At 42.4% G+C, this 72,089-nt stretch overlaps 2 protein-coding genes across 2 annotated transcripts; both read right to left on the bottom strand.

The window, feature by feature from the left end:
* Positions 1 to 14,517: 14,517 nt before the first annotated feature.
* Positions 14,518 to 54,502, bottom strand: LOC106572629 (putative phospholipid-transporting ATPase IIA). Its single transcript, XM_045696284.2, has 28 exons — positions 54,186 to 54,502; positions 47,254 to 47,398; positions 45,318 to 45,431; positions 45,057 to 45,165; positions 43,028 to 43,086; positions 41,256 to 41,307; positions 39,974 to 40,068; positions 39,722 to 39,802; positions 39,482 to 39,557; positions 38,877 to 38,953; positions 38,414 to 38,574; positions 38,031 to 38,173; positions 37,214 to 37,326; positions 36,141 to 36,350; positions 33,045 to 33,206; positions 32,270 to 32,362; positions 31,992 to 32,075; positions 30,742 to 30,912; positions 30,378 to 30,476; positions 28,985 to 29,074; positions 28,513 to 28,636; positions 28,064 to 28,128; positions 27,350 to 27,505; positions 23,829 to 23,893; positions 23,331 to 23,439; positions 23,016 to 23,073; positions 20,386 to 20,589; positions 14,518 to 16,823 (listed from the first exon to the last, which is right to left on the bottom strand). Exons 1-28 carry the CDS (start codon positions 54,251 to 54,253, stop codon positions 16,687 to 16,689), a joined length of 3,120 nt encoding a protein of 1,039 aa, XP_045552240.2. The 5' UTR covers positions 54,254 to 54,502; the 3' UTR covers positions 14,518 to 16,686.
* A 652-nt stretch (positions 54,503 to 55,154) lies between these two features.
* Positions 55,155 to 63,327, bottom strand: sall4 (spalt-like transcription factor 4). The gene is made up of 4 exons (XM_014146985.3): positions 63,088 to 63,327; positions 58,106 to 60,655; positions 57,669 to 57,979; positions 55,155 to 57,474 (listed from the first exon to the last, which is right to left on the bottom strand). The coding sequence occupies exons 1-4, from the start codon at positions 63,152 to 63,154 to the stop codon at positions 57,055 to 57,057; spliced, it is 3,348 nt and encodes a 1,115-aa protein (XP_014002460.3). The 5' UTR covers positions 63,155 to 63,327; the 3' UTR covers positions 55,155 to 57,054.
* Between the last annotated feature and the right edge of the window lie 8,762 nt (positions 63,328 to 72,089).

Below are 72,089 nucleotides of genomic sequence, written 5' to 3'. Positions count from 1 at the left end.
ACTTTGAGGATCTTAGAAGAACCCTTGTTGAACCGCCCATTTTGTTGAGTGAAGGCAGTACTGTAGACTAGGTTGAAGATACCCAGGTCAGGACAACCTAATCATTCCATGAGGAAGCTTTTGAAAATAAACAGATTCATGGGACCAATGTCGTTGCTAACCAGCATCGTTGGTCCCATTGTTTAAAATTTTTCCTAATGTATGCAAAGAGTTATGGGATATTAGAATCCTCTTGTAGACAGGCCCACACCAGCTATACGTAACCAAGACGACACTTAGTGGGTTGTACTCATGAAACAGCACAGAATGTACCTCTGTTCAAACTGCTCATAGGAATGGCACCTCCCAGGGTGCAATGTGCTCAGTCGGATCGTACTAAAAAACAACATTATGTGGCCCAAAACCAGGGCCGCATTCATAAAGCATCTCAGATTAGGAGTGCTGATCTAGAATCAGTTTGGCATTTTAGATTATAATAAATATGATTACAAGGACAATGGGAACTGATCCTAGATCAGCACTCCTTCTCTGAGACGTTTTATGAATACGAGCCCTGATTTACATTGAATTGAGAGAGCCTGACTGCTGATCCCAGATCTGTTTGTGCTGTGGCATGACAATGACCATAGGAGTTGATTAAACAGCACATACATATCTAGGATCAGGCTAGAGAAAGTTGACAGATTATTGTAATTTAAACCCCAGCCTGCGCTCCTTGGTGTCTAAACATGTTTTTTAATAGGATACATAATATTTGTGATAAACCTGACAGTGGAACAACACCATTTGTAGTTATTACACCTGCAAACCCTAAAGTATCAGCTATTACAGTACAACCATTGTTATAGCGTTGTAATAACGTCTTGTAATCACACCATACCGCAATAGCTATATTGTAAAAGTTTACAGCAGAAGTCTGAAATATGTGTGGGTCCTACTCCTAATTGCTCCTAGCAACAATAACTGAAAAAAAGTCCCATGCTAAAATTAGGTGCAGCCTAATAATGCCTTGATAGCAAAAATGTGTGAAATAGCTTATTACTGAAATACAATTTTTTTATAATTTGTTACATTTATTAATCCCAAACCAAACTGTTAAATAGCCATACATACCTTACCTGAAAGTCTCTTGCCTTGGCATTGTCATCATACTGAACTCCCAAAGACGGTCAACATACTGAACTCCCAAGGACGATCAACATACTGAACTCCCAAGGAGGTCAACATACTGAACTCCCAAGGAGGTCAACATACTGAACTCCCAAAGACGGTCAACATACTGAACTCCCAAGGACGATCAACATACTGAACTCCCAAGGAGGTCAACATACTGACCTCCCTAGGAGGTCAACATACTGAACTCCCAAGGAAGGTCAACATACTGAACTCCCAAGGACGGTCAACATACTGAACTCCCAAAGACGGTCAACATACTGAACTCCCAAGGAGGTCAACATACTGACCTCCCAAGGAGAACAACATACTGAACTCCCAAGGAGGTCAACATACTGAACTCCCAAGGAGGTCAACATACTGAACTCCCAAAGACGGTCAACATACTGAACTCCCAAGGACGATCAACATACTGAACTCCCAAGGAGGTCAACATACTGATCTCCCAAGGAGGTCAACATACTGAACTCCCAAGGAGGTCAACATACTGAACTCCCAAAGACGGTCAACATACTGAACTCCCAAGGACGATCAACATACTGAACTCCCAAGGACGATCAACATACTGAACTCCCAAGGAGGTCAACATACTGAACTCCCAAGGAGGTCAACATACTGAACTCCCAAGGAGGTCAAAATACTGAACTCCCAAGGACGGTCAACATACTGAACTCCCAAGGACGGTCAACATACTGAACTCCCAAGGAGGTCAACATACTGAACTCCCAAGGAGGTCAACATACTGAACTCCCAAGGAGGTCAACATACTGAACTCCCAAGGAGGTCAACATACTGAACTCCCAAGGAGGTCAACATACTGAACTCCCAAGGAGGTCAACATACTGAACTCCCAAGGACGGTCAACATACTGAACTCCCAAGGAGGTCAACATACTGAACTCCCAAGGAGATCAACATAGTGAACTACCAGCTTAGCCCAACATACTGAACTCACAATTAATAATGCAAATGAAATCATGTCCCATCCCACAGGCTTTAGGTAACAGCTAACAATGCCTATTATACATCTTTACCATTATAGTATTATTATGAATTTTGATACATTACTGCACATTATAGAGTCATTAATGTTATTTTAAGTATGATGTTAGCCTACTGGTAATACATGTAAACTATTAGAATTATAACCTGAAGCGTCATATTCATGTAACTACAATGACGTATAGCCACTACAGTAGCCTACCTTACACGGCGCTATAGTGTTCCCCAATGGCTGTCCTTGGGGCATGTAATAGCGAATCGCCGTGGTAGGCTATAGGCTGATCAACTCATGGGCGTCAGTTATTTCCCAAACCACTAACTGTCCAGATATACCACATACGTTAGACAACTAACGAGTCCATAAACCCTATTTTGTCGAATATACAATGTAAAATTACATATACACACACGTCCAGGACTAGGCTATTAGGCTACTCGAAAATCAATAGGGTTGATAAATTACCAGATTATCACAATTCAGCACGCGGCATCCATACCTTGATCCATCGACCTCATGTTGTGGTACTGTGCCAATCTCCAAGATTCTCTAAACATTTGGAATATAGTAAAAATTCTAATTAAAAAATATTATCTTATCATAGCAATAGAAATCCACTCGCGTAAAAGGCAAAATAAAAATGAAGTACTAGACGTCCAATAGTCGTTTATAAATTCAGAAACATGGAGCTAAAATAGACTCCAGCAAGCTATAGTTGAACTTCTTTTCCTTGCTCTGAGGATTACTTGAGTATCTAGAGCGGGTTCCTTCCCTGCTCTGGGTGTTTATAATGGTCCAATGCTGTAAAATAACGGGATTCCCTCAGTGTTTCCTCCTGTTTATGCACTTCGCCATGGAAACCTGGAGCGGCTCCATCTCTCGGAGACTCAGGGCTTTCCTGCAAAGCCCACGCTCAGGAATCCATGACGTCTCCGGCTCATGCGCCAAGGCATTTCTGCGGCGTCTTGCAGACAGTGGCACACAATAACGTCATTGTAGAGATGTGAAAAAATTACTGTAGGACAGAGGCAAAAAAATGAAAACAGTACGTATACTATATACAGTACATAAATGTTTTAGGCTACACAATTTTAATAGTTGATGGTCACGTTACTGTAACTTGTACCTTTTAATTGAGTTGTAAAAATCAGAAGTAGTCATATAGGCTTTTCTCTTAATTACAGTCTGGTTTTGAACCTGTGGGATATGTTGCTGGAAATAAAATGAGGCATTTGGTTGGCTTGCTTGTCATGTCAAACATATAATCTTTTTGAGGAATTCTCAGTTTCCACCAATACAATTTTCTATTGGAAACTTCTAATATAAGACGAAAAAAAGTTAAATTGACACTAGCAAATATTTGCATTGCAAATACATGTGGCATATATTACCATTAGACATACATATTTCGCAGGGAAGTATCTAACAAAAAAACGGAATATTATTTAGGCCTTTTTTTCACCTTACATGTGGAATGATCTCCAATGGACTTTAAATTTGGAGGAATTGGTGCTTCTGGAACATTTCAGATGGCTGTTAGGGGACCTTTTTACTGAAGAATGTGTCTGTTTTTTATGATTGTGTTTTGCTTTTCTGTCACACCCTGATCTGTTTCACCTGTCTTTGTGATTGTCTCCACCACCCTCCAGGTATTTCCCATCATGCCCTGTGTATTTATACCGGTGTTCTCTGTTTGTCTGTTGCCAGTTCGTCTTGTTTGTCAAGTCAACCAGCGTTTTGTATCAGCTCCTGCTTTTCCCCAGTCTCTCTTTTCTCGTCCTCCTGGTTGTGACCCTTGCCTGTCCTGTGCCTGAGCCTGCCCGCCCGCCTGACCACTCTGCCTGCCCCTGACCCTGAGCCTGCCTGCCGTCCTGTACCTTTGCCCCATCTCTGGATTACCGACCTCTGCCTGATCTGACCCTGAGCCTGCCTGCCATCCTGTACCTTTGCCCCTGTTGTTGTAATAAACATTGTTACTTCGACTCGGTCTGCAACTGGGTCTTACCTTATCCTGATAGTACAAACTGGCCTTGACTGACCCAGTAGACCCGGGCCAGCTGCGCAACGCCATCTCCTCCCAAGGAGCCAGCATCGGGAGGCACGAGGAACTGCTTCGTGGCCTTATGGAGGGGGTCCGAACATTGGCTGGATGCCATGACCGGGCATGGAACAGTTTGCTGGAGCAATTCTGCGGGTTGTCTGGGAGGCAGCCTACCACGGTGGTAACCCCGCAGCCCCTCAGTAACCCAGCTGCTAGCAGCGCCATCTCATCGGCCATTCCACCTTCTTGGGAGCCCCGTTTACCCCCCCGGAATGCTTCAATGGAGAGTCGAGCACCTGTCGGGCGTTTCTAGCTCAGAGTGCCCTCATTTTCGAGCTTCAGCTCTCCTCCTTCCCCTCGGATCGCTCCAAGGTAGCCTATCTCATCACACTGATGTCCGGGAGGGCTCTAACCTGGGCTACTGCTGTATGGGAACAACAGCCGGCCATATGCGTTAATCTGAAGGGGTTCGTGGGAGAGGTGAAGGTTTTTTACGCCTCGTTCTCCGGGAGAGAAGCAGGAGTTAATCCAGCTTTGGCAGCACTCCTGCAGTGTGGCTGACTATGTGTTGGATTTCCACATGTTGGCAGCGGAGAGTGCTTGGAACCAGGAAGCACTGTTGGATATGTTCCTGCACGGCGTCTCGGAGGAGGTCAAGGATGAGCTTGCTGGTTGGGAGTTACCTACGGATCTCGATTCCCTCATTGCGTTGACCATCTGAATCGATGGGCGACTACGGGAATGACAGAGGGAGAGGAAATTCAACTTTGCTCGCACGTCCAGGGATTCCACCTTGCCTCCGAGTCATTCCGGAAGTCCCAGATGATCCCGTTGCCGAGAGAACCCAAGGCATCCCTACCTTCCCAGAGAGTCACCAGAGATGGCTGAGTCACTGATTCCTGATCCTATGCAACTAGGAACGTCAATACAGGATCAACACGATCAGGCTAATTGGTAGGAGCGAGTACTCTGGTGGGCCATATGGAGAACTTTCCTTCTTCCCTTGCTCGCATCCCTGTTCATGCAATTCTGCTGTGGGATAGCCAGTCTAAATCTCTCCGGGTCCTCATTGACTCTGGGGCCAATGAGAGTTTTTTGGACGCTACCCTGGCTTCCGAGTTGAACATCCCCACTTAGCCTCTCTCCACTCCCATGGATGTTAGAGCGCTGGATGGGTGCTCTATAGGCCGGGTCACTCATATTACCACTCCCATCAACCTACAGGTGTCAGGGAATCACAGTGAGACTATTCAATTCCTGCTCATCAAGTTTCCTCAGATTCCCGTGGTATTGGGATTCTCCTAGCTCCAGCAACACAATCCCCTCATCAACTGATCTACTGGTGCCATCATGGGCTAGAGTCCGTTCTGCCACGCCCAGTGTCTGAAGTCAGTGCAACCTGCCCCGGGATGTATTCCTGGGGGCTCGGAAGGTGGCTCGGACATCTCCGCCATTCCTGCAGAGTACCAGGACCTTTGAGAGGTGTTCAACAAGGCCTGGGCCACTTCGCTTGCGCTGCACTGACCATATGACTGCGGAATTGACCTTCTCCCTAGCACCACTTCGCCCCAGGGACGACCGGAGACCAAGGCTATGGACACCTACATTGGGGACTCCCTAGCTGCAGGATTTATGCGTCCTTTGTCCTCTCCCGCCGGTGCAGGGTTCTTCTTTGTGGAGAAGAAGGACAAGACCCTGCGCCCGTGCATCGACTACTGGGGACTCAATGACATATCGGTGAAGACCGCTACCCACTACCACTCATCTCCTCAGCCTTTGAGCCGCTCCAGGGGGCCACTGTGTTTTCCAAGCTGAATCTACGGAATGCCTACCACCTGGTGCGGATACGGGAAGGGGATGAGTGGAAAACCCGATAACCAGATGTTCATGCCTGACACGGTCCGCTCCGCTGTCCTGGAGTGGGCCCACTCCTCCAGACTGGCCTGCCACCCGGGGTCCCGCCGGATCCTGGCATTTGTGCAACAATGCTTTTGGTGGCCCACCATGGTCCCTGACGTCTCCGCATTCGTCGCCGCTTGCACAGTGTGTGCTCAGAACAAGACTCCTCGGCAAGCTCTGGCTGGCCTTCTGCAACCTCTGCCTGTCCCTCACCATCCCTGGTCCCACATATCCCTGGATTTCATCACGGGTCTCCCCCTGTCTGAGGGCAACACTGCCATCCTGACTGTGGTCAACCGGTTTTCCAAGACCGCCCACTTCAGTCCTCTGCCCAAACTACCCTCGGCCAAGGAGACGGCCCAGCTCATGGGGCAGCACGTCTTCCTGATCCATGGACTGCCCATGGACATGGTCTCCGACCAGGGTCCTCAGTTCTCGTCCCAGTTCTGGAAGGCGTTCTGCACCCTCATTGGGTCGTCGGCCAGCCTGTCCTCTGGGTTCCACCCCCAGTCCAATGGCCAGTCAGAGCAAGCCAACCCAGACCTTGAGACAACTCTGCGCTGCCTGGTCTCCGCCAACCCCACTACCTGGAGCCAGCATCTTGTGTGGTGGAATACGCATGCAACACCCTTCGCCCTTTGAATGTTCCCTGGGGTATCAGTCCCCGCTCTTCCTGAGCAGGAGGAAGAGGTTGGCGTACCTTCTGCCCAGATGTTTGTCTGTCGCTGTCATCATACCTGGAGGAAAGACCGGTCGCCCCTCCTCAAGACCACCTCCAGATATCGACGACAAGCGGATCGCCATCGGACCCCAGCTCCCTGGTATAATATCGGGCAGAAGGTATGGCTATCCACCCGGGATCTGCCCCTCTGGGTGGAATCCCGCAAACTCTCCCCCTGGTTTATTGGCCTGTTTCCCATCTCTAAAATGATTAGTCCCTCTGCTGTTCGTCTTCTGTTGCCCTGTACCCTTCATATACACCCCACCTTTCACGTGTCCTGTGTTAAACCCGTGTCTCACAGTTTTCTGTTTCCAGGCCCACCCCTCCTCCTTCGGCGTACACGGTGATAAGCCTCCTGAGTGTTCAACCACGGGGCAGGGTTTTCCAGTACCTGATTGACTGGGAGGGTTTTGGCCCGGAGGAGAGGTGCTGGGTCCCCGCTAGTGACATCCTGGACCTAGCCCTCATCGCCCCTAGGGGGGGTGCTGTCACACCCTGATCTGTTTCATCTGTCTTTGTGATTGTCTCCACCCCCCTCCAGGTGTCGCCCATCTTCCCCATTTCCCCATTATCCCCTGTGTATTTATACCGGTGTTCTCTGTTTGTCTGTTACCAGTTCGTCTTGTTTGTCAAGTCAACCAGCGTTCTTGTATCAGCTCCTTTGACCCTTGCCTGTCCTGACCCTGAGCCCGCCCGCCCGCCCGCCCGCCTGCCCGCCCGCCCGCCCGCCTGACAACTCTGCCTGCCCCTGACCCTGAGCCTGCCTGCCGTCCTGTACCTTTGCCCCGTCTCTGGATTATTGACCTCTGTATCAAGGCACAAGGCGAGACCCAAATGCAGACACAGGAGGCAGATGGTTGGAGTCTTACAATGTTTATTAATCCAAAGGGGTAGGCAAGAGAATGGTCGTGGACAGGCAAAAAGGTCAAAACCAGATCAGAGTCCAGGACATACAGAGTTGCAGACAGGCTCATGGTCAAGGCAGGCAGAATGGTCAGGCAGGCGGGTACAAAGTCCAGAACAGGCAAGGGTCAAAACCGGGAGGACTAGAAAAAGGAGAATCCAAAAAGCAGGAGAACGGGAAAAACGCTGGTTGACTTGGAAACATACAAGACGAACTGGCACAGAGAGACAGGAAACACAGGGATAAATACACTAGGGAAAATAAGTGACACCTGGAGGGGGTGGAGACAATCACAAGGACAGGTGAAACAGATCAGGGCGTGACACTCTACCTGATCTGACCCTGAGCCTGCCTGCCTGCCATCCTGTACCTTTGACCCTGTTGCTGTAATAAACATTGTTACTTCGACACAGTCTGCATCTGGGTCTTATCTTATCCTGATATTTTCATGTATTGTTGTGTATAATAACGTATATTTTTATGTGTATATGGTTGTGTAGTTAAATGTGTGTATTGTATACTGACGTGTATTGTAGTGCTAAACAGGGCTCATCTGGAAAAAAGACCTTGGTCTCAGCATTGACTCCCTGTCAAATAAAGGTTAAATAAAAACTTGACAGATCAGTACATATTACATTCATTTAACTTTTCATAATGTGAACAAGGCCCCACTATCCTGGTTTCTATGCTAATGGTCAACAATGACATGTCATTGTCTGGATTGCATTTTGGCAACACAGTCAGCTCTTGGGGCTTATGCATCATCCTTTTATGGACTTTTATTATGTACATTTGCTACTGTAAATCCATTCACACGTAATACACACACTAGCAATTAAACACTCAAGGTCTACCTGAAGCATTTATCTTGGAAAGGTCTTTTTAAATCATGGGACCGGGTAACCCAAACCAATAAATGTTTCAAGAAAGCCTAATTCAGCACATTAACAAGTTCAGTGTGGTGCCCAGAGGAGGAAGCAGTGGAATTGGACATACAGAGAAGCCAAGGTAAACTAAACAGACATTAGTTCCAACACCATGCAGGCCTATATCAGGCCTTACTCTCTTACACCCATTTTGTGGATTGGCTTCTTATGCTACATAATACAAAGATAGGTGATTAGACGTTTTAATACCTTGTAGCAGGATGCATCCCAGAGTATGTGGAACTTGTGAATGGATCAAGTACTGGACATGCAACCATTTTGTTTAAGTAAGAGGACATTTCCCACCATTAATATATAATGACTTGTGAGGACTTATGGAGGCATTCACAAAACTTTTCAAGTTGTTGTTCATTTAAAGTGGAAGAACCTTTATACCCATTGTCGTACATTGTACATTGTAGAAAATTAGGACACTGATATGTGTGCTGACATCAAATTGAATCTCATTTTATGCTTTGTAAACGTGTAGACTAACAGTGAAATAATTACTTTTCCAACAATGCTGAGTTAAATATTTAAAATAATGTATAAAATATAAACAAAATAATACAATAAGAATAATATAAAATAAAATAAAAGTCAATGATGTGAGCAGCAGAACTTTCCATAGGAAAATATGTGTACTTTAAGGGGCATAATCAGGGATCTGATTCGAGTTCTGACATGGTTTTGGGTGCTAGATCCAGACTATCGAACTAAGTGACTGCAGTCAGTGACTGTGCAGAAAATCACACAATTCAGAGTATACATTTTAGGGTTAGCCTAACTCTCTGACCGTCTGAGTTAAATCCATTGCCTACCAGATGTAAATTCCTCCACTGTGACGTTACTCTTGTGCAACGCAAATGATGAATGATAAAATTAATATGGCACAAGTTTGAGAAGGGAAACCTGACTGCGCCTGTCCAGAAGGCTGAGTTTGTATTTCCGTTTTTTGCTAGAGGAACCCACTTTTTCAAAATTCATGCAGGATTCTTCCTTCACTGTAAAACAGCTAATTTAGGGAGCATTGTCTGGGTTATAGCATTACACCATTTGAGTTTTTCAATTGTAACATGCGTGTTTGAGTTTTGAAACCAGTGAAGCAGTGGAACTTGGAGGTGGAAATGCATGGCACCAGGGGCGGAAATCCCGGGGGGGACGGGGGGGACACGACCCCCCCATCCTGGGAAAAATATGATTTGTCCCCCCCAATATATCACTGAAACATAACTATGTAATTTAAATAATATTAATAATACGCAATGAAAGCAATTGTGCTGATTATAGACACTTAATAGCTCGTTTTTAAGTTTCAAAAGATTGCGACCCCCCCACCCTTTGCCTCACAATGGTTTGATCCACTGCCAGTTCCTTAGCTTGTGAGGTAATGTAGAGGTCGTATCTACTGTCTGAAAGGCACTCAATGCACATAACTGACGTGAGGTTAATCCAGTCAATCACGCACACACACTAGCTGAATATGCAGCGCTAGCGCGCAAATATTAACTATTAAGCTAGCTAGTACCTATTCCATTTATGTTGCGTCGTCAAAGATGGAATCTTTTGCTATAGTCAATTTATTCCAAGATCAGCATGCATGTAAGTTAGTGCTTCAAAGTCCCTGTGATAAGGTTAGCGATAAACTGAACAGAACTACACTCTCTTCTACCATTGTTTTAAATATATTTAATGGTCTCGTTGCAAAAGCTAAATTGTCGCAAGGGAACTTTTATTTATATATTTTATTTCACCTTTATTTAACCCGGGTAGCAAAGATTATAGCAAACACCACTGAATTGGTGCTCGCTAGCTTTAAAAATTCAGCTATTGTTAGAAGCCAGACAATATGAAACAAACGATTAAAATTACAAAAGGTTGCAGCATATGTTGTGTAAATGGTGAACTCATACAGCTGTCAACTCTTGTCACTGCAATCCGTTTCACATTTGCTAGCTACCTTTTAGATCAAAGCCCATATAGAATGATAGAAGATAAGATGATAGAAGCCCATCTCCTACTGTAAATAACCTACATACTGTGTGTGTGTAGCCAACCAGGTAGAAAAATGGCAGAAAAATGGCAGAAAAAAGACGGACATCAGAGTATTTTTCAGTACACCAAAACGCAAAGTAAGAACCCTAGTAGCCTAATATCTCAAAGACTAGTTGATAAAATGTTCATAAGAAAGAAATGAAATTCTAATGGAAATGTTTCACAATGATGTCATTAGGCAGAGCAGGCAACAGATGGCACACAGACAGCAGAGTTGGGGACAGATATGCAGGGACAGACTGGCAGAGACAGGGAGTCTCAGGTAAGTTTGTTGAGTCTTTGTTTGGCAACATTATGAAAGGTTCTCAATTTTTTGGACTTGTAAAATAGGAACATAATTGGAAAATGCCATGGATACCCCCACTCTCAACTTAAACTGGTGACTGAACTAAGATTTGTTAAAGGCAATGGTATTGCTGTTGTGATTAGTTGTGTAGTTTTGGGTACCGGTAGTTAGGAGTACGGCAAACACCTTATTTCTTTGGTTCCTCAATATACATTTACCATATTAAACGTAGGCTATATGTTACAGCACTACTTTTGGTGTCCCCCTCAGGAATTGCTCTTGAGAAAATGTAATGTAATTGTCCCCTCCAAAGTTGATATCAGATTTTCGCCCCTGCATGGCACATTATATCATGTCTCATGGAAAGCTTTCGATGGAAATTCAGACAGATAAAGGTATGCGTAGACATTTGGATCCATTTGAGTTTCTCCTTAAGAAATCCATGCAATTGTATTATTTAAGGTAGACTCAGCAATATGACATCATCATCAGCGGTAATCAACAACAACCAAATTAAAATCTGCCAAGACTGTAAGCACTGGTTGTTCACAATTTATATCCGCCCCTTACAGGGACACCTGCATTTGTAAAAGCAAAAATTGGAATTGTGTTGTTACTGATTTCTGTAAGCAGGAAGTCACCACTCATTTGATGTCACATTGTGGTCTACCTTTAATGTGGCACTGCTGTCTTGACTTGAGCGTCATTATTGACATAGTTGTGTGTAGCACATTACAATGTACACCAGATGTTTTAAGTACTAACCGATCGAGAAGCAACTTGTCAAAAATCCACATTCCTACTGTATTTAGATTTCAGTTTGGACTTCCTGTTCATTGTTTCAGCCAGTGTTTAAAACTTAATTCCTAAAATAAAGTTCTATAAAACCATTTTAAGTTCTTAAAGTTGTTGCTTTAAAACTGGACAGAACAGTAGTTAATGGAACTGAACTGAAATGCTTGGATAGTAGAACCAGGCGGTATATTATGATGTGTAATTAGGGATCATGTTCTTCTTTTGCCACTTGTCATCTTTGGAAAACATTTCCTTCCTTCTTTTTCCAACTGAATGAAATAATACGTTCCATATCAGTATGGAAACTATATATGTCCACATTGGATGAAACAACCCCTGTAGCTATGTAATAGGAATTTGATCGATACTTTAATGTTGGTATAACATTAATTTCTCTGCTTTAGTCCACTGGAAAATAAAGTTACATAGCTCATGGATTCTCTCCTTTTGAGCACAGGAGGTGTTCTGAAATCCCATGAAACAATATCCCCCCAGAAGACACTCTTCGGTGTTGTAGTACCAAGTTTCCGATCCTAACTCATAACTCTGACATCCTTCTATCACTTCTATTCCTATTTGTTTCCACGGTAGCCAAGAGGTGGGGAGTTCAACGGTGAAACTTCTTTATTCAGCAGTACATGGTAGAGAATAAGCAGCCAGAAACCAACCTTTCAGTCACCCCTGTGCTGTGCCACTCCTGCCTTCTCAGGCTAACACCCATGGGAGACATCTAACACTATGACTGTCTATTCACTCAGCAACTCAATAACAATAACCTCTGACCCCTATAGGAAGAGCTGCATCTCCTACTTGTACTACAGTACCACAGCTAATACCACTACTACAACTACTACTCAGTGGTGCAAAGTACTTAAGTAAAAATGCTTCAAAGTACTACTTAAGTAGTTTTTTGGGGTATCTTTACTTTACTATTAACTTTTACTTCACGACATTCCTAAAGAAAAATAATGTACTTTTTACTCCATACATTTTACCTGAGACACAAAAGTACTCGTAACATTTTGAATGCATTCCTACTGCCTCTAAATTGGCAGACTCACTGAACACACATGCTTCGTTTGTAAATGAGTGTTGGCGTGTGCCACTTGATATCTGTAAAAAAAAAAAAAATGGTGTCGTCTGGATTGCTTAATATAAGGAATTATTTATACGTTTACTTTTAAAGCTTAAGTATATTTTAGCAATTACATTTACTTTAGATACTTAAGTATATTTAAAACCAAATACTTTTAGACTCAAGTAGTACTTTACTGGGTGACTTTGACTTGAGTCATTTTCTTATTAAGGTATCTTTACTTTTACTCAAGTATGACAACTGGGTACTTTTTCCCACCACTGCTACCTCTACAACAACTACTACAAATACAAGTACTACCATTCCCTTAACAGATAGCTCCTCCTCTTCTAATGATGCAATGGGAAAAAAAACATTAACTGACAGTTACTGTATATCATCTGAATTGTCTCCCTACGATACTGTTTTAACAGCACTGTACTTCACTCTCCCTCACTAGGTGTTATAGAGGATTACAGTAGGAGGGGAAATAGTTCAGCGACCCTTCCTTCGCAATAGTAGTAGGTGCTAAGACCAATCGAAGCGTTCCAGTCCTGCCAGGTTATAAATAGCTGTTGAGGAGGGTGTGTGCATGCTCAGCACCTTTTCCTATGAGGAGCCTACCTGTCATCACCAAAATCCTTTGTTTACAGTGGGCATAATAGAATGTGTAACAGATTGAATTATATTGACTGTTTTTTTGTATTGATCTGTCACTTTTGATTTATCCAAACAGTACGGCGAATAGGGTTTGACATTTTCTATTTGACAAAATAATGTTATTAAAATCATGATTATGTTTTTCCGTAAGGGTAATTTTTTCCCCCCATGAGAGTACAATTGACCCTAACAAGCTGTCTTTCTCTATTGAGGACTTCCTGACATCAGAATGAGTCTTCAGCCATACTGGTACTCTATATCTCTCCTCTTTTGATTGAATTGTAGGTTTGGCAATGCTGCAACCAGGGGCTCTGTTGAACACTTGAAGCTCAGAGGAAAGAGTTTAAACATTAAGGTTAGGGGTCATTGCTGTTGATTCTGGGGTGGAATTTCAGTTTTCATTGGGCTGATTAACTTAAATGGGTTCTTTTATTGGTATAACCTACGCATTCGGGCAAAAAAACAAAAAAAACATTGGATGGAGAAGCAGGATTTTATTATGAACACAGTAGTGTGGGGTTTGACTCCATGTTTTACAGATTGGGCTGAGGCTTGGTTCCAACTAAAATCATTTCTGGGACGAATGCAAAATCTTGGGAGATTCAATACATTATAACTTGTGCATGTTCTAACTTGGTGTGAGATTCAATTATTATTTGCGAAGATTATGGTGTAAAATGTATTTTATACCAACTGAATTTTATCAGATGAACTAACTCCCATTTAGTTCCCTATCATGTTAAAATCCCTATCTGACATTACATGGTCAAAGTGACAGGGCATAGACTGACCCTTCCACAGTGAAGGCTACAGGATCTGCTTGTCGGAAAGTGTGGCTGACGGGGGGCCGCCTGTGTTGAGTGTCAGGGACTCCCTCCTCTGGTGAAAATGAGACACACTGATTTACATAAGGAAGATTTCCACTACAGGACAGCCTGTCTTATAGTTTTACTTGAGGAAAAAAAAACATACTCACACAAAGCTAAACATATATATTTTAATATACTTTAAAAAAGGATTTCAGATTAATGACAATGAAGGTTCAGTGACTAGAAAGGAAAAAACAGATTTATTTGATCACCACTGATATCCACAATTCAACACTATCCTCCCTTTTTGTTCTGCTGATTAGAGTGCAATTATACCAACACAAAATGATCAAGGTTAATAAATAAAAACAGGTTATTTACAATTATGCAGTGTCATTCTACCACAATTGATGGTTTGAAACCTCCAAAGTCCACATTATACAAAAGAAAGTAGTTGTCAGTGCTAACAAAATTCTGTGCAAAAAGGCATGTCAAAATTCAAAGGGTTTCAATAATGTTTGAAACGTCAACTAAAATAAGGAGATGTACAGTAGGATACACAATACAAAATGCCTGTAATTCCAACACACTGGGCACACACTGGTTCAATCAATGTTGTTTTCATGTCATTTCAATGAAATGTACATCTGTGTACTGTGGGAACTGTACACTAAAAGCAGTGAATTAGTAGTTATGCCACACTGTATGCATTCTTTGACTCAAATAATTCACACATTTTAACAGTAACATGGTATTAGGCTACATCTTTATAATGCGTCAAATTAGCTAAAATAATATAAATGGAGATAATACAACACAATGTCATTAGTACCAGTCTCTGAATTTACTGAATGGTAGGAATTGGGAGGAACAGTATGGGAGGAATTTATTCATTTTTCTTCTTCAAATGTGTACTAATACATATTGAACATCAACACATTCTCCTGGGCCATCCACTCTGAGCAGGTGAAGTGTTATTTTCTATTCCAGACATGTCTGTGTCTGTGGGGAGAAGCAGTGGGAATTGTGGGGGTAGGCTCTGGGTGAGGTGAGGGGTCAGACGGACAGTGGTCAGAGTATTTTCAGCTATGGCTTGAATTGGCTTCATGTCACAGCTAAAGTGAATCATGCAATGATACTGTGTGGCCAGAACTGGCGTCAGGAGTGGGCAGTGGCCACATGACAGGGTAGCCTTCGGACTCCCTGGCCTAGAGGACACAGCTAATCCGGGGGCCAAAGTGGATACAAATAGCATCCTGTTAGTGGCTGAATATTGACCATGCTCTTCAGTTTGGACAAACTGTTTTACCATTCGCCGCCCCGACGTACAAAATGACAGACACACACACACGTTGACATCTGAGCCTGTGGGTTATCATGCTAAATTGAACCACCAAGCCACCTCCACTTGGCTGGGTTGTAGTCGTTAAGTGACGCACAAACACATACACAAACAGAACTGATCAGTTCACTCATCCATCTTTAAACCCCAGACTGTTTTTAACATCAAATTGCATAAAGTCCTTGAGAAATGCTACTTCAATACCAATGTTATCCATTAACAGATTGTGCCGTAAAGTTTTTTGAATCTGTAATGTAACCATGTCATAATTTTAGGGGGAATATAAAAGAATTACATTTCACACTATATTTCCAATGTAACTACAACAATTACTTTTAAGAAATATGTGCAATTAAAACATAATTACCAATTCAATGCATTTCAGACTGACAAGCATGTATTATTTTTTTATGCAAGTATGTTAGTCAAATCCATGCAGGTGTTCCTTGTTACAGTTCTATAGGCCTGATGTTTAGATACCAAACAGGATTTCTATATTCCCTAAATTGTTAATGAATCACCATGATTAAGAGGCACACATAGCCCTCTGTTAGTACATTATGGAACGTATTTCCTGATGGTATTCACACATTTCTAGACATGTTACCATGACAAAACACAGAATTCCGGTTCCAGCTTCAGTCTACATGGTATGGAATTCCCAACCAGCGATAGTCAATCCAACCACCAATCCAATCAGCCTGGAAACATACTCAGTCTCTACATTTAAACAAGGGAAGTATTGTAGACTTGCACAACTTTCTCTCTTCTCAAATCAAACTTTTTCTTCCCACACCATCTCTTCCAATTACACAATAACCTTTAAGAATAAATTAAAGGGGAAGTGAACCCTTTAGGTCCTAATAAAGATATGCTCTGTTAGATGAGAGAGGTAGGGAGGAGTGAAAGCAGAGACCTCTCTCCCAGTGCATAGAATCAGGGATGGAGGTACTGTATGGTGATGGTGGTGGCGGCGGGGACAGCTGCCTCCTCGTCCCTCTCTAAGTGGTGAGCTTGGAGTAGTTGGGAGGTGAGAAGCGTCTGCGCAGGTACTTGAGGATGTAGAGGGGCAGACAGCTCACCAGGGTGATAACCATCACCTTCCACAGGAATGACATCGTGGCAATGAAATATACATCTAGAAACAGTACAGGAAACAGAGGGCAGGATGGTGGGTCATTCAAACAGAAATGTTTATACAGTGCCCTCCGTAATTATTGGGACAGTGACATTTTGTTTTTTATTTTGGCTCTGTACTCCAGCATTTTTGGATTTGAAATGATACAATGACTATGGAGAATAAAGTGCTGACTGTCAGCGCTAATTTGAGGGTATTTTCATTCATATCGGGTGAACTGTACTTTGATAAATTAACTTATATGTGTATTAAAGTAGTCAAAAGTTTAGTATTTGGTCCCAAATTCCTAGCATGCAATGATTACACCAAGCTTGTGACTCCACAAACTTGCTGGATGCATTTGCTTTTTTTTAATTAATTTTTTTACTTTAAGTGAATACTTTTGGTCCCCTAAAAAAAATGGGGGGACTACGTACAAAAAGTGTCGTTATTTCCAAATGGTTTAACCGATATGAATGAAAATACCCTCAAATTAAAGAAGACAGTCTGCACTTTAACCTCATCATCATTGTATAATTTCAAATCTAAAGTGCTGGAGTACAGAGCCAAAATAAGAAAAAAATGCTTCACAGTCCCAATAATTACAGAGGGCACTGTATATGAGGAAATTAGTAAGTATAACTGAATGTAATCAGACTAGTATGACTACTGTTTGAGTTTCAGTTGCCACTACTCAGTTCATTTCGTGACTTAAACGGTTATGTTAGATGCAGCCAATTTTATCTCAATATCAAATAATTTCTGGGTAACAATATGAAACGTCCTCTCCCTGTCAACTGCGTTTATTTTCAGCAAACTTAACATGTCTAAATATTTGTATGAACATAACAAGGTTCAACAACTGAGACATAAACTGAACAAGTTCCACAGACATGCGACTAACAGAAATTGAATAATGTGTCCCTGAACAAAGGGGGGGGGGGGGGGGGGTCAAAACCAAAAGTTACAGTCAGTATCTGGTGTGGCCACCAGCTGCATTAATTACTGCAGTGCATCTCCTCCTCATGGACTGCACCAGATTTGCCAGTTCTTGCTGTGAGATGTTAACCCACTCTTCCACCAAGGCACCTGCAAGATCCAGGACATTTCTGGGGGGAATGGCCCTAGCCCTCACCCTCCGATTCAATAGGTCCCAGACGTGCTCAATGGGATTGAGATCCGGGCTCTTCGCTGGCCATGGCAGAACACTGACATTTCTGTCTTGCAGGAAATCATGCACAGAACGAGCAGTATGGCTGGTGGAATTGTCATGCTGGAGGGTCATGTCAGGATGAGCCTGCAGGAAGGGTCACACGAGGGAGGAGGATGTCTTCCCTGTAACACACAGCGTTGAGATTGCCTGCAATGACAACAAGCTCAGTCCGATGATGCTGTGACACACCGCCCCAGACCATGACGGACCCTCCACCTCCAAATCGATCCCACTCCAAAGTACAGGCCTCTGTGTAACGCTCATTCCTTTGACGATAAACGCGAATCCGACCATCACCCCTGGTGAGACAAAACCACGACTCGTCAGTGAAGAGCACTTTTCGCCAGTCCTGTCTTGTCCAGCGACGGTGGGTTTGTGCCCGTTGTTGCCGGTGATGTCTGGTGAGGACCTGCCTTACAACAGGCCTACAAGTCCTCAGTCCAGCCTCTCTCAGCCTATTGTGGACAGTCTGAGCACTGATGGAGGGATTGTGCGTTCCTGGTGTAACTCGGGCAGTTGTTGCCATCCTGTACCTGTCCCGCAGGTGTGATGTTCAGATGTACCGATCCTGTGCAGGTGTTGTTACACGTGGTTTGCCACTGCGAGGACGATCAGCTGTCCGTCCTGTCTCCCTGTAGCACTGTCTTAGGCGTCTCACAGTACAGACATTGCAATTTATTGCCCTGGCCACATCTGTAGTCCTCATGCCTCCTTGCAGCATGCCAAAGGCGCGTTCACGCAGATGAGCAGGGACCCTGAGCATCTTCTTTTGGTGTTTTTCCAGTCAGTAGAAAGGCCTCTTTAGTGTCCTAGGTTTTCGTAACTGTGAACTTAATTGCCTACCGTCTGTTATCTGTTAGTGTCTTAACGACGTTTCCACAGGTGCATGTTCATTAATTGTTTATGGTTCATTGAACAAGCATGGGAAACCCTTTACAATGAAGATCTGTGAAGTTATTTGGATTTTTACTAATTATCTTTGAAAGACAGGGTCCTGAAAAGGGGATGTTTCTTTTTTTGCTGGGTTTAGTACATTACTGTGATTATTTTTGACTATTTTAATAGAAAACAAACAAACATAGCTTCTTAGCAAAGAGCAATTTCTCAGTGGCGAGAGGAAAACTGAAAACTAGCTGTTATTTGCAGAGCGGTTTAGACCTCTTTGTATTATTGATCTATTAACTAATTTACCGCATGGTGATGTCACCAGGCAGGCCAAAACTCCATTCCACTAAAACAGACGGTCTTTTCAATCATCTTAAACTAAAAAGGGCATTACCATCATTTCACAGTATTATTCCAACCTCATAGTATGGAAATACATAACACACAGGAAAATCACGTTTTTGACTGCACTGGGCCTTTGAAAAACAGGAGATTAGGGAGACCTAGCATGTTGCCAATACAGCAGATGAGTGAAATGGATTACCATGTAATGGACTTGGATTCAAGCTGTTCCATTCAGGGACATTATGTACCCTTTGTGTTACTTGTGTCGTTAAATGTTAAAATTACCTCTCTTTTAAGAAAGAGAAGAATGAGAAGGGCACTTTTGACCACGTTCAGGTCATAATGCTGTGGTCTGAAAATGGACCTCCACACCCCACATAAAGGCCTAAAATAACAGTTGGAAAACGCAACTAGAGACTGAAGTAACTGATCCTGAAGTAACTGATCCTGAAGTAACTGATCCTGAAGTAACTGATCCTGAAGTAACTGACACTGAAGTAACTGATACTGAAGTAACTGATCGGAATCTATGCAACTAGTCAATTTGTCACATTTCTCGCTTTACTTGGGCTTTTTAAGTGAAAAATGTCTGCCGCCTACCACTGTCTATATTTCATACAATACATAATACAGCCGACATAAAATTCCATAACAAACATCAGCAGCAGTGTGTGAGGTTCTACATGTGGTACAATCGTTTCTAAACTACAGCAGGCTGTTTAGTCATAAACACAAAGACCTTGGCCAGCGTGTGTGTGGTAGTGGGAGCAGGAAACTAACACGAGGCTTTGGCATTTCCACTTCAACACTCTTGCATGCATGTGGCTGGCTGCACTCCTCTGGTACTATTTGTCACTTTATTCACCTTTCGCAGGACTTCCTACAGTCAGTAACCTCCAGGTCTCAGACAGCCCAAGGGCACAGTATGAATGGAGAAGAGCCTGTCATCACTGAATGCTGACGTACAACTCCAAGGGCAGTGAAAGCCCATTACTATCAATCTATCACTGTGTACAGGTTAATACAATTGTTGATACATTATTATATGTCTCATCTGTATCAAAATTCCTGGCATCGGAATTCCTTGGCCAGAAACATGTCATCAAATGTGTGTGGGTGTTAAGTATGTGTTTTACCCACCTATGAACTCGTGGAGGAAGACGAGCGAGGCGATGTAGCAGGCCAGACTGAGTAGCTCGGCTACGATCATGAGCCAGTGCCATGTCTGGATGGTGAGCGCCACCATCAACAGCTCCGTGAGGATCAAAGAGGTGAAGGAGATGGCCACGATGTGGACAAACTCTGACTCAAACAGCAGCATCGCCCCATACATGATGATACTGCCTGAGAAGCACAGAGAATAGGTTAGCACAATGTCAAAAGCACTGCTACTGCTTGTATGGATGTGCATGTGCTTTTATTTTCAATCAACAGACATCTCTATGGTGCCGTTTAAATGCATGACTGGCAAACTTTAATGCTCAACCTGAACCTTGGCTCTAACTGTTCTGTTATACACCAGTTATTCCAACGCTACAATCAGAGGAATGGACTACAGAAATACAATGAAGAGAGTGTGAAGTCAGTACAGTACAGCCACAGCTATATCTTTTGCATAAAAAAATAAGGGCATCGATGTCAGGATTTGTAGCTGTGACGGGAAGAGGAAGTGTAACACTTCTCCATGTTATTGTGACCTTAAAACGGAACGTAAAAATACACTTCCTGCGATTGAAAATGTAATTAATACCAACAGATCTGACATGGGACATACAGTATTTATTTATTTTTATTTATTTCACCTTTATTTAACCAGGTAGGCAAGTTGAGAACAAGTTCTCATTTACAATTGCAACCTGGCCAAGATAAAGCAAAGCAGTTCGACAACATACAAAAACACAGAGTTACACATGGAGTAAAACAACATACAATCAATGATACAGTAGACAAAAATAAGACTATATACAATGTGAGCAAATGATGTGAGATAAGGGAGGTAAAGGCAAAAAAAGGCCATGGTGGCAAAGTAAATAAAGTATAGCAAGTAAAACATTGGAATGGTAGAATTATAATTTGAAGAAAGTTCAAAGTTAAAATATAAATAATATGGTGCAAAGGAGCAAAATAATAAATAAAATAAATAAACACAGTAGGGGAAGAGGTAGTAGTTTGGGCTAAATTATAGATGGGCTATGTACAGGTGCAGTGATCTGGGAGCTGCTCTGATAGCTGGTGCTTAAAGCTAGTGAGGGAGATAAGTGTTTCCAGTTTCAGAGATTTTTGTAGTTCGTTCCAGTCATTGGCAGCAGAGAACTGGAAGGAGAGACGACCAAAGGAGGAGTTGGCTTTAGGGGTGACCAGAGAGATATACCTGCTGGAGCGCGTGCTACAGGTGGGTGCTGCTATGGTGACCAGTGAGCGGAGATAAGGGGGGACTTTACCTAGCAGGGTCTTGTAGATGACCTGGAGCCAATGTGTTTGGCGACGATTATGAAGCGAAGTTCCAGCCAACGAGAGCGTACAGGTCGCAGTGGTGGGTAGTATATGGGGCTTTGGTGACAAAACGGATGGCACTGTGATAGACTGCATCCAGCTTGTTGGGTAGGGTATTGGAGGCTATTTTGTAAATGACATCGCCGAAGTCGAGGATTGGTAGGATGGTCAGTTTTACGAGGGTATGTTTGGCAGCATGAGTGAAGGATGCTTTGTTGCGAAATAGGAAGCCAATTCTAGATTTAACTTTGGATTGGAGATGATTGATGTGAGTCTGGAAGGAGAGTTTACAGTCTAACCAGACACCTAGGTATTTGTAGTTATCCACAAATTCTAAGTCAGAACCATCCAGAGAAGTGATGCTGGACAGGCGGGCAGGTGCAGGCAGCGATCGGTTGAAGAGCATGCATTTAGTTTTGTGTGTCCACAGTGTCCAAAGAAGGGCCAGAAGTATACAGAATGGTGTCGTCTGCGTAGAGGTGGATCAGAGACTCACCAGCAGCAAGAGCGACATCATTGATGTATACAGAGAAAAGAGTTGGCCCAAGAATTGAACCCTGTGGTACCCCCATAGAGACTGCCAGAGGTCCGGACAGCAGGCCCTCCGATTTGACACACTGAACTCTATCACAGTTATGTATAAAATACAGCAACATTGTACTTCACATTGTTGGGATAAACCAGATGTACATTTTCCGTTGGACATTTGGTACATTGGACAATACAATTATATTATTCATATAAAAGCATACAAAACATTGCTTCCATGGACAACTGTAATGAAATCGATACCAAACAACCCACCAATGTCCTTAAACACAGAAACCAAAGCCTACTCAATAGCAAATAAGGATAAAAAGGATAACGGCAAAGGAAATATCAGAATATTCTGCCACATCTGTTTTGAGAGGGAGAGGTGGGAGGTAGGGGTTGAGCGCTAAGCTGTAGACTAAAGGTTTAGGGTGTAGCTTTGGATGATTCTGGCAACGCCTTTGCAATACCAATAGTCCTTGTTATTTAACATTTACAAACCACAGACATAAATAAACTCCACTACTAGCAATTAAGAAGAAAGTGTGTGGGCTGGTGGGGAGCATCATGGGTCGTACACCACAGGGCAGGGCAGTTTCTAAACTACTATCTGAGTGAGAGAGGCCTAAAGGAATTAACAAAAAAACAGAACAAATTCCTAAGAATCTATAGGAATGCCTATCAATAGCTACTCAAGCGTTTATTTCCACTTATTTCCATTACACACTGCATCAATGTCTTCTTACCTTGGTAGATACTTATTAGGACCCATATCAGAAAGGTCTTAAAGGATAGAGGTCGACCCTGAGAGAGGAATAGAAAAATAACACATTTCATTTAATACAATATAATTATTTATAAATACACTCAGGATAACAGTGACATTAAATGAAAGCTGAATAGAGTTCAAAATAAATGTGTGTGTATACTGTAGATATACTACTCTGAAGGTTATGGAGGTTTATGCAGTTCATCATTTTGAAATAATGCATATTATACTGCCATATTATACTGCCATATTCGATAGCCAATAAAGTAATATAATGAAGACAGTGTGTTACCTTTAGGAGATCCTTATATAACTCAGGATAGAGCATAGCTACTTCTGACTTCACATCTTTATCCAACACGAGGGAGAACACAGGGAACATGGTGTAGATGGTGGAGTAGCTAGAATAAAGAACATAAACTATTTAATTGAAATTGATCAATGATTTATGTAAGAAATGAAACACAAAAATGATGTTTTATCTGAGAAGTTGTCCAGGTAAATGTAAAAAAATACAGTTATTACATTTTTCCACAAATGATTGAACATTTCAGGCATCTAATTTCCTGACATTTCGCTAAATCGATTTGAGCTCCTTTCTAAGGCTGAAAAGAGGGTATTTTGATGAGGTTTTGATGACTAAGCAGGGTTAAAGTAATTTCATTTTTTTCTACATTCAACCCAATGCAACAATACATCAACACAATCTCAATGTCATAGCAATCCGACTAACAGTTGAAATGCCATCCTGATAAGCCACCGCTATTGAGAAAAGATCAGCTCAGCTCACCCAATAATGAGAAATCCTTGGTAGAGGGGGACAGACGCAAAGTAGAAGACAGAGGAGAAGACAGCCTGGGGGAAGAAGAGATCATGAATGAGTCATCATCATAGCAAAATGGTATTATACTGTGAAAGAGTTCATCTGTGTATATCGGAGGGTTAGCGTTAATATCAGAATAAATGGTGGATTGGCTGCTGTGGGTGAAAATCCAGCACTTGCAGAAAGAGGAAATTAGAAATACAGTGCATTTGGGAAAGTGTTCAGCCTCCTTGACTTTTTCCCAAATTGTTTTGTTACAGCCTTATTCTAAAATGTCTTAAATACTTTTCCCCCCTCATCAATCTACACACAATACCCCATAATGACAAAGCAAAAACAGGTTCAGAAAATTTGGCAAATTTGTATTTAAAAAAAAAAAAATAAGAAATATGACATTATTCAGACCGTTTTCTCAGTACTTTGTTGAAGCACCTTCGGCAGTGATTACAGCCTCAAGTTTTCTGGGGTATGACGCTACGAGCTTGGCACACATCTATTTGGGGAGTTTCTCCCATTCTTCTCTGAAGATCCTCTCAAGCTCTGTTAGGTTGGATGGGGAGCGTCGCTGTACTGCTATTGCAGGTCTCTCCAGAGATGATCGATTGGGTTTAAGTTCGGGCTCTGGCTGGGCCACTCATGGACATTCAGACTTGCCCCAAAGCCACTCCTGCGTTGTCTTGGCTGTGTGCTTTGGGTCGTTTTCCTGTTGGATGGTGAACCTTCGCCCGAGACTGAGGTCCTATGCGCTCTGGAGCAGGTTTTCATCAAGGATCTCTCTGTACTTTGCTCCGTTCATCTTTCCCTCAATCCTGACTAGTCTTCCAGCCCCTGCTGCTGAAAAACATTGCCACAGCATGATGCTGCCACCACCACCATGCTTCACCATCACAGGATGGTGCCTGGTTTCCTCCAAATGTGACGCTTGGCATTCAGGCCAAAGAGTTCAATCTTGGTTTCATCAGACCAAAGAATCTTGTTTCTCATGGTCTGAGAGTCCTTAGGTGCCTTTTGGCAAACTCCAAGCAGGGTGTCATGTGCCACTGTGTTCTTGGGGACCTTCAATACTGCAGAAATGTTTTTGGTACCCTTCCCCAGATCTGTCCCTCGACACAATCCTGTCTTGAAGCCCTACGGACAATTCCTTTGAACTCATGGCTTGGTTTTTGCTCTGACATGCACTGTCAACAGTGGGACCTTATAGAGACAGGTGTGTGCCTTTCCAAATCATGTCCAATCAATTGAATTTACCACAGGTGGACTCCAAATCAAGATGTAGAAACATCTCAAGGATGACCAATGGAAACAGGATAAACCTGAGCTCAATTTCGAGTCTCACAGCAAAGCTCTGAATACTTATGTAAATAAGTTTACTTTTTTTTTTTTATACATTTGCAAAAATGTCTACAAACCAGCTTTCCCTTTGTCTTTATGGGGTACTGTGTGTAGATTGATGAGGGGAAAAAATTATTTAAGACATTTTAGAATATGGCTGTAACGTAACAAAATGTGGAAAAAGGGAAGATGTACTGTTGTCCGGTAGTTTCACCAAATCAGGGGAGGGGTAGTAGGGTTGGGGGGTGAGGGGAGGACAAAAAAAAGGTTTTAAAAAATGGTAAGGGGGATTACAAATGCAATCAATTAAATTAATAGAACCCCAAATCTATCTGCAACATTGAAGCTGAAGTGTTTCATTTCATATTGAGAACTGTAATACACTACTACAAATCATAATTGACATTTCCAAAACTGAATATTTACAACTTTCATTTAAAAATTGGTTAGTAATCTGAGTAATAGCTCCAAGAATTGATTATAAAAGTGAAATAATAAAGCTATTATTATCATTCTGGCAAGGCACTACTTCTGCTACGTAGTTTAGAGCTCTTGCTCTATACCAAAGAGTTAACCCATTACAGTCTAAGCCATGTCTAAGCCGGGGGGGGCCTTCAATTTGGCCTTACTGCTATTAACCCATACAAATGCATTGAATAACAGATTCACTACACAGAACAACAGATAGTCCCCCCCCAAAAAAAATCTAAAGGAAGTTTGTTCTGAAGTTTCTGTCCTACAGTACCAGTCAAAGGTTTGGACACACCTACTCATTCAAGTTCTCTTTTTTTTGGTACTATTTTCTACATTGTAGAATAATAGTGAAGACATCAACTTTTAACAAGGCACACCTGTTAATTGAAATGCATTCCTGGTGGCTACCTCATGAAGCTGGTTGAGAGAATGCCAAGAGTGTGCAAAGCTGTCATCAAGGCAAAGAGTGGCTTCTATGAAGAATTTAAAATATATTTTGATTTGTTTAACACTTTTTTGGTTACTACATGATTTCATATGTGTTATTTCATAGTTTTGATGTCTTCACTATTATTCTACAATGTAGAAAATAGTAAAAATAAAGAAAAACCCTGGAATGAGTAGATGTCCAAACTTTTGACTGGCACTGTATATCTGAGAAATATAAGAAAGATCATGATTTTTTTTAAAACATTTTTATATGTATTGAACCCCTTATTTGTGGCATTAAACAGTCCCCATTTATACTTCCATTCATTTTTTGAACTTGTACCGGGGGACCTTCAGATGAGTCTTATGAGGCCTGTGGGTGTCCTAGAGCAAAACAACTGACATACGTGTTTGTGAGTATCTCACCTTTCCACAGAGGGGTCATATTAGTGTGTAGCTACAGACAGAAGTTGGCAGATCGGCTGTACCAACTTCAGACAATTCCTAAGATGCTTGTGGGGGGCATAGAGCAAAACTGAGAACAGCATCGTGTCTTTCCATAGAGGGGTCATAATAGTTTCTAGGCCAAACCACAAGGACGCTACAGACGATTTTGTGAGAAGACATATTTTGGGGATTTCTCATGGTCTGACAAACATTGCTCTAGCTCTGTCACCTTTCACAGCAGATGCGGAAGTGCGACAAAAAACCCTGCATATCTCTATCTTAAAATGACAGATTTCTATGGGGATTTTTTTATTATGCTAATTCAATTTCTGCTGGGGAGCAGACATCGACTCTATGGGGTTAACAGCTGTGGTTGTGGGCAGTGTTAATCCAAGACACATTGGAGGCCTCCCAAAATAGTCTATGGCCTGGTCTGGGAGACTAGAGGGCTGAAGAGCTGGCTGTGTACTCACTAGGGCTGAGGGGGAGGGGGGAGGGGGGCTGAAGGCTGGGGCCCCCCTGAAGAGCTCCTGGGGTCCCTTGCTCTGACTCATTCCCCACCCTGCTCCACCGCTCTATGCCTGGTCCAAGGTACTCTCACTACCCACTGGCTCTGGGGCTGATGCCGCATGGTGACTAGGCTTCCAGGGAAGCTGCTGGCACTCCCTGTCCTGACACTCCCTATCCTGTTTCACCATTTGGTACCCTAGTCCTGACTCACTCCCCACCCCGTTCCACCATTTGGTACCCTGGTCCTGACTCACTCCCCACCCCGTTCCACCATTTGGTACCCTGGTCCTGCCTACCTGCATGGTGCTGATGCACAGGCTCCGGTGGATGACGAACTGGGAGAGGCCGGCAGATCTCTTGTAGCTGTTCCGCCCGTGGACCATGAGGAGTCTGCCCAAGTGCTTGAACTGAGTCACAGAGAAGTCCGCAGCCAGCGATGCCTGTTTCCCTTCCTGTCAACCAACAACATGGTGGTGGAATTTTTAAGACATTCTGAGATACATTTAGAAAAGGTTAGCAAAGGTCTTTGGTAACCAGAATAACACTTTTTACGAGTGTATATAAAGAAAAGTTTAGAGGAAAAGTTTCAACTACTGCCACTTTGAGTAAACAAGTTCCCTATTTCTGCCACAGTTAAATCAATATTTACCAACTATTGAGTTGATGTGGAGCTCTGGTCCATAGTTGCTGAAGGAGCAAGGTGTCCATAAAGTAAGAACTCTACATGGTTGCCCTGTCAGCACTACAGTTCAAGCAGTCCCAATCAGAACACATGACAATACCACATTGTCAGAAGACAACGTCACATTCATTTCCTTTACACCCATGACATGTTTTCACACAGTCAAAAAGGAATCATCTGTGCATGATATGACATAGTGACAAATGTATGTTAAAAGGTGCTCTGGCCAGAGGGGGGCCAGCTCTCAGGAAACACACGACACAGACAGCAGCGACAGTGTGTGTGTGAAAGCAGAGCAACAGGGCGACAGGGACAGAGAGGTTCTTACTTTGCCCTCCACTCCCACGCCACAGTCGGCTTCCTGGATCATGCTGACATCGTTTCCTCCGTCCCCTAAGAGAAAACAAACAGACATCGGTGGAAGTGTCAGGAGGAACACGTCTGTTAATGTGACTCACAGCAGAGAGGGCTTTGTGTGTGTATGTGTGTGTATGTTCGTGTGTCTGTCTGTGTCTGCTTGCCTGTTTGTGTGTGCGTGCGACTCCCTCAATCATTACCATAAGAAAATACTATGATGCAAACTGTTTATCAAGTTTATATCATGAAAACAATACCATCCAATATCTTAAAATGTACAGGTCAGTAACCCTGCAGTTAACTGTAATTGGAGAGTTTTAGTGAGCTGAATTGAGAGTAGGCTATTTGTTAACTCTGTAACTCTGTATACTGTAATGTCCCAATAGATTAAGGCTTGGGGCTGACACTGAGCAGACTCACCTACAGCACAGGTGAGTTTGCCAGTGCGCTCCTGCAGCAGGCGGACTATCTGGGCCTTCTGGGTCGGAGCACAGCGACAACACACCACCTCCATAAACTCATACTCATAGAACTTCAGACACACCTGCAGGAGAAGCAGAGTATGACAGACGAGGGTTGAACAACCACCTTGGCCAACGACCAACTGTGGTTTATGTCTGGATCTTTATCATTGATATAGACTCCTTCCTTAACTTCTGTTACATTTATCTAGGCAGTTGTCAATTGAGACTCAAAACAATGCAGCAGTGTGAATGGATAAGACTCAACACCGGCTGACGTTTCTCAAGTGTCTCAGTTAGACTTTAACCAATGCTAGACTGACTATTACCAATACCACAGCTACCACCAAAGGCCTCTTCAGTAACAGTGCTTTGGTTTGGTTTACACAGATAAGGTAAAGTATTCAGAGTGAGGACGGTGCTCAGCTTACCTCCAGTGAGTCCCCTGATATGACCAGAGCACAGTCGTGTTTCCTCCTGAAAGCGTTGAGCTCCAGATGGGCCTCTCCTCGCGTCGTCACCTAGGACCACAGACAGTACATGGCTTACCATCATGTCAGAGACACACAGATAGCCATCTAACCCACAGCAGCAGGAGTAGCTGCTCTCCTGACTGCAACTGTCAACCACACTCTAGATTAGCATCAGGGTGAACTGATCAACTGCCAAATGTTGAACATATGTAAGGTAGGAAACCATAAGGACGACCAGGACATGAACCCACTAATACATGGATGATTTTGTGGATTTATATAGACTACTATTTCTAATGAAATATGGAGGTTGATTGTGTGGACATTACAATAGGGAAAATTGTCTAACCTAAGGTCCATATTATGAAGAAAACATCCCATAGTTTCTGCAACTGTGTCAAACTTATATGTGGACTCGGAATTCCAAAAATGTGGAACTGGAAATGACAACAAGACATCAATCTGTCAACCAATGTTATGCACTGGTATGTCTATATTACTCTCCTATTGCGTGTTCATACGTCAAGTCGTCAACCCAGTGCCATTTGTGTCGAACCAGGAAGCCAATAGCAGATGCCTTGGCTATTGGACCACTCAACAGTCACAGCCCCTGCCTGCCCTCCTCTGCTGGGAGAAGCTAAGGGATTGTTTTCATGCTGTGCCAGCCATTGTTATCCTCTTCCAGTAACAACTGTTGTACGCAAGTCCTAACCTTCCTACGGCAGGCAAGCTTTTCTGCAGCTGGACGAAGGCCAAAAGGGAAGTCAACAGACTATCAAAGCAATTGTGCTGTTTGAGAGCTAAGCCTGCAAAACAAATTAGAAAGTTAGGTTCTCTGTCTGTGTTCCCTCAGGAAGTGGTTCAGCTGGTACTCACAGGCCTGTTTCCAGACCTGGGGTCAAATAGCATTTAAAATCATTCAAATATATGTACTATAAGTGTTTGTTTTAGACTGCCTGTAGTGCTAGTCAAACACAGCTTAAGTATTTGAAACAATATCAAATAGTATTTGAACCCAGGTCTGGAAGGCTCTGGTCTGGTTGACACTGGCTTGAATGCATATTCTTGTGAGAGGTGATTTATTGTCGGGCCAGCCAAATAGCCAGCGAATCCAGGCTGGGCTGGGCTGGGTTACATGGCTGGGGGACTACATAAGCACAGCTATGGGCCTTCACCACACAGAGGATGGATGTCCGCATGAGGTCAGTGTAGACGACAGGAAACTGTGGATGATCCGATGAACTAGGAATGACCCCTTATGCTAAAGCTATTTATTCCAATTCACAATAAACATTATATTGAAAGTGCAGTGGTTGAACAGAAAAATGCCCTCTACTGCTTCTCCACTCACCGAATTAAAGATGTGGATTTCCTGGTTGCGCGTCACCAGATGAGCGTTCTTAGCCGTGCACGTGGCTGTTTCCAATTTATCTCCAGTTAACATCCACACCTACACAGGTAAAACAGTTTTAAAATTACTTTTCTGTGTGATTAACACATTTTACATTTCTTATCCACATTCAAACAATGACACAACACATAACAGTTTCAGAGGGCATAAAGCCCAGGCATAAATAAAGTGTATTGAAAAAAAGTATGAAAATGTATGCACTCTGGATAAGAGCGTCTGCTAAATGACTAAAACGTCAATGTAAAATGTATTGAAGTGAATTGTTGCTGAGGCCGTCTACCCCCCTGCCCCGGTGACCCCTGACCTTGATGCCTGCATTACGTAGGATCTCCAGGGTAGGCCGTACGTCAGCCTGCAGTTGGTCCTCCACCCCTGTCAAACACAGCAGCTCCATCTCCATCTCCAGGCTCTCGATCACCGTGGCAACCTTCAGAGACCGGTCGTGCACACTCAGCTTGGCCTGGACATATCGGGCCTGTGGAGAAAGTAACGAGAGAAATGTGGTGAATATATTTGGATTGTAAGACATTATCTGAATATAGCATATTGGAGTTTAGCTAGTTTGATTTATTAACTGTCAAACATACAAAATCGTCAAATGTAACATGTTTTGGATGAGAAGGATTTAGAAGGAGCAAGTAAATGTCCAGCAGTCTCCAGCTCAGAGGAGATCGTTTTTTGCTCTATCTGAGTGACTCACTCAGGAACACAAGATCTGTGTGTGAGTCACCACCGCCCACCAGCCAGCTCTCACAATTATACACTCAGGCAATGGGCCTGGTGGGGCTGCAGGGGAGACACTGCCCATCTGCCAGCCCTCCCACCCTGCATTGAAAATGGGAGTGTGTGTGTGTGTGTGTGTGTGTGTGTGTGTGTGTGAGAGAGAGAGGGATATCCGAGTATCAAACAACACACTTGACATCTTAAGAACAATGGTGCGTATCTGTGGAAACTATTTTGTTTTTGTAATTGTTGTTGTTGGCAGGTAGGCTACCTAGCAGATATAAAAGACTTGAGAGAACATGACAACTCCAAGACAACACCTGGAAAGAGTGTATTTTGTGTAGGACGATAAACAAATTAGTGCTATATTGTCATCCAACACAAATGTACATTTCTTTAATCTCATAAGGAGTGGCACTAATAATAATAATATACTGGTAAAGTAAAAACAACACATGCAGAGGGAGGTGCAGCAACTAGTAAATTCATGTTATTGTAAGAATATTACCACACCTGGTTTCACATGTCATACCCAGACGCTGATCAAAAGGAATTTCCCTTCTATTTATGACACTATGTGGATGTGCTCAAACCAAGATGAATACCCTAAGCTACAGCCTCACTAATGAGTTTGCCAAATGGCTATGACACACTGAAATGTCAAGGTCGCTAACGGTGGGCTTGGTTACTCAGGACAGTCAATTCCTTCTCCATCTAAACATCCTCCTCCTTCTGTTGGCTTGGGTTACTGCACAGTCCCATACTCTATGGAACAATGTGACGACAGTTACATTGAAGCTCGACCAAAGACAGAGAGGGCATGCTACTAACCTCAAAGTCTTGGTACTGTTCCTCTGTTAGAGACTTTTTGGAAACAACCAAGACCCTCAGGCCTTCCCTGGCCATATTTCCACACTGGAAGAAAGAGCAAAAGTAATACCAAAACATTAATATCAGAATGTTCAAACATACACAAGGATTGAACCTTCCCAAGAAAGGGAAAATTGACAGCAACACCCTAAAGATGACCGCAACACGCTATAATCAATTCATGGTGGTCGTTTATTAAAACTAAAATGACGTGTTTTAATAGAGGAAACCAAAAATACCTCTTCTTCCAGCCAATCATTATACTGGACGATGCCTGCCATCACTACGTCTGCACCCTTCATGTAGAAGGACATTTCTCCCGTAGACTCATCCTGTAAAACAGACCATTCACTGGCATTACCTTAATTCAATGCTTGACAAACAAAATTGAAGAAAAACATTCACATCAATCAATAAGGTGGACTCAGGGGTTTCCCCTCCTACTCTCAGCACCTGTGTAGAGATGCACATAAAGGATTAGTTTATTATTGTTGGTTGGTTGCTTAGAAAGGGAAACTTATTTTAGTGTTAAAATGTTCACAAGGGGTCTCAAACATGTTTGAAAATATTTTCTTGAGGAAGCCAAGTTTAATCCCAACCTTCCTGAAGTAGAGTTATACCAGGTCTATCCAAGCCAACAACAATAGTTAGTCATGCAGACAGCACAGAGACTTAGTCATCGGAGTTCATAGCAGGGTAAAGTCTGTCTTAGATCAGCCTATGTCTTGATAGATAAATGGATCAATGCCCAGGATCAAAAGCCATAAAATGAATCTTAAAAAAGAGCAATTGGTCCCAAACAGTTGGCCCTACTGATATCAGCTATACAATGGATCTTTCAAAAGAGTAGTTACATCAAAACACAGACAGTTGGCCGGCAATCTAGCAAAATACAAATGATCTTCCACAATACATTAGATCAGCTGAGGAAAGCATACACCTCTGGCAACTGTAAAGGGATGACTCAAATTAGAATTTTCAAATCAAATTCATATCCTAGTCAGCAGCACTCACTCGAACTATGATTCCCATTCGCTTGCTCTCGTAGGTGAAAGGGAATATCTGCAGGATGGTGAAGTTCAGGATCTGTCCAGTAGGGGTCCTCAGCTGCATGGAGTTCTGGTCCCGTCCGACCAGGGTCAGACCCACACTCTCTGTCCACTGCACCAGCGAAACCTAGCAACAGTTTGGTGAATGGGTGGTTATAAAAATACATCAATTTGATGAGGTAAAAGGAGAATGGACCATTTTAGCATGATGATAATCTTGGTTAACCAAGAACTAAAGTATTGCGTAATTGGTCAGATAGTCAATGAAGTTCTGGGTCCGTAGTGTTAAGAGAAGAGATAGAATGAGCGGATCCAGAATGAAGAGCTCCAACCCCTCTCTTTGCAATTTACAGGCAAGTCTTTGGGCCAAATGTCCCCTCTCCTTCCAAAATTCGAAAGATGCTAACACCTGCAAAATCATGATTTGTCTAAATAACCAGTGACGAAAAACCCAAGCACTGGAACTAATGCTGCCGATCTCACACATCCCGTTTTATCATGACAGATCTACAGTACCATTTATGTTTACGTAGTCTTTTCACGAGAGATTAACATGATGTACCTTTTCACAGGACAAATGAAAGAACAGGAAATATAAATCTGAGAAGCACATCAAAGAGCACAGCTCTATTTCAGCTCAAATCAATAATAAAAGCATTTTCTGCACTCAGAGTATTGATTGACAAACTAGAAAGACAATTTTAAAAGACAATGCCACATGTTCTTTCTGGTCTCTTTTGAAGGGCACATGAGGATAATGCCAAACAGACGACATTTGGAATGATTGAAATAATCACTTTTTTTTTGGGGGGGGGGGGGTCAGAAGTTATTTTTCCCAATAACTTCCAGACCACCAGCACAAGATCAAAAACACAATTCATCCCTCATGCCTACACTGACCGGTCTCTAATTTCAATCTCAGATGGACAGGAAGAGGCATCAATTGGACCCTAAACACTTCCAAAGTCCGGTCCCAAACCAAGCCTCTTCCAGCTAACAAACAATACTTATTTTATGCTAATATTTGGCCTGAGGCTATGCTTGGCTAATGGTAGTCTTGAGCTGAACTCCATAATGATCAACAAAGCTCTGACTACCTTGTGTGTTGGTCATACAAGTTGGGGAGAATGAGGTGTTTGACTTAGTCATGGTAACATTAGTAAGGCTACATTCACTATGGAGATGTGCAGTGAATCGGCCTCCAACCCAACAACACCACCTAGTCATGGGAATGTCTAGGATTTAATTGAGCTGGATCTGCTACTGGCAAATGTCTGGAGTCAAAACCACAGCTTGGCAGAAGCTAAAATTCTTCTTGGTCCTGCTTGGAAGTAGAACCCTCAGGAAATACTTTATACTCTGCCTTTTTTTATAGGAACACACTTCTCTTGAGTCGATATCACAATCAATATATTAGACATAATACATATGATATACTAAATAAGCAGATGTAAAAGCACAAGTTTTGGAATAATATCTCCACACAACAACCAGGACTATTCATTTTGATTTCAGAAAGAAACGGGTTATTTCTGCCAAACATGTACAGGTAACTGCCAAATAAAGAAAACACTTGAGTAAATGAGGGATACAAAGTATATTCAAAACAGGTGCTGCCACACAGGTGTGGAATTAACATCCCATCATGCTTAGAGTCATGTATAAAAATACTGGGCAGGCCCAGTTTCCCATTATTTTGTCTACCATGGCTAGAAGAAGAAATCTCAGTGACTTTGAAAGAGGGGTGATTGTTGGGGCACGTTTGGCAGGAGCTTCAGTGACAAAGATTGCTCAACTTGCTGATGTTTCACGATATGCCATAACCGTCTCAGTCTCCAGATCTCAACCCAATTGAACACTTATGGCTGATTCTTCATGAGACAAGTGTTTTCCACCACTATTAACAAAACACCAAATTATGGAATGTCTTGTTGAAGAATGGCGTTTCATACCTCCAATAGTGTTCCAGACACTTGTAGAATCTATGCCAAAGTGCATTGAAGCTGTTCTGGTGGCTCTAACGCCCTATCAAGACACTCAGTTGGTATTTCCTTTATTTTGGCAGTTACCTGTATCACATCCAACAAAGCAAGTTAGATAAATGGCTTAAGATTGGACTGCTATAAACCATGCATGCAACTGCCACTGCCATTGTGACCACTACCACCGTGCAGCCAACAGTCAACACCATATCTATATATAGACTTCCTGAGAAGCCATAGGAAAGCAAACTGAATTTGAGCCAAGATCATATCAAGCTGATACAATATACCTATTTTAACAACTGCAAAAACATTCAATCGAGAAAGGAAATAGCATCACATTGACTTATATTGTAACCTGTGAGAAATCTTGGAACAGGACAGGAGTTTCAAGACTCATAAACATATTTGCAAGAAAAAAAAAAAAAATGCTTGTATTGCATGAAGTTGAGCATACAATAAGCCACAGCTCACCATAAAACAAAAGTTGTGGGCCATATCAAAGTATTTAATACTAACGTAGGAGATTCAAAGAGGGAATAGGTTAGCTGAAATACAATAGACTGGGGAGCACATTAAGGAAATGTGTATTTACACTACGGGAAATGGATCAAGCTGAATTCCTCCTCAGCCTTCTTCCTGGACTTCAAATGATTCATAGCGATCAATGACATAGCTAGGTACACGTGTTATTTGTCTCCTCAAGGTTTCCTTCAAAGGCAGCATGCAGCAGGTAGTCCACTGCAACAACCGCTAAGGGTTCAATCTTCAAAATCACTTGAAGTGACCCTCTCCATCATTTAACTTGGACTCTATTATTCTACTGTCGCAATACCTACTGTAATGGGCCTAGTGACAATTCCATTTAACCTTCCTGAGGGTGTTGAGTAAACAACTCACATTTTCCTCAGGTAATTTTTGTATATGTTGGTCTACTGTATCTTTAACAAAAAACAATATTATAACCTCGCAGAGCAAATGTCAACTGTTAATTAATTACTTGTATAAAACACTAACAACCCCTGGTTGCTATATTTTTGGACAGCTATGTCTAGTAGTTAGGGTGAGCTGTTGTGTACCTCGTCTGGGCTGGCGGCCTGGTAAACCCTACAGGTGTCCTCATAATGCTGCTCTGCCTCAGCCTGGTCCGTCACTCCGTTGGCCTCGTACGCGGGCGTCACACAGTGCACCAGGGCGATGGCCTTCACCGCCTCATGCACACGGCTGCTGATGGTCTTACGAACCTTAGTGGCCGCCGGAACTCTGGATGCTGGGAGGTCATGAGAGGGCTGTGGGGAGGAAGGTGCAGAAAAGAAAAGTTAGCCGACTGAGTTGGAGCATCTGTCTACCTGCAAGGTTTTCAATAATTAGTAGAGCGTTTTTTAATAATAAACTTTTTTTCTCTCAGCCATTGATTGACAAACAGTCATCACATAAATAAATGAATTGTGGGGAATATATACTATATATACAGTACATGTACCTGTGAGCTGCCTTATTCAGTAACTATGGCAACAAAGTATATGGAATATATGCGTTTTGTAATGTTAAAACATAACACTTCTCTGAACTTACTCAGTTCTAAAATGACTACTAACCAAGTCATTTAACTAATCCTACCCTACTCATTCATACCATCCACAGAAAGTAAACACAACCAGGTGTGTAACAAAATAAGAAATATGAACAATTAGCTTTAGCATCTTGCTGCTGCTATTTTTAGGCTGGGGGTTGTGTTTCCACAGGGGTTAATGGTGGAGTCATTAAACTAGGGCAGGTCAGTGCTAGTGGGCTCTGGGGCTAGTGGCTAATCCGGTTTCCTTCTCCACTAACCTCTGGTGTCAAAGGGACAAAGAATGTCATTAGGGGTCAGGAAGCATTCAGCCAAACAATAATCACATAGCTGATATGCTGTCCAAAAGATATGCCCTAAAGACAAGGGTTGTTATTGGTTTTCACACAGAATTATTTTGAGTTTCCAAGCATTGACTGTCTCACCAATTAGTAATACATTCGTTGCCCACAGCCCATATGGACTGATGCAGAGCCACAGTTCTACATAGAGAGTTTGGCCATTGTCGTTTCTGTCAATGACGCTCTATGTGCGCCACAACTATTTCAATATGGCTCGGTGGTGATGGTTATTGTTTACCTGTGTGTAGGCACTGAACACGTGGCTCTGCACCTCGTCCATGGAGTCCATTCCATAGGCCACCGTTCCAAGATGGAGGCGACGGAACACCATCTCATTCTGGGTAAGAGTCCCTGCATCAAACACACAACCACAATTCATACTATTTGTAACATTTCTACTGATCGTGGGGTTATATGCACTGGTGTCAGAAGTGTTGGAAGCGAGATGGTAGTGTTGGTGTTAAAATTATTATCATAATTTAAACAGTCTATAGTACAGTCACACTATGATCTACAAGTCAAGTATCTTTCCATGCAGTCAGTGTCCTGACTGTCCTCACACTTTAAAAGCCCCTCTCTGTAGCTAGTATTTCAGGATGACCTGAGAAGCCCCTACAGCCCCTACATTAGACTGACCTTTGACCCCTAGGCCCCATCGCCCTGATCATGGACAGGCTTGCCCTAGCACTATCACAATGAACATAACCTTAGCAAATCTTCAACACTATCAACTCTCATACGACAGACTGACATGTTGGGGCAATGTCCTCTTCTGACTACTAAAGCAAGATACATACATTTGGCATTGTCTTATATTGTAGCACTAGCCACTACTCGTCCTGTGCACTACAACATTTAGCAGTTTTATGCAAACCTTATACTTTACTGTCATGTTTCATTACCATAGTTACATCTTATGTGAATTGACTAAGCTGACAGTTTATGGAGGCACTCTCACCTCTTAAGCTCAATACAGAGTCCACAGCCACACAGCCGTGATAGTCTGGCGGTCAATAATTACATATTTATGTCTATAAACGACAAAAGTAGCAGACCTGTTTTGTCAGTGAGCAGGTAGGAGATGCGTCCCAGTTGTTCAGGTATAGTGCTGGCCCTGACCACTGTACCAGGGATCTTAGAGTCTCTTCTGATCATCCAGCTGAACACCATCTTACCCATGTCCAGGTTCACACGCAAGCTGGACACAAAGTTCACATTTTATTCATTTAATAAAATGTGGATATTAATGGGTTTAGCTTGTCCATCAAACATGCACATACGGATATGTAGAAACAATTAAGCAAGGATAGATTTTATGTAAATGTAGGCCTCAACTGAAAATACCAACTTTTGGTCTTAAACATGCTGTTAAATGTTGTTAAATATGGATTTCTTAATTGCTAATTTAAATTAAATAGAAAGTGTGTTAAACTCCTACCTGATGGGGACAATGTTGGAGAAAAGCAGCAGGAAGCGGAAGATCTGCAGATACCAACGGCCGGCAAAGTGTTGGAGGGCCACCATGACCAGAGACACCACCACCAAAGCCCCAAACAGGATCTTGGTTAAACAGTTCACTTCCAGGTCAAATAGGCCAACCTACAAGAGATGATTAATGAGAATGACATCAGGCAGTACACGTCAAAACACTCTAAACACAATATTATGGAACAACTGTTGAAATTATATGATTATTTGAGTATTGGTAGCGGTTTATTTTACAATACATAAAAAAAGAAAATACCCTGGTCAATTTAAGACCTTGAAAAACAGTAACAACACAGTAATAAACTATTAATTACCATGGAAACAGTACCGTAAAATAAAGTGCTACCAGAATATTTGCATGACTTTATGTACTAAAGGAAAGCGTCATGGCAGGGTGTTTAACATTAATATACCTTGTGCCTTGGGTCTGAGGTGTTCATCACACTCCGGAGTTCCTTGCCTGTGTAAATAACTACTCCTACCACAGTGCCTACAGAGACAGAACATTCAAGTAACGGACTGAAACTTTTAAACTGACAAGTCTCGAATCATAAACCATACCATATAATAAAGCATGTAGAAGACTTCCCTTGATGTGAATGCATGTTTTGAAATGTATAACGACAGTAGTACATGAGAGTTAGCCAATTTGCCAAATGATTACCATATGCTATATACAGTACGTTAGACTCTGAAATCTCTATGTAGTGTTTTTTCCCTTTAGGGAAACGTTGGCTCTTATGGTTAACTACCCCTGAACTAGTTTTAAATGACCAAATGTCTGATTACGCCGGTGTGTGTGTGTGTGTGTGTGTGTGTGTGTGTGTGTGTGTGTGTGTGTAGGAGGACAAATCATCAGCACATCGAGCGTGGAGGGAGTAATGCCTCATCACGGCTCTAGGGATGGAGGGAGGGAGAGAGGGATGGAGGAAGGGCTGGTACTGGTTCCTTCCATGTTATTAGCTGCTTCAGTGGAGAGAGAGAGAAAGAGCAAACCACTGGGGGAGTTGGTATTTACCAGAGGCGATGACAGTGCTGGCCCAAAGGGTATTCTCAATACTGAGACTCTCATTGACTGGAGGGTCTCCATCCTCCTAAAGCACAGCACAGAGGACACAAAACACAGACAGAGTATGGAACATTACTCCATGAAAACAAAAAGTCTTTCATCAAAGTTCACTATATATGGTGGCAATTATCTTTATGCAAGTCTTAAACAAGAAAAGTAAAATATAATTGTCCAGGCACTAACACTCACCCTGGTGAACGTGCCAATAAAGTTGTGGATGTCAATGTTTGGTTCCTCCGCATACACATAGGATCTGATCTGGAGAATATCCTGGAGGAGCAATCACAACATGGTCGCTTATCAATAAGCGATAACAATTCCAAGAACAGACCCCAAAAACATGAGATGTGGCATTACTTTACTAAATCTTTCTGCAGTCAGTGCAGTGCCAACATCGTGTCCTACTAAAAGATAGATCAGCCATCTGGTCTGGTGACTCACAGCAGCAGTGGGCAGTCTCTGAGTACAGGCCACTGGGTGGCGTAGTTTCCAGTCTGTCTCTCCGTCCAGTTGGTCAGTACGCAGGAAGCAGGAGCCTAGAACAGGGCAGAAGTGAGGAAAGTAACTGATCCAGAATGGAGTCACAGACACCTCTAGGGGGAACCGTTGTGTAGGCTTTAGAGATTACAGAAGCATTCAGAGTTATAGGGCCTCCATGGTACAAATAACTACATTCTGTCCATCTAAAAAACTAAATGTGTTACCCTATGAAAATAATGATAATTTAAAAACTTGTCAATTTTGTCACATGCGTCAGCTTCTAGCATTCTTTTATTTGGTGCATCCCTCAATCTTTCAACATAAACATATCTTACCAAATGACTTACTGCAAAATAGTGCTTAAATACGAATGGTGCCCAACTGCACATTACTCTGGGGATCAACAAGAAAGTGAAGAGGTATCCATGCCAACCCAACCCTCATCCCCCCACAGCCTCCAGTAACCCCAGTTCCTCCTGGTCTGCATCATCCTGCCTGCCTGTCTATAGCTGAGAACACTGGGCCTAGCTAGCCTCTTCATAATTGACCTAATGGCCTCCATGTGTCAGAGAGATAACCAACTTACCACTCTTTCCAGTAAAATAAACATGTTGTTTTTCCTCCCCCCACAGGAAAGCACAACCACAACCAAGCATGCTTCATCTAGTTTGTGTTACTCCAAATCAAGATTATAAAAGTGTAAGGTTGTCGTACTCCAAATTTTTTATCGCACATTTCCGATGGAGCCTAACAGCTGCTAGTTATCGAGGGGGTGGTGGTGTACTTGTTTAGAAAACAACAAACCTGTTGGAGATGGCATTGTTTTGCATGGGAGCAATTCATTCTGTTTCTGTCACCACTCTTTCAAATCTCATCCAATTCCACATTTGTTTATTCAGATCAGGCTCAGTCTTTGTACCTTGGTTCCCCCGTTTTCTATGTTCTTTCTATTCTACACTTTGCCTGTCTTGGTGATTTTCCTTAGGAACTAACTTGCAATTTAAAAGACAAAAATGGTCAGGGGAAATGAATGGACCATGCTTCTTCTGTCTTCTACCACAACCCGTCCCCCCCAACCACCACTTTGAACGATAGCCTACTGGACCCAATTACAATTTAGACATTGTTACACTTCCTGTCCTGGCTCTAGGCTAATCCCTTCACCTCACCACCCTTTTTAAACATGCCATTACCCTAACTATCCTGTTTTGGAGATTTGAATGAATGACCAGCAGATGTTTACCATTTCTTTCAGAGGTCCTTAAGAAGATCATGTCAGCAGGAACTCGCTGGTTCTACAAAGAAAAGACAGAAATAAAGAAAAACACGACTTCAACTTGCATCCTGTTCTTCTAACCCCCCCCTCTATAACTGTAGACGTTCAGACTTTTGCTTTAATGTGCTACATTACCTGCATTCAGCTAGTCACAATAATAATCCCTGCAGCAAATCATCCAGCCTTACCCTGAATAGGAGCCTGACCAGGCTTTACACTCTGTTTGACCCAGACTCCACTGTGACTGAGTCCTGGTCAGAGTAATTGGAAGATGAATTCTCAACACTATTTAAGTTGACAGATTTCAAAACATTGAGTTGGACATTGATTATTTTAAGTGGTCGATGGGTTTAATAAAGATTCACTGTGTCACTTCAGATCCATGGGGTGGTACACATATTGAACGTTATTTTTTTAAAATGTTTTAACAAATTTCAAAATCAGAAGATCATAACAATTCAGAGTTCGATTTACTTTCAATGTCTCCTCAGTCATGGATAAAAAATATCAACAGTATAAAGAGAACAACATGTGTGACCTATCCTTCAAAGACTCCCAGAATCCACTCTTTCTACAGTACCCAGTAAAAAATACTGTTAGGAGTTGGAATGTCTATTAGAATTACTTAAGATACTTTTAACAACATAGTGGCGGCAGGTAGCCTAGCGGTTAGAGCATTGGGCCAATAACCGAAAGGTCGCTAACTCGAATCCCCAAGCTACAAGGTGAAAAATCTTTTGAAGTGCCCTTGAGCAAGGCACTTAACCCTAATTGCTCCAAGGTCCCTGTTGATAATGGCTGACCCTGGCCATGACCCCACTCTCAGGGGGAGTTGGAATATGCAACAAATATTTCAATTTCACACGTGTATAATACATACTTGTACATGTGTGAAATAGGACAAATATAACCTAACAAATTATAATTTATTATAATGTTACCAATGTTGATGCCATTTGTGACGCTAATTTGAATGACACAATTGATTGCCTTGTTTTAACTTTCCCACATGGATATGCCAACTTAATGGCGTTTTAAGTTAACTATCTGGTAAGAATGCATTGGTATTTTCTGGGTGGTCTATATCCAACTAATCTCGGCTAACCCAGAACTTTAATCTTGCGTAATTGGTCAGATGCTCGATTAAGTTCTGGGTCCATACGTGTTAAGAGATAGAAAACAACGAGCAGAACCGGAATGAAGAGCTCCACCCTCTCTCTTTGCAAGTTACGGGCAAGTCTTTGGGCCAAATGTCCCCTCTCCTTCCAAAATTCGAAAGATGCTAACACCTGCAAAATCGTGATTTGTCCAAATAACCAGTGATGAAAAACCCAAGCACTGGAACTAAGGCTGCTGATCTCACACATCCCGTTTTATCATGACAGATCTCCAGTACCATTTATGTAGCCTGTCCACGAGAGATTAATATCCTACAAGTGTTGCCTTCAATTTTTTTTCAATGTCATCAATAATCCAAATGTCAAATGTTTGGTTTTCTGATCCAATTAAGTTCATTTAAAGTTTGTGTCAGTTACGTCTGCATTGAGCTTGACAGACTCAAGCTCAGAAACATTGATCACAAGATTACAAAATCTTTAACTCCTTTCACCTCAAGTCACCAGTCTAGCAGATTAACAGACCAATCATTATTTGTCATATTTGGCAACTTTGCTATCCTGGTATGTAGTATGCCTAATTCATTGATGCAGTCAAGGCGAAATCTACAAAGTGATTCAAACCTTTTCCACGATTATAAGGTCTCCAACTTGAATGCCACTACTTTTCACCTTCACAGTGCCTGAAATAAAAACAAACGTAAAATGCATATTCAATAAGTGTTTTCAGATTGCAGAATGTTGAGTTGACAAAATTCAGTGTGAAAATCATAATGGTATTGTGGTTAGATCAGAAATTAAGAATGAATGTTGTTTTATGGACATTCCATGCCTCTTAGGAGGGGAAGAATAGAGTAAAACAACCCAAACAAGTAAAAATCTAAAACATCCATGTAAACATTCACATGGCTCACACAGGTTTTTTTATGGAAGTGCGACATCCTGGTACCATTAACATCATTCAAAGACACTGTTAAAGCCCTAGGCTTCATTCTCCCTACTTCTCTTCTCATGGTCCATACATACAGAAACACTATTCAGCTCACGGTTTACGCCAAACTGTCTCCTCCAGGTTACCTTGCAAATGTAGACAACTGTTGTTATAGATTTCCTTCCACTAAATGTGGAGGGAAAGTAATTTTCCATGTAGGCCTTCAGATCTGAAAGAATGTTTGGAGGGTTGGGGGAGTTCTCTCATTCCATTTGGTATGAACAGGCAAAATTGTTTGGAGTGGGTCACTCACCCTTGACCTTTGCTGTGACCTCAGGCTTTTGCATATGTAATACATTAATATTGCTATGCATTTAGGTTTATTGGGCTTGAAAACCCATTCTGTTTCACTTAGTTTTATTATCTGAGTTTAGTCTACTTCATTCACAAATCTGCTAACACAAACTAAACTTTCCCAATAAGCTTCAGAAATAATTGGTCAAAAGTCAAAATACTGAGGAGAAAGAAACTACTTTAAAATGATGAATCATACATTCCTACAGGATGACACACAAATCCTTGGTGGACAACTGACATCAAAACATAAACTAACAGCATGATGTTTTGCTCTTGATAAAGTAGCTACTTTCTCAAAGCAAAACAATCTACAGGCATTTAATGCCATTATCTCTCTCACCCTGTGCAACAAGACAAGCCACTGGGGCCACTATCATGGAAGCAACCATTTATTGTGTTTATTGATAAAACAAGGTGCCAGTTCAAAGGGGAAAAGTGATGGAAACCGCAAGAGGTCTCCAGGTTTTTATTGCTAGTAGCACTTTATTCCAAGCCCTCTTATGTGTACACTTGTACATCCCTGCTTTGAATTAGCCATCACTCCCCTCCCACCCAGGACCCACTCCCCTCCCACCCAGGACCCACTCCCCTCCCCTCCCCCCCAGGACCCACTCCCCTCCCACCCAGGACCCACTCCCCTCCCACCCAGGACCCACTCCCCTGTCAGCTTAAACAGGACCGGACCAAGCTCATACAGTTAACTGGACTGGAGACCAGGGTTGGGGTTAATTCCACAAATTCAATTCAATTCCCTCTCCCAGGAAATTCCATTTCATTCAAATTCCAGGTCAGTCTTTGCATTCAGAGATAATTCAATTCCTCTCAATTTCAATGTTAGGTAAATTCCAATAATTAAATTCCCAATTCAATATTATCGCCAACAATTCCAATTAGAATGAAATTCCCTCCGGCTTTCAAGCTGATCATGTCACTGTTCAGACTGCCTCACTATACAGGAAATATAGAAATACACGTTAAAATAAATCTTGCAATCAACTTTTGATTCTAAATGCGTTAATTCCATTCACTGGGAAATCCAATTCAAGTCAATTCCAAAGATTAAATGTGTTTACAATTCCAATTCAAACAGTCCAAACAGTCTAAACCCAATACAATTTCAATTCCATAACATGAAGATTGTTGAAATTCGAATTCAAGAATTTAACTGGGATTTCAAATTAAATTTGAATAGACCCCAACTCTATTGGAGACACCCACTATTCAGGTACTTATATTATACTGAATAGACGCATCAGAAAACTACTGTAGGTCATTTTGGAGTGTTTACTTTGGATCTGTTTATAAGCATATTTATGTTGTTGTTTATTTCTTCTTATTGGGTACCAACTGCAAACAAACCCTTACCTCTTATTGACAGCTTGCTATATATCTGTGAATTCACTTCTTTGTCTCGACAATAACATCTGATCTCTTCAACTGCTTCTCTCATGATGGTAATAATCAAAACAATTCCCTGAAATACAAAAATATAAGACAAACCTTCTAAATGTGTAAAATTACAAATTATAACAAGTATCTTGTTTTTAGAAAGTGATTGGTGGATCATGTGAATACTTGATGCTACATTACTTTGACAAAATGCAAAATGCAAAATACACTGCTTACCAAAGGAACCCAGTAGGTGTACAGAGCACCTAGCCTGAGATCATTGACAAACTGAGAACAGGCCAGGAGCAGAAAGTACAAGTTGAAGAAGTACTTGAACTGATTAAACAGCACCTGAGAAAACAAAACAGAACAATATGATTTCACATAAATCAGCCAACCACAAATATATATATACGTACATTAGGGGCATTGTAATATATGCACGTGACAAGACATTGATCACTTAGGGTTCAGTTGAGACAAAAATAAGCTTATAGTTTCAGACATATCCACACACAAACACACATTCTAATATACAGTACCATTCAAAGGTTTGGACACACCTACTCATTCAAGGGTTTTTATTTATTTTTACTATTTTCTACATAATTCTATATTTGAGATTCTTCAAAGTAGCCAACCTTTGCCTTGATGACAGCTTTGCACACTCTTGGTATTCTCTCAAACAGCTTCATGAGGAATGCTTTTCCAACAGTCTTGAAGGAGTTCCCACATATGCTGAGCACTTGTTGGCTGCACTCTGCGGTCCAACTCATCCAAAACCATCTCAATTGGGTTGAGGTCGGGTGATTGTGGAGGCCAGGTCATCTGATGCCAGCTCTGTTACTTGAACTCTGTGAAGCATTTATGTGGGCTGCAATCTGAGTTGCAGTTAACTATATTGAACTTATCCTCTGCAGCAGAGGTAACTCTGGGTCTTCCTTTCCTGTGGCGGTCCTCAAGAGAGCCAGTTTCATCATAGTGCAAGATGGTTTTTGCGACTGCACTTGAAGAATCTCTCAAAGTCCTTGACATTTTCTGCATTGACTGACCATCATGTCTTAAAGTAATGATGGACTGTCGTGTCTCTTTGCTTATTTCAGATGTTCTTGCCATAATATGGACTTGGTCTTTTACCAAATAGGGCTATCTTCTGTATACCACCCCTACCTTGTCACAACACAACTGATTGGCTCACACGCATTAAGAAGGAAAGAAATTCCACAACTTTTAACAAGGCACACCTGTTAATGTAAATGCATTCCAGGTGACTACCTCATGAAGCTGGTTGAGAGAATGCCAAGAATGTGCAAAATTGTCATCAAGACAATTAGTGGCTACTTTGAAGAATTTGTTTAACACTTTTTTTGGTTACTTCATGATTCCATATGTCTTATTTCATAGTTTTGATGTCTTCACTATTATTCTACAATGTAGAAAATAGTAAAAATAAAGAAAAACCGGGAATGAGTAGGTGTGTCCAAACATTTCACTGGTACCGTATACATGATATATCTCAACACAGACGGACATCAACTTTTTCAGTGCCACCCACAGTCAAGTATAGATTTAACAGTCACACATAGCTGAATTTCATTACCACCAATGTGCAAGATTACTACAAAGGGAAAGTTTGTGTTCTCTCATTGCTACTGTGAGTCATTTCCTCAACTACTGACAGGTGACAGTGAACACTGACACAACAAGAATAATGTGTTGATTTGAGAATGTGTGAATTTGCAATGCAAAAAAGGACTGGTCTTCTTGTTTTTCCTACTTTTAATGCATGACTTAATATCCAAAAAAGGCACAATGTTTAAGACTAGATAATGTCTGAAATCCAAATTCATATTAAAATTAGGCTCAGAAAATCAGAAAGTAAAAAAAAAAATCCTTACTATTCTTGCCATGGTTTAGCTTTAATTAGAGACTCAACAACTACAGTAGAGGCACACTAGTCTATACGGCACAGGCTAACATGAGTACTCATTTGATTAGAATCAGTGTCCACTAACTAACGATTCGAATCTATGGGGTCAGCTCTACTGCTCACTCTCCACTTTGCCACTAAACCAATAACTCCACTTTGCCACTAAACTAATTCTGTCTTGTTGTGTTGTGAATGAGGAGCAGATGACGATTGTTTGGTTGGCCCGGAGTACCTGTCACTCACCCCTGGGAGGAAGGTGAAGAAGTTGTACTTCTGGTTGTTAATGAAGTTCCGGGGGTACCTCTGCTCCCTCTTCTCTGGGTGGCCCAGCCACACCGTCCGCGGCCGGAAGTCCCCCATGCCGCAGCACCTCGACCACGGGCAGCACCTGAGGAACACCAGTGTAGTTCATCATTAGGGCTGGTTTCCTGGATGCAGGTTAAGCTCACTCCTAGACCTGTACATCACAAAGAGTCTCAGGGTAGTGCAGATATTGGATCAGTTTTGCATTTTTAATCATAATGAGTATATGGACACGGGGGGACAGATCAACACTCCTACTCTGAGATGCTTTTGAACACTGGCCCTAGACTAAAAAGAATGGTCAATGAAGAAATTCCAATACAATGGTATTTAGTCCATGACTAGGCCTAATCTGTGTCCGGGAAACTGGCCCTTTTAGAGTTTTCCTCTCACTGAAATGCCACCACAATAATATGGAAATACTACAGTTGAAGTCAGAAGTTTACATACACCTTAGCCAAATACATTTAAACTCAGTTTTACACAACTCCTGACATTTAATCCTTGTAAAAAGTCACTGCCTTAGGTCAGTCAGGATCACCACTTCATTTTAAGAATGTGAAATGTCAGAATAATAATAAGATAATTATTTATTTCAGCTTTTATTTCTTTCATCACATTCCCAGTGGGTCAGAAGTTTACATACACTCAATTAGTATCACACATTTCGGGTAGCCTTCCACAAGCTTCCCACAATGAGTTGGGTGAATTTTGGCCCATTCCTCCTGACAGAGCTGGTGTAACTGAGTCAGGTTTGTAGGCCTCCTTGCTCGCACATGCTTTTTCAGTTCTGCCCACAAATGTTCTGTAGGATTGTGGTCTGGGCTTTGTGATGGCCAGTCCAATACCTTAACTTTGTTGTCCTTAAGCCATTTGCCACAACTTTGGAAGTATGCTAGGGGTCATTGTCCATTTGGAAGACCCATTTGCAACCAAGCTTTAACTTCCTGACTGATGTCTTGAGATGTTGCTTTAATATATCCACATACGTTTTCTTTTTCATGATGCCATCTATTTTGTGAAGTGCACCAGTCCCTCCTGCAGCAATGCACCCCCACAACATGATACTCCCACCCTGTGCTTCACAGTTGGGATGGTGTTCTTTGGGTTGCAAGCCTCCCCCTTTTTCCTCCAAACATAACGATGGTCATTATGGCCAAACAGTTCTATTTTTGTTTCATCAGACCAGAGGACATTTCTCCAAAAAGTAAGATCTTTGTCCCCATGTGCAGTTGCAACCCGTAGTCTGGCTTTTTTTATGTTGGTTTTGGAACAGTGGCTTCTTCCTTGCTTAGCGGCCTTTTAGGTTATGTCGATAAAGGACTCGTTTTACTGGGGATATAGATACTTTTGTACCCGTTTCCTCCAGTATCTTCACAAGGTCCTTTGCTGTTGTTCTGGGATAGAATGCGTCTCCTTCCTGAGCGGTATGACAGCTGCGTGGTCCCATGGTGTTTATACTTGCGTACTATTGTTTGTACAGATGAACGTGGTACCATCAGGCATTTGGAAATTGCTCCAAAAGATGAACCATACTTGGAGGTCTACATTTTTTTTTCTGAGGTCTTGGCTGATTTCTTATGATTTTCCCATGATGTCAAGCAAGTTTGAAGGCCTTGAAATACATCCACAGCTACACCTCCAACGGACTCAAATTATGTCAATTCCCCTATCAGAAGCTTTTAAAGCCATGACATCATTTTCTGGAATTTCCCAAGCTGTTTAAAGGCACAGTCAATTTAGTGTACATAAACTTCTGACCCACTGGAATTGTGATACAGTGAATGATAAATGAAATAATCTGTTTGTAAACAATTGTTGGAAAAATTACTTGTGTCATGCACACTAACCTAACCGACTTGCCAAAACTATAGTTTGTTAACAAGAAATTTGTGGAGTGGTTGAAAAACCAGTTTTAATGACTCCAACCTAAGTGTATGTAAACTTCCAACTTCAACTGTATGTTTCCTACGGTGGTGTGGATGGCTTCAGTCAAGCAATAGGGCCATAGAGGTGGGTTCTGAGTCAGTAAATATTGGCATTATGTGTTAGGCAGCAAGGCCCTAGTTTCATACACCCTTCTCAAACTAAACATTCCACTTCATCTAAGCAAGCAGCCAGCAGGTAACCTAACCTTATGGCTTGCCATGTGTCATAATGTTCAGATCAAATATTGTATATATTATATACATATTCTAGATATAATTACTTGGATAATGAATCACTGACCGTGGATGAAGTGAGAAATGTAACCCCTTCAATTCCCAAAATAGGAAGCTGTGATCAAACTAGGGCTGACTGCTTGCTATTAATTGGATGAATGCAGCACCTAATTTTTAAAGATATCCAGTAAAATGAAGTTACCTTTTCAGATGCGCGAGACAACAACTTCAGAAAAGTCCCCTCTGTATTGGAGTTAGGTGAAAGCATGCATGCCAAATTGATTCATATTGAAATAAAATAAGACATACTGCTCACTTTCACAAAAGATGGAATATGTGAACCAATGAGGTTTACATTAAGAAGTCAAGCTACAGTAGGCCTACTTTATTTCACAAAGGAAATATTACATTTCAAGAACACATATGGAGGCTCCTCCAAGGAAAGGGAGGACCATCCCCCTTAGTGAATTTCAAAAATTAAAAATAGTGAAATATTAAAAAGTTATCCTTTTTAGATAAAACTATACTAAATATAGTCACGTCACCAAATGATTGATTAAAACACACTGTTTTGCAATGAAGGTCTACAGCAGCCTCAACAGCACTCTGTAGTGTAGCACCATGGTGTAGCCAGAGGACAAATAGTTTCCGTTCTAGCTCTGGGTACATTGACTTTAATACAAAATCTAGGAGGCTTTGTGGTTCTCACCCATTACCAGACTTACACAGTATTTATGACAACTTCCGGAGAACGCCCTCCAACCTATCAGAGCTCTTGAACTGACATGTTGTCCACCCAATCAAATGATCAGAGGATGAATCTAGTACTGAAAGCATAAGCTACAGGTAGCTAGCACTGCAGTGCATAAAATGTGGTGAGTAATTTAATCAAAGAGAGAGACAATAGTTGACATTTTTTTTACAAGTTAATTTCTTCAAAAATGAAGAAGAAGCAAGAGAGAAAGAGAGCTAGCTATATTTAGTTGTATCTTTATTAACTTTCACGAATGCAGCCAGCTAGTTCAGCCTACTCAAACACCTGGCTCAAACAGAGGGATGCTATGTTAGCTAGCTGGCTAACTAACACAGGAACTCTTCCAAATCGAAGTAAGCTTTTAGTTTTATTCATTTATTGCCACGGGGGGCCGCCGGTGTAAATCAAATAAAATTTGGTTTGTCACATGCGCCGAATACAACAGGTGTTGTATTCGGCGCATTTCACCTTACAGTGAAATGCTTACTTACAAGCCCTTAACCAACAATGCAGTTTTAAGAAAATACCTAAAAAAAAGCAGCAGTAAAATAACAATAGCGAGGCTATATACAGGGGGTACCAGTACAGAGTCAATGTGCGGGGGGACCGGTTAGTTAGCCTTCCCTGTAGCTCAGTTGGTAGAGCATGGTGTTTGCAACGCCAGGGTTGTGGGTTCGATTCCCACGGGGGGCCAGCACAAAAAAAAAATGTATGAAATGTATGAAATTGTATGAAATGTATGCATTCACTACTGTAAGTCGCTCTGGATAAGAGCGTCTGCTAAATGACTAAAATGTAATAATAGTCTGGGTAATCAATGCAAATAGTCTGGCTATCCACTTGATTTTGGATGTTCAGGAGTCTTACGGCTTCGGGGTAGAAGCTGTTTAGTAGCCTCTTGGACCTAGACTTGGCGCTCCGGTACCGCTTGCCGTACGGTAGCAGAGAGACCAGTCTATGACTAGGGTGGCTGGAGTCTTTGACCATTTTTAGGGCCTTCCCCTGACACCGCCTGGTATAGAGGTCCTGGATGGCAGGAAGCTTGGCCCCAGTGATGTACTGGGCCGTACGCACTACCCTCTGTGGTGCCTTGCGGTCGGAGGCCGAGCAGTTGCCATACCAGGCAGTGATGCAACCCGTCAGGATGCTCTCGATGGTGCAGCTGTAGAACCTTTTGAGGATCTGAGGACCCATGCCAAATATTTTCAGTCTCCTGAGGGGGAATAGATTTTGTTGTGTCCTCTTCACAACTGTCTAGGTGTGCTTGGACCATGTTAGTTTGTTGGTCGCCAAGGAACTTGAAGCTCTCAACCTGCTCCACTACAGCCCAGACGACGAGAATGGGGGCATTCTCTGTCCTCATTTTCCTGTAGTCCACAATCATCTCCTTGTCTTGATCACATTGAGGGAGAGGTTGTTGTCCTTGCACCACATGGTCAGGTCATTGACCTCCTCCCTATAGGCTGTCTCGTCGTTGTCGGTGATCAGGCCTACCTCTGTTGTGTCATCGGCAAACTTAATGATGGTGTTGGAGTCGTGCCTGGCCATGCAGTCATAAGTGAATAGGGAGTACAGGAGGGGACTGAGCACGCACCCCTGAGGGACCCCCGTGCTGAGGATCAGCGTGGCAGATGTGTTGTTACCTACCCTTGCCAACTGCTTGCTGCTGACTGTACACTGTACTGCATGACTGTAGTGGATTTACTAATGTGTTTGTACTAATAAGGCTGTAATGTAACAAAACCTGAAAAAGTCAAGGGGAAATGAAGGCTATTCCATCCGAGAAATTGCCAAGAAACTGAAGATCACTACTCCTTTCTACTCCCTTCACAGGAGTAGTACACAGCATTGTATGAGATCTTCAGTTTCTTGGCAATTTCTCGCATGGAATAGCCTTCATTTCTCAGAACAAGAATAGACTGACGAGTTTCAGAAGAAAGGTCTTTGTTTCTGGCCATTTTGAGCCTGTAATTGAACCCAAAAATGGGCCTCTGTATGCCTATGTAGATATACGATTAAAAAATCTGCAGTTTCCAGCTACAATAGTCATTTACAACATTAATAATGTCTACACTGTATTTCTGATCAGTTTAATGCGACCAAAAACAAGGCTTTCAGTGCCCCCCTTTCCGTCACTGTCAGGTGGGGCACTAGTGCCGGAGTATTATATATATTATCTATCTATCTATCTCTCCCACACACACACACACGCACACACACACACAACAGTAAGAACACCTGCTCTTTCCATGACAGACTGACCAGGTGAATCCAGGTGAAAGCTATGATCCCTTAGTGATGTCACTTGTTAAATCCACTTCAATCAGTGTCGATGAAGGGGAGGAGACAGGTTAAAGAATGATTTATAAGCCTTGAGACATGGATTGTGTATGTGTGCCATTCAGAGAGTGAATGGGAAAGACAAAATATTTAAGTGCCTTTCAATGGGGTATAGGTGCCAGGCTCACCGGTTTGTGTCAAGAACTGTAACGTTGCTGGTTTTTCTACACTCAACAGTTTCCCATATGTATCAAGAATGGTCCACCACCCAAAGGACATCCAGCCAACTTGACACAACTGTGGGAAGCATTGGAGGCAACATGGGCCAGCATTCCCGTGGAAAACCTTTGACACCTGGAAGAGTTCAAACCCCAAAAAATTGAGGCAGTTCTGAGGGCAAAAGGGAGGTGGGTGCACTCAATATTAGCAAGGTGTTCTTAATGTTTTGTATACTCTGTGTACAGTGAACAAAAATATAAACAACAATTTCAACGATTTTACTGAGTTACAGTTCATAAGGAAATCAGTCAATTGAAATAAATGCATTAAGGGGGGTGGGGTGTAACTCAGTATTAGGTGTTCCTAATGTTTGGTATACTTAGTGTATATTGTTGCTTATCTTAACATAGCCAACTCATTTGCAATTCATTTCAATCTTAACATTGAAATGCTCTGACAAGCACCATCTCTGAGATTGACTCTTCAAATCAAATTGTTTTGGTCACACACACGTTTAGCAGATGTTATTGCGGGTGTAGCGAAATGCTTCCTGCCTGAGGGGATCATGGGTACATGAGAGGTGAATAGGGGATGCCCAGACAGGTGTGTAGCCTAGACTTGGGTGACCTGCATTAGGTTTTACTTTAACATTTGTGCAATTTTATGAGGGCAATATTATCATTGCATATCATATCAGGAAATAGGAGTTACAATTATTATTATTATTATATATAATATGCACTGTGTAATAATAAGTCACATCATCCATATTATGTGTCTATCGATAGATAGTCATGGTGGTTTGCTGTCCCCTAAACCATGGTTTCCCAAACTCGGTTCTGGGGCCCCCCATGGGTGCATGTTTTGTTTTTTGCCTTAGCACTACACAGCTGATTCAAATAACCAACGCATCATCAAGTTTAGATTATTTGAATCAGCTGTGTAGTGCTTGGGCAAAAAAACTAAACGTGCAAGGGGCGTGCCCCAGGGCCGAGTTTGGGAAACCCTTCCCTAAACAAGTGCTGATTCTTATAGTAAGGCCTGCGCTATCTGGGCTGGTTCAACGCAATGACACAAAGAATGTCAGTCAACCATGATACGTTACCCCACCTTATTTTGAAGCATAATGCGGAGGGTGTTTTTTTTAATCGGTCTATATGCCAATCTAGTCCCATGGATACTTAACAAACAATAGGCGATTAATATTGTACTAGCGACAGGACGGACAGCACCCGGAACAAGGATGGATGATACATATTTCCCTAAACAAGCCCGTCAATTGTTCATTTCGAAAATAGGTTCGTTTCATCTTGAACGTTTAGAATATACGGTTACAATGGAGATATTCGTCTGCGGGTTTTGAAAACAATTAGTGTTATCAGCCATCGAGCAAAATAACAGCCTAACGTCGTCGTTCTTAACATTTACAGTGTATACAACGTATTTTTTGTTCTTACCCATTCCTGTTTTTATTGTCGTGTCTTTTTTTGTCTCTCACTGGTTGCAAAGCAATATTGTCCGTCATTCCTGCAGCCCCAGTTGACGGTGACGTCAGGCGAAGTCCACCTCGCTGTCTCTGTGTTCTGGGCGGTGGCTTTTCTGTGTGTCAGTGGCTGCTTTGGGCTTGATTCAGCTAGTGTCTTGGCTCTTCTCCATCATAGCTGATTCCATTTCGCTTTATCAAATAGGTTAGAATTGGTGTGATGAAATAGTTAAAAATATTAACCTATAGGTTATGGCCTATAACATACAAATCTCCAATGTCTTAACATTTATTTTTCGTTTTTTTCTCTTCATTCCAACAGGCCTAGCGGCTTGTCCAGAGTAATGCACTGAGCAGATAACTTTAAGCCAGTAGCCTATGTATGCTCCATCTTGCTCTCCATTTCAAGAGACACAAATTCGAATAAGTTACTTTAAGATTAGGTCTATACCTCCAACACCTGATGGGCCCCGTTTTGGTTGATAATTGTCTTAGTGGTTCGATAAACTGTTATTACGCTGATTTCATTTTACTGACCGCTCTAGGCCTTGATCGGTCACAAAAACAGATTGTTAGATTTCATTGTTGGGGGGGACATTTTTGAATAGACTGCTAGTTGGATGGAGATGCAAATTTATCTTGGGCGCAAACATTCATTCCTGGGACAAGTGAGATCAGCAACCAAACCAACAACTCCAAGTGTGTGATCAGAAGGAGACGAGATGGAAATCAGGGGTGTGCACGATGCAAATGAAAGAAAAGTAGCAAGAACAGACCCACGTAATCCACAAAGTGCATGCCCTGACCCGAACAGATAGCATTTTGTTGGCAGGACTGTAACGAACTCTTCATTGACAGATCTAATGAGATCAACTTCATACAATGAAACACACGGTTTTCAGAATAATTCATGGCATGATGGGGAGAGAAAACAGAATGCAAATCAAAGTTGGAACAGTCACCCTGATTTTTATTTTCACAAGACCAGAAAGTAACATTTAGGTGACAAGGAAACAAGACATTTACATTGTAAACAAGCTCAACATTTCAATTGTAGAGACAACCTCAAAGCAGTTCTGACATAAGATTTTTTAAAGAAGGCACAACTTGGTAAATGCATTTTAATGGGGAATGTACAACAGTATTCTAGAGTTCTTCTGAGCATTCAGAGTTGTGCAAAGAGTCCAGTGATACATTCATTACGTACAACTCATGAGAGGAATGAAAGCATATTATTGCTTACTACGAATGTATCAGAGAGCGAATATACCTTTGAAGGTAGGTGGAGGAAAAACAAATATCTAAATGAGGTAGAGTCTCATCCCCCAAAAGCTCTAGCATGACACGCGATATAAATTAACAAAAAGTTTAAGATTCAACAGTTGATAAAATAATGTATAGTAGATTTGCACATTCAATCAATCAATGGAGAGAAGTATTGAAATATGTCACTTAACAAGGTTGGCAATTGAGTCAAATTCTGAAGTCAACATTTACAAGTCCTCAAACAAAGTAAGAAAAGATGACAAATCAGTGATGTGCCCTCTCTAATATGACCAACAAGGTAAACAAAGTCAAGCTGGATGGTTTTGAAATGTAGCCATCAAAATAAGCTTACCAAAATGTGAAGAAATTTAAAGTGCAGGTATGATTGAGAGAACTCTGCTTTATATGGTTGTCTCCCAAATTGCATCATATTACACATATGGTGCACTACCTTCAGCCAGGGCAAAAGTAGTGCATTCGGGAATACCGTGTCATTTAAAACACACCCATATCCTTCAGAAAACAACCCACTGAAAGACGCAGAAGCTCTGCTGGTCGACAAAGGTTAATGGAAGCAAAAATAACAAAAACAATAATGAACAGATCTTTGTAAATGTGAGTGGGGGAAAAAAGCACATCCAGAAACAGCGCAATATGCTACATGGACAAACAGTATCAGTCAAAACAGACAAATAACCATTACAATCTTGTGGTGCTTAAAAAAAAAGAAGAAAAAAAAAGACAATAGAGCAACAATTCCAATTCTAGCTAGGCACTTGGCGTGAGGTTCAGTTTTAGAAAGGCAAAGAAATTACTTTGTCTCAACATGTGTAACGTATCTGGAAAAATTATTAACCTCCAAAACAGACAACTGAGCAAATCAGTAGGCCTATCTGGCTCAAACAAAAGTACATGACACCTGACAGAACTCTCAGACCACCTCCAAACAATTCCCTCAAACATCAGGAGAAATTGTTGGCCATTACATAAACTTCCTAAAATGTATTTCACACAATAGGAGTGCCAAATAGTTATGTACTGCGCAGAGGAATCAGAATAACTACTTGTTTATCTGCACTAAAACAATGGTGTACACAGTCATAGAAAATCTTCAGTTTAACACTAGACAAAATCATTCAGTACAGGTTCTTCCATCAGGGAGGGAGACATTCTGAATCAAAGCAGTTTCAGGTAAGCCAGACATTCAACTTCTGGATACAAGACTAAAAAGGTCACTCAGAAATACCCGCATATATTGAGAGAGAAATATTAAACAAAAACAGTAAATACAACTACAGTAGTTATATCTAGTTCAACTAAATATAACAATTAAGGGATGAATTGTTCAAATGAAAGGTTAGGGAAGAGCTGCATCATTTAATTTACTGAGAGTTCCAAATAGGCTTTGCAAAAACCAGAAATGTTCAGCAAGGGTTAAGGACTATCTCCTAAAAGTGTTGGAATAGCACATGTTTATTGTACCTGGACCTAGTGGCAAATTCTAGCCAACATTGCTACTATGAACATTCAAAAATCTGGACACAATCAAAGAGAAACTGCCTTCTTCCATTTCAAAACTAGTTCACTGCAATTTTCCCTTCCTCCATGAAATGTGGGAACTGAGATTTGGCCACGCTCTCTGAGCCATTCTTCTCCATCTCTGCCATGGTGGCAGGCAGGCCAGAGTGGGACCCATCCATTTCCATCAGGCCTCCAGTCGAGCGGAACAGAGGACCACCGGCCAGGCTACCAGGCATACCACCATTTTGGATCACAGAGATCTCGTTAGTCTTCATGGACAAGCCGTTGGTGAAAGCAGCAGCATACTGGTTCCACAGAGACTGGTCGAAGTTCATTGGCTGAGGATCCAGTTCCTTGGGAGGTGGCATAATGTTGCCAGACTCTGAGCTCATGGCCATCAGGGCCATGGGGTTGTCCAGAGAGAGGCGCTGGCCACGCCTCACAGAGCTGTTCCACATGTGAGTTGTAACGTGCACCTAAAACAAATACATATTAGAATACAAATAAACAGTGCCAATGTTCATAAAAGCATGATCCAGAATGGATTACTACAGAAAATTACTTAATACCTCCTTTTTGTTGCATATACATTACAAAAGTATCATACCAGACCAGAGTCCATGAAAGATGAAGGCTTTTATAGCATTTCTCTTCTATGAAAGAACCTTACCTTGAGGTTGCCTCTAGTGGTGAAGGCCCTGCCACAGACGGTGCAGCCGAAGGGCTTCTCTCCAGTGTGGGTCCTCTCGTGGATCTGCAGGGCACTGGCGGAGGAGAAGTTTTTGCCACAGGAGTTACACAGGTGCTGCTTGCTGGATCTACGGGGAGCATTTGAGCTGTCCCGTGGCTGCCCTCCCGCTCCCTGGGGCATCTGGGAGCCAAATAGAGAGCTCATGCCCATGGAGCTCTCTGGGGGAATCTGCATCTCCAGTTGGACCAGACTGGAGGGCACCCTCATGAAAGGAGGCAAATGGCTGGGAGCTGTTGAGAAGGAGAAGATTCCAGTTAATAAACAATACTCCCAGTCAACCTACGCTTAAAACCCTAAAGAGAATGCCATTGATTTATAATGCAGCACACTCTAAACAAGGTTGTTTAAACACTCACCATACTCTCCATTAGTGAAGTACAGGCCAGGCTCTTCTTTTATGGTTTTTGGGGTGAAGCTGTGTGCCGTCAGGTCCAGAGCGCCATTGGACTCATTGGCATCCTGAGAGCCGCCGTCAGATTCTGGTCTAGGCCTGTTCCGGGTGTAATCCTCAGGGAAGGCTAACTCGGGGGACTTTGACTTGCTGCTGCCCACATGGCTGTTGACTGGGGATGAGGAGTGGAAGGAGACAGAGTCTGAGACGGTGGGGCTGCGGCCGCTCTGGTACTCTTGTTCCCGGAGGCTCTCGGAGGCTGAAGTGGACTCTTTGGGGGCCACTCCATCGCTCTCTGAAGCGGTGCTGCTTTGGCGCTGCAGGTTGAGAGCTGAGGTGAGGTTCTTCATGTGGTTCTCCAGTGCCGCTATGCTGGAAAACACAGAGGATGGAGGGGCCTGATGGGGTTGGTGCGGTTCCTCAGATGCAGATGGTGGGAGAGAATCTGAGGTTTCGCTTGGCTTCTCCTGAGAGTCAAGCTCTGTGTATTGGTCTTCCATGCTCTCAAAGCCGTTGAAGTCCATGGACTTCTCGTCGGGCAGAGGAGGGTTCATTTCTTCAGAGGCCTCTAACTGAGTCTCTGGCATGGGGGTGTTGGGGATCTGGCCTCCCATGTGCATGCGGATGTGCTGCTGGAGAACCACAGCATTGGTGAACTTCTTCTGGCAGATGGGGCAGGAGTGTTGCATCTTGAGGGGCGTGTTGGCTCGATGGACACTGTAATGAGCTTTGAGGTTGCCCTTAGTGGAGAAGGCACGGCCGCAGATCTTACACTTGTAGGGCCGCTCACCCGTGTGTGTACGGTAATGCATCTTCAGGGAGCTTTGGCAGCTGAGCACTCGGTGGCAGATGTAGCACTCATTTGGGTCATTGGTCCTCTTCTCCAGCCCATCCACCATCTGCTGTAATTTGGCCGTTTCAGAGCTTTCATGGTCGCCGGGAAGGTCTTTGCCGTTCATGTGATGCATCGCTCCCATTAGCTCGTTAGATACCTGGTGGTGCTGATCAGAGCCCATTTCGTGATTGAACGCGTTTGAGGAAATTGATGCTCCGTCACTTCCTGATGATGCCGGTCTTGGGGAGAACGGGTCACTCCTGAAACCCTCAAACGAAGGCTTGAACCCCTGCAGTGCTGATGGGTGGAAGCCTGGAGATGGGATGCCAAGCATTGGCTTCATGTCCACCATGTTGGATTCTTCAATCGGCATTGACATGCCATAAGGGATGCCACTGCTGGTGGGAATGTTGTCAAGGTGTTCTGGCACAGGGTGTGGGTTCATCCTGATGTGAGGGTACTTCTCCTTGTGTCTCTGGAAATGCACTTTAAGGTTTCCTTTGGTTGTGAAGCGGTTTCCGCAGATGTTACATTTAAATGGTCTTTCTCCAGTGTGCGAGCGCAAATGGATCTGGAGCCCGCTGTCGTTCCCAAAGGTTTTCCCACAGTACTTACACTTGTGCTTGTACATGCTGTCGCCACCAGACCCGTTTTTAGACTCAGGCATGTTTGGGATCTTGCTCTTTACTTTCTTAGAGGGATCCATCCCTGACGAGAGGCCAGTGAAAGGACTTTGAAAGGCCTTGGAGCCTGGTGATTGAGGCAGTAACACTGGTAGGTGGTTGGCCAGGTCTGGGAGCCCCTTCAACATATCGGCTTTGGAGGGCATTGGCCCCAGGCCACCAGCCAGTGAGGTGGGGTTGCTGTTGGACTGGGGTAGTTTGCCCTGTTTGAGGGACTCTATCGAGAGACTCTGGCAGCTAGTCCTCTTACTGATCAGGGCTGCTGCAGCAGAGAGCTGCTGGGAGAGGTGAGCTCCTAGGGCTTTAAGAGGGTCAACTGCTGCCCCTTTGGCCGAGTGGAGGCTCTGTGGAGCCATCATGGCCACCTGGATACGGATCTGCTCAGTCAGATGGATCTGTTGGATCTGCTGCTGCTGGAGAGCCACCAACTGTTCCAGGATCATGGGGATGGCTTGCAAGGCCTCCTGGGAGGTTTGTGCAGACCTGCGGTTGTTCAAACCAACTTTCGATGAATGCTGAGTGACGGCCACTTTGGTGCCAGGCATGGACACCAAGGTGACATTTGAATCTTGGAGTTTGGATGAGGTCTGGCTCTGATGGTGACTCATTTCAGGCCTGGGACTGTCAGACATCTCTACCTGGTCTAGTTTGGGTGGTTGTTCCGCACAGTTTATTTTAGGTTCTTCCTCATCAGCCATCCTTTCCATAGACTCTGCATTGGACTTTGATAGAGAATTACTTCTGGGCTGGCAGTCCCTGTGGTCATTCTGGAAGTCACCAGGGGAGTCTCCTTGTGAGAACTCTCCTGGTACTTCTCTCCCCTCTCCATCTTTCATGATGACTGCCTCGTGACTTTCAGTGCAATTATTCTGATGTTCGAGAAATTCAGCCTCATTGAAGAATTCAGCACAGAATTTGGTGCAGACCTTCGCTGTGTCCATTCGAAACCGCTTCGCCTCATTTCCAACCTCTTCAGTTTGACCATCTTGTAGAACCCCTGTAATGAAAATAAGCAGGGAAATATCAGGTTAAAACCATTAAATAACAGCCAACTAAAGTCAAAGTATAAATTCATTACAGTCAGGATATAATTTAAGTCTTACAGTCTGTATATCTGCGTATAATTTAAAGTCTGTATATAATTTAAATTCAATCAATTATTTATATACTTTAATTTCAGTCACACACACACACTTTAAATATACTAAAGGTTGCATTCAAATACTGCAATAACTAATGGGCCTCATCTACAATAGAAAGTCTGCTTTTGGTGGGCAAAGCTTGAATCAAAGTTTTACATTCATGAAAAGCATTTCATCAGATTTCCAGTCAATGCATTGCGAACATGAGGGTTTAGTGCAATTTGGGCTCAGTGCACAACTGGCCCAGCAGAGGGCAACATCTGACTTGAGACATAAACAGGGGCAACCTGGCTTTACAGAAACACATTTCCATGTAGAAACTGAAATGCATTTCTATAGCAATTATACTTTATTTATAAGGATTGGCTAACATGTGAACCCATATCATACTGTGTGGGCCTGTAATAGCCAGCCCGAATTTGCCACAATAATGAAAGTAAGGTATGAACTGCCCCAGAATCTGTTTTCAGCGTTAAAGAGACGCTACAGTTCCACTCATCGTCGACATCGCTGACGCACTGACACAGGGGCAGGTCAGGTGTGAACTATTAAACAATAGTCTACATAACCGGCACTTTATGTAATTCACAACAAATTCTATATAAATGACATATGCTTTTGCCCAGTAAGGGCAATGTCTTCACACCAATTGAATTGTCTAACTTTCACACCCAGAAAAGATCAAGGGAAATTGCCCGAATATCAACGTCTCATTTACATGCAGTGTAAATTCGAGCAACTTCTAGCAAAATGGAACACGTGAACCGGTATCAATCCTAAAGTGATAATTTTAAGTGTGTCTGCTCACCCGAGGCAATTTAACAACCAGTCGCATACTCAAATGCTAATGTACTCGACTGAGGGAGGGGAAGGGACGGGGGCAGACCGCCTGTCTGCATTCTTCCAACGCAATTGTTCCTGGATTTGCTAATCGCTCAGTGGGGAGGGTGAAAAAGTTGCAAATGGCATTGTAGGTAGACTATTCAGAATCCGTTCATTGTCAAAGAAGTTGCCAATGTTGCAGTGCATAATAACGCAGCGGGAGGAGAACGTTACCTTATCAATCACTATGCAAAAGTGGTCGATAATGACAAGCAGCAAAGAACCCTCAACAACCCGCAAAATGGGGGAAAACAAGTTTGAAGAAAAAAAACTTTCGATTTAAGTCGGGATATGAAATTATTTAAAACAAAACAAAGATCAGAAAATATTGACTTCACGTGTGTCCCTCTAATCACATGGCCACTTGGTGGCGCATAAATTCTATCAGGTCACCTGGTCTTATAGTTCAATATGGCACGAGGTGAAACCACAGGGGTTGCCAGTTAAAATGTGTACGTTGATACATTGTACCAAACAGAACATAACTATTCTCTGATTAGAGAACAAATGCACTCTCCCAATCAACGCGGTCTACGTGTAAGTGGCATTAGTAGGCGATAATCATTCAAAAAAGGTGATGTTCATTACTATAGCAACACAAACCGCACCCCCACCCCTTACTTGCCTACAAACCTACCACTACGGGTCCGTCCATCCCCCACCTCTCCACATATGTAGGAAAGAAAACAGTCATGCGTTAAACTGGGGGATTTATTGCTTTCAGGTCAGTTTACTCCCGAGTCACATTTCATACTGTCCGACACCTTTTAAAAAAATGCCACATAACAACACACTACATCAAATATTCCATATACACCTACCTAATGATGTAAAGCTACCTACAGAGCAAGTATATTAGTAGGCTATTCAGACCCCACATGCAATAAAATCTAAAACGAATGCCCTAAATGGATAGTTCAAGTAGGCCTACATAAAAATAAAAAAAATCATAAGACGTGCAACTGGTTCTAAAAGATAGCCAACCAAACAACCAGATACTCATATCCAACAATCACGTTAGTGACATTCAGCCAGTTATCCCTGTTTCGTATTTCATAGGTAACATTTTGGAAAATCAACTGAAGTTAAAGAAAAGTTAAAAGGCAATGTTGTTTAGAGTGGGCTTCTGGTTCACTGACAAAAACGAAATCGATTCATCAAATTGGTCAAACGTTTCCAATTAAGAAACTCATGTAGTATATTTTCGCAACAAACAAAGAGTTAAACTCGTAGGTTTATTCATGAAAAAGCGTGGTCGGTTCCAAGGGTCATGATCCAGCCAGGTCAACGTGCGAGGAGAAACAATGCATCACTTTCCAATTAAAATGTTTATATCTTGCAGCATTGTATAAATATAACCCCGCGCGACTCTTTCTAAAAGTACTTTATCAGTACAAAAACTCACCCTTTTCTGACGAACCGGGCTCATCGGAATTAATTTGCTGTGGTTTAGCTTGCTTGCGCCTCGACATGGTGCAAACATCGGGAACAAACAGTAACACAATTTTCTTCCCTTCTTTACAAATTCTTCGGGTTGTAAAATTAGCTCCTCAAGTAGAAATGCGCATGTCAACGTAATTATTAGTATCAATAATGCATTGCGATGTATCATGGTCCTCTGACAGCTGATTGGCTCCAGTCCAAGTGCTTACACATTATTCAAATAGGGTCCATTGATGAGAAGAGCAGTGCCATAAGGGGGCGTGAGATGCGATACTAGTAGATAGACGGTGATGGAGGGAGGTACAGGAGATACAGATCTAAACCTACCTTATCTGCCATACTTTATCTATGGAAATATTGTCACTTGGATAATCATAATAATATCATTCAACTCCAAAAGTTTGTTTAGAGTACTCAATAGAAGAGTATATTTCATAATGTAGAACAATTTTAAATACCTTTGATAAAAAATTATTCCCATGCAGACATGTTGGTTCATATCAATCTGTCCTTTTCTTCCAACATGCAGTCAAATATATTATTTCTGATCCATTAACTCTGCACACTATCCTTTGCAATGTGATCTAGTTGAGCTAAATATAAAATGATTGTGAAAATGTCCCCCAAAAAATGTATTAAGATCATTCATTAAAGTATTTACATTATCATTTTTTTTCATTGATTTACCAATTACTCCCATGGGCTCCCGAGTGGCGTGGCAGTCTAAATGAAAATCAAATCAAACTTTATTTGCTACATGCGCCGAATACAACAAGCGTAGACCTTACCGTGAAATGCTTACTTACAAGCCCTTAACCAGCAGTGCAGTTCAAGAAGGCACTGCATCTCAGTGCTAGACGCGTCACTACAGACCCTGGTTCAATTCCAGGCTGTATCACAAACGCCCGTGATTGGGAGTCCCATAGAGCGGCGCATAATTGGCACAGCATCGTCTGAGTTAGGGTTTGGCTGGGGTAGGCTGTCAATGTAAATAAGAATTTGTTCTTGACTGACTTGCCTAGTTAAATAAAGGTTAAATAGATTTTTTTAAATACCAATAACTTTAGGGAAAGTATTTCTGGTTACTGAAAATATAGTTCTTATCATTAAAATTGGTTTAAATCACATGCAAGAGAAGTACAGACAGACAACAGACTCTTCCTCAAGAGAGACACCTTTGGCCCAGAGTCCAATCACTCTGACTTTCCATCATAATAGTCAGGGTCAAGACCCATACTATCCAGAAACTGTAATATCATTGTAGGTGTGGTGAACCATACTGCTATGATGACTAAAATGCTATAATACAGTATTTTTTATAGTACAGTATTTTTGGGAGAAGTCTTTGAGCAGCATATACTTTGTTTGTGTGCCATATGTCAGTTCAGTGCCACAATTCAGATAGCATATAGATAGATGTACAATCCAATGAGAGGATATCCAGATCAGGCAGCTGAGGGGAGGACGGCTCATAATAATGTCTGGAACAGGGCTTATGGAATGGTAACAAACACATAGAAACCATGTTTGATACCATTCCACTAATTCCGCTCCAGCCTTTACCACGAGCCCGTCCTCCCTAATTAAAGTGCCACCAACCTCCTGTGATCCAGATGGAAAAAAATACATGTGATCTACAATCCCCTTTCAAAAACTCAAACACATTGTCAGAGCTGCAATCCTTGAAGCTCTTTCCAACAACAAATAACCATTGACTGGAGATTTCTATGGTCTCCCTCAAATTCAAGATTCACTCTGATTTACACGTTATTTACTGTAATTCAACTTTATTATCCTTCAAGGAAAAATGCATAGCTTTGGATGTTAAATTAACATATTTCTCTTTGTCATTAGACCATGTGAGTTCTGGTAAAATGTCAAGGTGGTAAAGAATGTATTGCCCACTGAACTCATAAAAGGATAGGCCAACCTATTTTACCTACTCAACCCCCCTTTCCACTGTCAGCCAAAAAGGGGACTGCCCTAAAATAAAATGGGATGGGGGTATTCAAAGCAAACATGCTTAAATAAGAATTGACATGAGTAAGTAACTCTGTCCCAGATTTCAGACCACCCCATTACCCTCCATATCGTTGGGTATGGTGGGAGGTGTTCAAGGTTTCCATGCACTGTGGACATGGAATTAATTCCATTCAGTAGAAAGATGACAAGAAATCAAACAGCTAAAAGACACATACAAACTTTAGCCATGGCAGAGAGAAATAGGTTAATTTTACATCCAAAGCAATGCATTTTTCCTTGAAGGATAGTAAAGTTGATTTACAGTAAATAACAATGGTAATCAGAGTGAAATTTGAATTTGAGGGAGACCATAGAAATTCACTAAGTCTATGGTTATTTGCTGTTTCTGTAACAACTTTCTGATGAACGGGAGAAAAAAAAATGTCTTTGTCGATGACTGTGAGACAAAGAAAAGTCCATACAGGTATATCCAGAAAAACCAAAGTATTTTACTTAGGGACTGACTGAAGGTGAAAAAGAAGGGAGTGTTGTCTAGACGCTTTATAGCCCCAATAAGAAAACTATGCTTGAATACACTCTGTTTCTGTTGCGTTCAAATGAAACAATTCAAACTGTTGGCTTTTGTGCCATAAATCTGACAGGGTGGGAACCAAAGGGACGCTAACAAAAAATACAACATTTCATTAGTGCCAGTATGAATTTAACAATAAACATGCATCACTAAGGCATTGTATTGCTCTCAACTGTAAGCACCGGAAGCATCAACACCATAAGAAAAGTAAAACTTTCTTTAGCTCAATATTTGATGTACTTATTTGACTAGGATATACAAAATAATGACAGCGGAAATAAATACATCTACTGAAATGACTTTAACGATTATTCTTTGACCACATTACAGTTTTGTTACTGTAAACGGTTTCATCAAGAGGTGAACCAAGTAAAGAATGTTTCCTCTTATGTTAGGAAACAATGCATTACTTGTAATTCATCTTCATTTTGTATTGTAATAAAGCGTGTTTACTTGAGGTACAATAGGGTGTTATTGACGTATGCCCATACATTTGTTGATGTATCTGTGGTATTTTAAAAATCCCACTTTATAATCAAAATGTTAATCTAGCAGCCTGCTTTATACATTTCTTTAAATAAGTTGTCTCTTTGTGTCCATAGTTCCTGCACTCTAATCACATACTTTGATGAGTGATTGAATGCAGAAAGTTGCCTGTCAAATGGCAGTTTATTATTGTGTAGAAAAATGAAGAAAAGTAGCATTCTCCTGACGAGTGACCTTGTGTGAAGTACTGAGACATCCATAGTTACCAGGATCATCTGACCATTTCACCAGTTATGCTTAGATTCCTGGAGCTGTGCCGGAAACTACAGAGGCGTACTTCAGATTTTCTTCTTGCCGTTTTGAGTGTTTTCCCAGATCGTATTTTGATTATTTTCTCCTTTCTTGGTGTACCTTCTTTGGTTGCATCTGAAATCCTTCCTCCCCACAAGAAACACAAATAACATCATTAAAGGAAAACTCTGCCCAAAAACTATCTTTTGATATTTGTTTCATTAGTCCATTGTTGGCATTGTCCCAAAGGACTAATGAAACAAATACCAAGTTATTGTTTTTAGGTGGAGTTTTCCTTTAAGAACACAGAAAGGAGAGAGCAACAGTTTACATGCAAAAATTGATTTCCATGAAACGAACGGGCAATGTTGAAGAAAGACTGTTCTCCATGATTGTGTAACCATCTATACACATAGTGCAACACCGCCTTATCTCAGCTCACTGGTCACCATAGCAACACCCAGCCGTAGCACGCGCTCCAGTAGGTATATTTCACTGGTCATCCCCAAAGCCAACACCTCCTTTGGCCGCCTTTCCTTCCAGTTCTCTGCTGCCAATGACTGGAACGAATTGCAAAAATCACTAAAGTTGGAGACTTATATCTCCCTCATTAACTTCAAGCATCAGCTGTCAGAGCAGCTTACCGATCGCTGCAGCTGTACACAGCCCGTCTGTAAATAGCCTATTAAACCAACTACCTACCTCATCCCCATATTTAAAAAATAAAAAAATGTTTAGCTCTTTTGCACGCCAGTATTTCTACTTGCACATCTGCACATCTATCCCCCCAGTGTTAATTGCTAAATTGTAATTACTTCGCCACTATGGCCTATTTATTGCCTTACCTCGTTACTTCATTTGCACCCACTGCATACAGATTTTCTATTATGTTATTGACTGTACGTTTGTTTATCCCATGTGTAACTCTGTGTTGTTGTTTTTGTCGCACTGCTTTGCTTTATCTTGGCCAGGTCGCAGTTGTAAATGAGAACTTGTTCTCAACTGGCCTACCTGGTTAAATAAAGGTGAAATAAAAAAAAATATTTAAAAAAGTGCCATCCAGCAAATCCAAAGGCTTTCATCAACCAATCCATAGTGTTAGGTTGTTTTCAATCGATCATAAAACACCCTTTGTAACTTTTCCCTTTAACCTTAACACATGTAGGTCTATTTTGTTATTTTGTTGGTCAACTTCAGAATCGAGATTGAGGGCATTGAGGTGTAAAGGCTCGGATGTTGTCTATTGTTTGAAAAAACAGTACTATGTCATTGTTGTGAGGCATGGAGGGAAGTCTAAATGATTTCCAAATAGTTTCAAGTATGAATTTGTTGTATAGAACCACAGTATTTCTTAGTGGAATAGTATTGTTCTTCACATCATTGAAGACCGTGTTTGGGAAACACTGGTCTAAGGAAGACTAGTTTCAGAGAGTTATACAAAACATTCATAATACAGGGAACATTTTAGATCAATAGCATAGTTAACTAGTTAATAAATGCAGACATGGTTCCAACACCTGGGTGAAACATGATGTGAACTGAGTCCCACACAGGAAGTGCAATTTACACAGGCCTTCAGATAGAGATGTGAGTCTTCAAAGATAACAAGATGACTGCTTATTTGTCTCACACCACTGAATGGGAGGTGGATGTGGGGGTTGGGCTCCAAGAGGAAAGTATGTGCCACAGCATTCCACAAACAACTCAGCAGTAACCTCTTGGGCTTTTGTCTTTTGAGTTGTCTGTCTGAGTATTGTAAGTGGGTGTGGACAGTACAAAACTACAAACTTTATGACATAATTTTCTCTCAGTGGTTGAGGTCATATCACGTGTGAAAGAAGGAAAAGATCTTTGTGATTTGTTATCTTTTTATTTACAGTGCTGTTAGTAGTCATGTATCCACCTAGCTCACCCATGAGTGTGTGAATGTGTGTCGGTAGTGTGACCGTGTGATGGAGGGAACAGGAGGAGGGGGTAGGTGGGGGGAGAGTGATCAGCGCAGGATCCCACACATGGCTGTAATTTAATGGAGAATTGCCCACCAGGTTCCTGTCCAGATAAAAACACACTAATAATCAGGCTTTTGTTATTGCACGACTATGACAACTACTTCCATCAACAAACAATAAAGTGTTGAAGGAACAAGGACTTACTGTATGTATGGAGGGTTCCCTGCTGTGCCTACTTCTCACCTCCAGTGGATGATTGACCACAGATTATTTATGAGTCTATATTTACAAGCCAATAGTAAAACATGAATGGACTGGCTGCATGGGATGTGAGATCCATTTTCTGTCTTTCCATTCAGAAAATGAAAAAGCATACTCATTCATTAGACTTAAAAACAGTAAAGAGTACATATTAAGTGCTCTTGTGAATGCCTTCACAATGTATCACCGATATAGTGATCACTGAAATAAAGCCATTTTCCTTTGGTGTGTCGCTAGCTACCTTGGCATTGGTTGATGTGGTGTCGGATACTGAGAGAAAAAAAGTGCTAGAGAAATTGAGACACAGCAAACACACAGAGCCAGGCAGTCACCATCAAGCTGTGAGTCAACAGGGGGCCAATCCTTCAAATCTGAGATGCAATCTGGGGCCAGAGAGCTATAAACGTTTACTGGGTGGGTGGTGCTGGTGCTGGGTAGGGAGAGGGGCCGCAGGAGATCAGCCCGGTCCCTTCTTTAATTAGCCTATGGTGATCATGACCGGGGTTCAAATAGTATTGAATTAATTTTTTTCTATGCTCGATTGAGCCTACCTGGCACAATGGAACCAATGGAATAGTCCCAAATGTGCAACACCCCCCCCCCCCCACCAATAAGTAACTCAATCAAACAATGAATTTGAGAGAAAACAAAGGCCTGATGGTGACGATAGTCCATCAGAAAAGCAGCATAGTAAGCCCTCTCAAATCAAATCAAATATTCATTGTCACATGTGTCGTAAACAACAGCGAAACCCTTACTTACGGGCCCTTCCCAAAAATAATGAATACAATAAAAAATATATATAATAATATAAACAAATAGTAACAGGAGGCATAAATAGACAATGAGCAATGATAGCTTGGCTATATACACTACCAGTCAAAAGTTTGGACACACCTACTCATTAAGGGTTTTTCTTAATTTTGACTATTTTCTACATTGTAGAATAATAGTGAAGACATCAAAACTATGAAATAACACATACGGAATCATTTAGTAACCAAAAAAGTGTTAAACAAATCAAAATATATTTTATATTTCAGATTCTTCAAAGTAGCTGCCCTTTGACTTTGATGACAGCTTTGTACACTCTTCGCATTCTCTCAACCAGCTTTTCCAACAGTCTTGAAGGAGTTCCCACATATGCTGAGCATTTGTCAGCTGCTTTTCCTTCACTCTGTGGTTCAACTCATCCCAAACCATCTCAATTGGGTTGAGGTCAGGTGATTGTGGAAGCCAGGTCATCTGATGCAGCATTCCATCACACTCCTTCTTGGTCAAATAGCTCTTACACAGTCTGGAATTTTTTTTGGTTCATTGTCCTGTTGAAAAACAAATGATAGTCCCACTAAGTGCAAACCTGATGGGATGGCCTACTGCTGCAGAATGCTGAGGTTGTCACGACTTCCGCCAAAGTCGGTCCCTCTCCTTGTTCGGGCGGCGTTCGAAGGTCGACGTCACCGGCTTTCTAGCCACCGCCGATCCACTTTTCATTTTCCATTTGTTCTGTCTTTGTCTTATCACACCTGGCTTCACTTAATCAATTACTTGTGTATTATTTTATCCCCTGTTCTACATGTTGTATTTGTGAGTGATTGTTTGTTGTATTGTGGTCCGTATTGTTTTGGCCGTGTATATTACGTGTTATGTTTGAATTTTTTAGGTATTTTTTGAAGTATTTTATTACTCATATCTGCTGTCCTGCGCCTGACTCATCTCACCAGCTACACACAGACGCCTTTACAGAATCACTCAACCGAAGAATGGAGTCAGCAGGAGCAGACGCCCTCCCAGTTGCAGTGGAGGAGCGCATTCAGCAGCACGCGACCATGTTGCAACGTCTGGGCACAGCCATGGATCGCGTGCTGCAAACGATGGATCGTTGGGAGAGAGCAGGAGGTTATCCAGCGCCTCCACCAGCTCCACTACAACAGGTCCCACTGTCCACCCCTCTTCCACCTGGTCCCAGCGGGATTTGACTCGCGCTCCCGAGGGAGTATGATGGGATGTCTGCTGGATGCCAGGGGTTTCTACTACAGCTGGAGCACTACCTGGCAACCGTCCACCCGGCTCCTTCGGGGCGTGAGAGTGTGCCCGCCCTCATCTCCTGCCTCTCAGGCAAAGCCCTGGAGTGGGCCAACGCCGTATGGAGTGAGGGAGACGCGGCGTTGGACCATTACGCAGAGTTCACCCGCTGCTTTCGGGCAGTGTTCGACCACCCGCCTAAGGGTCGAGCGGCGGGTGAACGTCTGTTCCACCTGAGGCAGGGGACGAGGAGCGTGCATGATTTCGCCTTGGACTTCCGGACCCTGGCCGCCAGCGCGGGATGGAACAACAGGGCCCTGATCGATCACTACAGGTGCAGTCTGCGCGAGGACGTCCGTCGGGAGTTGGCCTGCCGAGGCACCACCCTCACATTGGACCAGCTGGTGGACATGTCCATCCAGCTGGACAACCTGCTGACTGCCCACGGACGTCCGGATCAGGACCTGTCGGTTCCATCCCCCAACACCTCCGCTCCGACGCCCATGGAGCTCGGAGGTGCTGCACCTAGGACGACCAAAGGAGGGGCCATTCCCTGCACCATCTGTGGCCGCAGAGGGCACACTGCTGGTCGGTGCTGGGGGGGTTCCTCAGGGAGTCGAGGCAGCAGGCAGGGCACTATCATGTCACCCCAGGTGAGTCAGCACCAGGCTCACCCAGAGCCCCCTTTTGCTCACATGTATGTGTTTCTTTCATTTCCTGAGTTTTCCCCGCATTCCCAGCATAAGGCGCTAGTCGATTCAGGCGCAGCTGGGAATTTTATTGACCGTTCATTTGCTCTTAGTTTAGGGATTCCCCTTGTTCCTGTGGATATGCCTTTCCCTGTGCATGCCCTAGATAGTCGACCATTAGGGTCAGGGCTGATTAGGGAGGCCACCGCTCCACTTGACATGGTTACGCAGGAGGGTCATAAGGAGAGAATCAGTCTCTTCCTTATTGATTCTCCTGCGTTTCCTGTGGTGCTGGGCTTACCCTGGTTGGCCCGTCATGACCCCACTATTTTGTGGCAACAGAGGGCTCTGAAGGGGTGGTCACGAGAGTGCTCAGGGAGGTGTGTGAGGGTTTCCATCAGTGCGACTACGGTGGAAAGTCCAGACCAGGTCTCCACCGTGTGCATCCCCTCAGAATATGCCGATTTGGCTCTCGCCTTCTGTAAGAAGAGGGCGACTAAATTACCACCTCATCGACAGGGGGATTGTGCGATAAATCTCCTGGTAGACGCAACACTTCCCAGGAGTCAGGTGTATCCTCTATCACAGAAGGAGACGGTGGCTATGGAAACATATGTCTCCGAATCCCTGGGGCAGGGATACATTCGGCCCTCCACTTCACCTGCCTCCTCGAGTTTCTTTTTTGTGAAGAAGGATGGGGGTCTGCGCC

The sequence above is a fragment of the Salmo salar genome, chromosome 15 (assembly GCF_965601325.2).
Source record: "Salmo salar chromosome 15, fSalSal1, whole genome shotgun sequence".
Lineage (NCBI taxonomy): Eukaryota > Metazoa > Chordata > Actinopteri > Salmoniformes > Salmonidae > Salmo > Salmo salar.
The sequence above is the reverse complement of the archived record's forward strand: the minus strand, read 5'-3'. Positions and strand labels throughout refer to the sequence as shown.

Excerpts from the sequence above, each read along its gene's own strand:
- LOC106572629 (XM_045696284.2), bottom strand. The coding sequence starts at position 54,253 with ATGACGGACAATATTGCTTTGCAACCAGTGAGAGACAAAAAAAGACAC. Across the intron at positions 36,351-37,213 it reads TGTTCAGTGCCTACACACAG|CCCTCTCATGACCTCCCAGC; the intron begins GTAAACAATAAC and ends TCCTCCCCACAG. Across the intron at positions 32,363-33,044 it reads GAATGGGAATCATAGTTCGA|GATGAGTCTACGGGAGAAAT; the intron begins GTGAGTGCTGCT and ends TCTGTTTTACAG.
- sall4 (XM_014146985.3), bottom strand. The coding sequence starts at position 63,154 with ATGTCGAGGCGCAAGCAAGCTAAACCACAGCAAATTAATTCCGATGAG. Across the intron at positions 60,656-63,087 it reads GCCCGGTTCGTCAGAAAAGG|GGGTTCTACAAGATGGTCAA; the intron begins GTGAGTTTTTGT and ends TTTTCATTACAG. Across the intron at positions 57,980-58,105 it reads CTTCACTAATGGAGAGTATG|CTCCCAGCCATTTGCCTCCT; the intron begins GTGAGTGTTTAA and ends CCTTCTCAACAG.